Raw genomic sequence first — 55,000 nt, forward strand, 5'->3', positions numbered from 1 at the left:
GATTTGCCAAGAGAACCAAGGAATGGTGTTTGAAGGTGTTCGTGTCTTGCAATGATGAGATTCTGGAAAGGATGGAATCACTTGGGAACAACGATCCATTCCCAGAAATACGCTCCCAGTTGGAATGACTTGTCTGGATGCTATACAGGACCAAACTCTACCCCAAAGCAAATGAGCTTCGTTGGATCTTATACTCAAATCCAGCGGCAGAAGGAGAGAGTCTTCCTCCAACTACCGATTCGTTAACCTTACATATTCGTTAGGCACATTTTACATAACAATGATTTGGAGAAAGTCTGGAGAAAGTCACCCAGGCCTCCCATCTCCAGCTGAGTGTGGTTGGAACTTCGACGCAGCTACATGTAATTTGCTCCAGTTCCGTGTTTGAATCCACCAGCCCCTGAAGCAATGATTAATTTGGTAAAGTGTGGATGCAAACGTGGATGGAAGGAAATATGTAGTTGTCAGGATAACAATATTCCATGCACAGAGGTATGTAGCTGCGTGGGTTATAGCTGCAGCAACAAAGTTAACACAGATGGACAATTAGTGAGAGATGGGAATGATGATTGAGCTTCAAGTATCAGCCCGTACAACAATAACAAGAAAAAGAGCAATCAGAGATTGCAAACCCTCGCCAGGATGTATTTTCAGTGGTTTTTAAGGCTTTTGTGTTAAAACAAATATGGCGGCCGAACCACGTGACTGATGACGTCATCATTATTTTTTTGCTAAACTAATTTATTCCTAGATTATGCTCAAGAAATTTTATCTTGATAGGATGAAGTTTTGTACTTGCCGAATTATGACGTCATGATGGAGGCACCTATGACATCATCATTAACATATTTTATTCCGCATGGAGAGTTCTTTACAATGAGCCATGTCTCTATTTTTTCTATTCAGCGCTTTCCGAGATATAGAGGTGCAAAGTTTTTCGATTTTTCCAAGATGGCGGCCGAACCACGTGACCTATAACGTCATAATTATCATTTAAAAATTCTTCAGGTGGAGTTGCACCTATGGTGGAAATTTCCTATCAATCAGACCAACGGTTGCAGAGAAAATCGTATTTATTCTGTGCGGACAAACAGACAAACAAACAAACAGACAAACAAACAGACAAACAAACAAACGGACTCAAATGCAATACCCTCTCCTCTGGCGAGGGTAATAAACAGTAAAATACACAATATATGTTTGTTTGCCGATAACCTATACGGTGCTTGTTGATTTGAAATAAATGTTCAGTGTGAATAATGCGAAGTGTTTGTTTTTTCCTCTCAAAATGTACGATTATGCATGTATTTGCTTTGGCATACAAGCTTACTATATTTTTCACGGTGGCCATTTTGAAATTCAAAATGGCTGTCATATAGTCTTTCCTGCCTGTAATATCTTTTGTTTAGGTATTTGTCGTGATAAATATGGTATCAACATAATAACTGAATTCACAACAGCAACTACGACTTGTGGTTGATGCCAACGATCTATCCTCTGTTTAATCCCCTGGGCTGTTGCCCCCGCCTCACATCTTGCTCAGCTTGACGCTGTGGAAGCCAAGGCCTTCAAGATCATTGAAATCTCTCGTGATGAAGCTGAGTCTATGGGCCTATCATTTCGCCATCGCCGACAGGTCGGTGGTATCTCCGTCTTCTTTTCCCTCCTTTCTGGTCTTGCGTCCCGTGCCATCTCCGTGCTTTGTCCTCCCTGTGGCATCTCCAGGACGCACGTGGTCCACCAGCAACCCCCTCCTTGTGAAACTGCCTAAATCCAGGATCGCTACTCACTTCCACTCATTTGGTCCTCTTTTCCCACCTGTGGAACCAACTTCCACGTTCTCTTCAATCTCAATCTTCCCTCCAGGTCTTCAAGAAAGACGTTCACCACCATCTCAGATCATCCCCCATCCAAAACCATGATATTTTCTCCACCCGTTAAATCACTCCATCCCACCCCCCCCCCCCCCCCCCAATAATTTCCTTCTGTATCCATCTTGTCCACCCCTTGTGTTCTTCCCTCCCCCTCATCGTTGCCCGAATCCCTTGTTTGTCCATCTCTCTCTATTCTCTCCCTCTGCCCTGCTGTTGGCATTTCTCCCTTCTCGTCCTGCTGTTCCTGTTGTTATATTGCTTCCTGATCTATTCTGTGTTCTAGCTCTTCCATGAGCCTTGACCATGTATAAATATATATATATTCCATATGGCGAGGCTGAGGACAGAGGGAAGTGGAGGAGTCCAACAGTGAAGACAAGCTTGGTGCCATTGAACCACACCTCTTATAAAGGGAAGAGGAGGAGAAGAAGAATTCCATAACGAGTGTCCATTTTGGATTTGGTGCCCTTACCTTGTTTGTAAAAAATGCCACCGTAAATTTTTTAAACCTTTACTATCAAAAGGTACAAAATCGAGTGAAAGTTTACTTTTAACAAACATTTTGCACGAAATTACATAACGACCTCTTACACTACTATCCAAATCCATCCACTTGGATTTGACTGCCATTCAGACTATGTATTCTCTCGATGTCGGTTGACCTTCGTATTCCAAGAAGGCCATTCACAAGAAACACGCAAACTACTTCAACGGTGAATTCGTTTATAACGCAGAAGTTGCATCAACACTTTGACCATCCAAAACCTTGATCTTTTCTACCCCCGCTAATTTCACCCCAAATCCACTTTTTTGAAATACCAACTTCTTTCCTGGAAGTCCCTGGTGTCCTTGTGTTTATACTTCTCCTACCACCCCCCTCCCCTTCCCACGCCTCCTCCCCCCAAGCCCTCTCCCTCCCACACATCTCCCGATGTCCCTGCTCTCAAATGTTGTGTTTGTGTGCTTCCCCTTCTCTCCCCATTTTGATTACCGCTCCCCTTTTTTTTGTTTGTTTGTTTGTCTGTTTGATTTGTTTGTGTGATAAATGTTAGCTCTTTCACGAGCCTCAATTCTGTATACAAAAAAAAAAAGTAGTGCAACGTGGTGTTAAGGAACTTCCAAGAGGACAATACCACTTACTTCCCACAGTCCAGGTAATAATTTGAGTTCAGGGTGCCGGCAATAACTCACCTACGTTTCCGTGGGATCTTTATCGTGCACCACATAATGTTGGAAAACGGGGCTCCCAGTTTAACCTCAATCTGAGGGAGGGCGCACATGATGTATTCCCATGCCTGTGAAACACCAGGATGTTAGTTTATAGCTGGGTCAGGACTCCGAACCCTCAAAGGAGAGCACACATACTGCTCGGCCATCCTATCAGCCATGAGTATTCTTAAAACATCGGTTCTGGACACCCCACCTATCCCCTAAGCCACCTTTTCAGGAACTGTAAACTGCACATAACGACAAAACGATTCGACGTGTTTTCCCCCGAAAACATGAAGGACATTCGCTCCTGATCTGATCATGCATTTGGGGAGTTTTTAAGAGAACGTGGGAGCCACCGCCATCCTATACACTACCATCAAAATCTTGGATATACCTGTACATACACGACTTACGGTGCTGAGGTCATCAGTTAGTATACCTACAGAGTCCTACATTTGAATTTGATGGCGTATCTTGAGGAAACACCCGAGGAAGTTGCCGCGACGAGTCCGCAAGGCCGCGGTGGTGGACCTTCTCCCGGTCCCAAACCGAGAAACGCTAATGTTTTATCAGGCAATGAAATCTGAAGCCTGACCCGGGAAGGCAGGGGGAGTTGCAGTTCGACCTTGAGGAGCCGAGAGCTTGGAAACAAATGACTTGATTATAGGCGTGTGGTCCCGAGGGATATTTCATCGCTAAGGAGGAGGGATCCTTTTAATCCAACGGTACACACTGAATTCCCACACTGCGCCCAAACAAAGCTGTGCCACACATTTTACGCTCATGTCGCTTTGTTCCAAAATGGGCAAGCAGTTCCCGCACATGTTTTTCGAAAAGTATATAAACCCTTCGAGTGTGCAGCCTGAAGGGTTCAAATGTTTGGTGGGGTCAAGGATCAAGTATGCATATCGGGGTCATGGAGTGAGCTTACAAGGTATGGTGTAGATCTTCCTTGAAGTCAGTGGGTGGAAATGCGCGATGTGTCTGTGTTTCTGCCGCTGCCATCGCTGCCACCGGACGGATTACCGCAGAGCGGTCGTAACCCATACCCCCTGTCGGGGGCAACTTGAAGGGGAAAGGGAGGGAGGAGGAAGGGATGGCATGTATTGTAAGAATGGAGAAACCTCGCGAGCATACCAACATATCAATATGTTATTGACCTTACAAGCCGTTAATTCATAAAACATACAAATCACTACATTCAGGAAATACATTGGATCAACTAGAACGACGCTCGGCAAACCTCCGCCAGGTTGAACAGTTTACGTTTTGTATCCCACTCAGAGGTCGGATCTCGATTCGGACCTGAACCAAAATCTGATCGGCTTGTTCTTGTCACCGAACCAACTCGTCCACCAAGTTTTGTTGTAACTCGTCCATATAACTTTTTGAAATATCCTGCTCACAGACAGGTGAAAACACAACCTCCGTCCATCCAAACGCATTATTTCCGGTCTCATGTTGCGAGTCCATGGAACTCTATGCAACAGCAGGACAAGCGGCAAATAAACGGATGTGTATTATAGCTTGTAAGGTGTTCAATATGAAATGGAGGAAACGGAAGTTAAAACTAAAAGGGACAGAATATAAACGAAACAAATTATATCCCAACAGGAAATCATCAAATGGAGGTGTTAAAGACTAATGTGTAGCGGTACGTCATGTCGACTTGAGTAACATTGTGGGGATTCGTGCGAATTCGTAAACAATATCTGAGAATGTACTTAAAATACATAGAGAAGGAAAGGCAAAATGAAGATATAACAACCAACAAGAGAAACATTACAGCGCAACCAATTTATGACAAGGTAGGCCAAAACCATGCATCGGTGTTATTCGTCTTCCATGCTTCTACCGGGTCTGATACATCTGTTAGATTTTCCGGCAGAACCAAGGAATGGTGTTTGAAGGTGTTCATGTTTCGTGATGATGAAATCCTGGAAGCAATGGCATCACGAGGGAGAAAACGATCCATCTCCGGAAATATGCTTCCAGTTGGAATGGCTTGTCTGCATGCTATACAGGTGCAACTTCCACATCGAAGTGTGTGCAGGGCACTTCATCAACGTGCGCGTCCCTCGGAAAGGCCATTCAACTGGCGGACCCATCTGACAGCACTGGCCGTCGGTGGAAGTTAAAGATTCCACGATGGCTTTAGTAAAGAGTTATTGTCGCCCCCCCCCCCCCCCCCCTGAACAAATTACAAATTTCTGCTCGAATGCGCAAGGGGTCTGCATGAGCAGCACAGCCACGCTTTTAATTCAGTGAATGGTGCAACCTCCACTGGCTTTAGAATTGCATTCCAGTCGAGATGTCTTCACCAGCAGTCCTTTCTTCCATACAGCATAAGAGGCGGTACACACTGAAGAGCAAGTTGATAAGAGCAAGGTAAAAAGGCAACTAACTGTGGATCTGAAGATGGACAAGGCAAGGGAATGAACGAGCGAGGAAAGAAAGAAAGAGAGAGATAAAATTCTGCAACGAAGACATCAGAAGGAACCCAGATAAGCAAAGAGCAAAGATGGAATAATCAGGAGCAACCTGGATAGGAATCGGGTTTTAGTCGCTACTCCACAACCCTCAAACCCATCCAGGTGCAGCCAAGAGAGCATTATAGAAAAAAAGGAAAAAGCAAGAATTAGAAGGGATAAAGAAAAATGTGAAAAAGCAAAAAAGAAGTGTGAAAGGAACAAAGCACAAAGATGTCGGGAAGAACCTAGAGAGAGAGGTTTCAGCGGTTACTCCTCAACGCTCAAACCCATTCAGGTGCAGCCAAGAGAGTTTTACAGAAAAAAAGAAAAAAGAAAGAATTATAAGGGATAAAGAAAAATGTGAAAAAGCAAAAAAGAAGTGTGAAAGGAACAAAGCACAAAGATGCCGGGAAGAACATGGAGAGAGAGGTTTCAGCGGTTACTCCTCAATGCTCAAACCCATTCAGGTGCAGCCAAGAGAGTTTTACAGAAAAAAAGAAAAAAGAAAGAATTAGAAGGGATAAAGAAAAATGTGAAAAAGCAAAAAAGAAGTGTGAAAGGAACAAAGCACAAAGATGCCGGGAAGAACATGGAGAGAGAGGTTTCAGCGGTTACTTCTCAATGCTCAAACCCATTCAGGTGCAGCCAAGAGAGTTTTACAGAAAAAAAGAAAGAATTATAAGGGATAAAGAAAAATGTGAAAAAGCAAAAAAGAAGTGTGAAAGGAACAAAGAACAAAGATGTCGGGGAAAACCTGGAGAGAGAGGTTTCAGCGGTTACTCGCAAGGCTCAAACGCAGCAACAGGTACAAGCTACCGGAGGTGTGTTCGCTTACTGAAGGGCTCGGTGACGACTCAGTAAAAGCACAACGAATCCATCGGTTATCATTTCTTACCGTTTCGGGTTTTCTCTTTTTTTTCTGATTCAGGTTGCTGTTAGGGTGGCCTTTTGGGACGGACGCGGAGTTATGCGACCTGCGATCAGATCCTGCAACGGCCAAATATCCGTTAATGAGTCGCTAACGAGGTTAACAGGGAAACCGCATCTATTGAGCTCAACGGAAGCGTGAAACACAATTCCTTTCTTCGCCCTCAATCCAAGCTCGACGGAAAAACTTAGTTTCCGTTGATCATCTCATGGCGACGAGCGGTGCCTCGATTCACGTTACAAATACCATCTAACTCGCGTTACAAACAACTTTTACAACGTTTGTCGAAGAAAAACGTTAAAAGTTTTTGCAACAGTAGTCCGTATAAAATAGAGTTTTTGCGTGTACTGAAAGTTGCTGTAAATGTTGCTGAAAAGTAGTTCCTCAATTTTGAAAACTTGCTGAAAAATAGTTCCTCAATTTTGAAAACTTGCTAAAAAGTAGTTCCTCAATTTTGAACAACTTGCTGAAAAGTAGTTCCTCAATTTTGAACAACTTGCTGAAAAGTAGTTCCTCAATTTTGAAAACTTGCTGAAAAGTAGTTCCTCAATTTTGAAAACTTGCTGAAAACTAGTTCCTCAATTTTGAAAACTTGCTAAAAAGTAGTTCCTCAATTTTGAACAACTTGCTGAAAATAGTTCCTTAATAGTGAAAACTTGCTGAAAAATAGTTCCTCAATTTTGGAAAACTTGCTGAAAAGTAGTTCCTCAATTTTGAAAACTTGCTGAAAAGTAGTTCCTCAATTTTGAACAACTTGCTGAAAATAGTTCCTTAATAGTGAAAACTTGCTGAAAAATAGTTCCTCAATTTTGGAAAACTTGCTGAAAAGTAGTTCCTCAATTTTGAAAACTTGCTGAAAAGTAGTTCCTCAATTTTGAAAACTTGCTAAAAAGTAGTTCCTCAATTTTGAACAACTTGCTGAAAATAGTTCCTTAATAGTGAAAACTTGCTGAAAAATAGTTCCTCAATTTTGGAAAACTTGCTGAAAAGTACTTCCTCAATTTTGAAAACCTGCTGAAAAGTAGTTCCTCAATTTTGAAAAGTAGAAAAGTAGGTGCTGTTATTTTAGGCTTTACCTTTTGTCCGAGCAAAAGAGTTTTTGCTGCGATGAGGGGTAAATCCTGAAAAGTCAGCACCTTGTGATCCTTCATGGCGAATAACTCTCTTGTGGTGCCAACGCAGAGCAATAGTTATATGTGAAATGGGCTGGCAGGAGAGCCTCTCAGATATCTCGGCTGGGTTTGAATCCCAACCCAGCTAAATAAATAAATATGAGCTTCCTTACAAGAACCTCAACATAGGCGGAGGCTATTAGAGCCATCAAAGCATGTACTATGGTTGTTTGTCCATGCTATATGCTTTATGCTGAGCGTCGATACAAGTCTGGTATGACTCGGGCCAGGATTTGAACCACCGACCTCCCAGACTCAGAGCAGACCTCAGAGAAGACGCTCTAACCATTAAGCCACAAAGTCTGGTTAATATAAAACAAACTGTCATGACAGCTATAGACTGTCATCCTGGTGCAAGCAGGGCGAGGCAACAATGCATGTGCCATCCCTCGGGTGGACTTCGAGTGGGCGTCCTGTCTGCCAGCATTACTTGGTGAAAGTTAAAGATCCAATGGCGTCCTTCGTAAAGAGTAGGTGAGTTGCCAACGGCACACTGAACAAATGACAAATTCCTGCTCTTACTGCTCGGAAGGCAATGGCAAACAACCCAGCGTAGCTTTTTGGAAGAAACTGTTTCAGCACCACCAACGCTCTGCAGACAGCTCATAATCATATGTGCAACAATCTGTAATGAAATTTACACCTTAGCGAGAACAACACTCGGTAGAGTGCATACCTCCACTACGTTGAACAGTTTACCTTTTGTATCCACTGACAGGGCGGATCTGGATTCGGACATGAACCAAAACCGAGTCCGCTTGTTCTTGTCACTTACCCAACCCATCCACCAAGTTTTGTCATAACTCGTCCATAACTTCGGAAATATCATGCTGTATGTAGTTTTTGACCCTATCACTCAATGCCGAAGAATCATTTTAAAGAGAAAAAAATTCTCGTATCCGGATGAGAATCTTCACCAAAATGTAATCATTTTTTCCTTATCACACAAACAACCTGTCCACCATGTTTTGCCCGAATCCGTCCACAACATTTTGAGATAGCCTGCTCACAGACAAAGAGACAAACAGGGGTTGAAAACATAACCTCCGTCCACCTTCAGTGGCAGAGATAAATAGTTAAATTCAAGATTTCAAAAGAGCAATTAATAAAGTAATACACCATATTTTTTTGTATACTAAGTCGAGGCTCGTGGAAGAGCTAACACATAGAACATACAAGATAAGGGGGGAGAGAGGGAAGCACAACAGTAGAGAATAGGGACATCAGGAGATTTGTGGAAGGGGTAGGGCTGGGGCGGGGTATACGGGATAAACAAGATGGACACTATAGGGACTTTCAGCAAAGAAAACAGGGGATTTGATGGAGGTGGATTCGGAGTGGATTACGGGGGCAGGAAAGATCAAGCTTTTGGATGAGGAAAATAAGAGATGGTGGTGAACAGCTGTTTTGAAGACCTGGAGGGAGGAGGGAGGAGTGGGATTAAACAGAATGTGAGAGTTTATTCCAGAGGCGGAAAAATAGAGGAATGAAAGACAGAGCAGGGGTGCATGGCTGGAGATACGGAGGTAGAAGGTAGAAAGACCACCAACCTGCCTGCGGTGAGAGACTGAAAGACTCTCAGAATCAGCTTAGTCGCAAGAGATTCCAATGATTCTGAATGCTTTGGTTTGTGCAGCGTGAAGCCGAGCTAGGTGTGAGGCAGGAGCACCAGCACAGAGGGGAGAGCAGTATTCCACCAAGCTGCGGACATGAACAATGCAATACACCGTGATTAATGTAAAACACCAATGTGCACGTTGCTACAGTGATAGATGACAAAATATCGTGACGTGGTTTTTTGGTGAAATTTTTTTATGTAAATGCCACATTTATAAGGAACTAGCAGAAGTACCCGGCATTGCCGGGCGGGGGAGGGGAGGGGAGGGGAACGGGGGGGAGGGGAGAAGAGTTTTGGGGGAGAGGGGAGAAGAGGGGGGGATGGGGAGGGTGAGGGATGGGAGGGGGTGGGAGGGGGAGGGGTGGGAGGAGGGAGGGGAGGGGGAGGAGGGAGGGGGGGATGGGGAGGGGGAGGGGTGGGAGGGGGGAGGGGGAGGGGGTGGGAGGGGGGAGGGGAGGGGGTGGGAGGGGGAGGGGGAGGGAGTGGGAGGGGGGAGGGGGGAGGAGAAGGGGGGAGGGGGAGGGGTAGGGGGGGACCCGGCAGAAGTACCCGGCATTGCCGGGCGGGGGAGGGGAGGCGGGAGGGGAACGGGGGGGGGAGGGGAGAAGGGTGGGGGAGGGGAGGGGGAGGGGAGAATGGGAGGGGGTAGGGTGGAGGGGGAAGGGAGGGGGAGGGGGAAGGGGGGGAGGGGGGAGGGGGAAAGGGAGGGGGAGGGGGAGGGGGAAAGGGAGGGGGAAAGGGAGGGGGAGGGGGAAAGGGACGGGGAGGGGGAGGGGGAAAAGGGAGGGGGAAAAGGGAGGGGGAGGGGGAGGGGGAGGAGGAAAGGGAGGGGGGAGGGGCAGGGAAGAAGGGGAGGGGTAGGGTGGAGGGGGAAGGGGGAGGGAAGGGGATGGCCAGTCAACAATGACGTTGCAGTTCTCATGGTCGGAGAGCAGCACAACAATCGGACATAGTCCTGCATATTCGCAACAGCACGAAGCGGATTTTGGAGACTCACCGATCCTGTGACGTCCTCCAGTACCGGCGTTGCCGGGCGGGGGAAGGGAGACCCGTACATTCCCAACCCGTACATTCGCCCTCTCGACTCAAGCTCACTCGGACAAAAGCCTCGCACAAATTACACCGTGAAGGCCCAATGGTCATGTCTATGCCACAAATCACGGGCGCACTGAATTGAAAATATATAGAACGTTCATACTCCATGAAAAGTGAAGCCGCTGTGTCGCCATCTTGGTCAGCACGACTCGACCAACTCGCTTCGCGGATCTCGTTTTGTGCGGCAATAAACTGCTCCAATCGGTTACGGAAGGGTTGTGGAAAGACGTTTCACAGCTGTTTCAAAGAAATTTAATTCATATCGCACAAAATCGATACAAAACACGATCGCATAAAAGGTGAAAAAACGTGTGACGTGTGACGGGATGGAACATCACGTGATCGCTCTGAGCGAATCAGTCTGGCAGCGGGAATGGAACATCACGTGATCGCTCTGAGCGAATCAGTGAGCTGCTCTGGAACCGGCTGAGATTAGCGGGTACTTCGCTGAAATGCGCTGAGGTAAATATGAATAAAAAATATGGATCTCGTCAAATATGGTCTCGGCCATGTTCGTCCCAGGCTCAATGGCTATGTCTATGCCAAATATCAAGCACGTGAGCCTCTCCGTTTCGGAGTCTATCGGTAACATTACACACACACACACACACAAACTGTGTTTTATAGATATAGATAGGTCAATAAAGGTACAGATGAGGTTTAACAGAAACCCCATAAATACCTGCCACTTACCTTGAAAAGCTCGCAGTACAGTTCACTGTGCACATTACTTCAACATGTTATATATATATCTATATATATATATGTATGTATGTATATATATATATATATATATATATATATATATATATATATATATATATATATATATATATATATGTGTGTATATATATATATATATATGTATATATATATATATATATATGTATATATATATATATATATATATATATATATATATATATATATATATATATATATAGATATATTTAGATATGTATATATATGATATGTACATACAGTTTGTATAAATAAATAAATAATAATAATATATATATATATATATATATATATATATATTGTTACAGACGCGGTTTTAGATGTTAGTTTACCGAGCGGTTTGGTATTACCGCGTCCGCACAGTTTACCCGATTCCACTCGAACGCTGACTAAGTCGCGCTATGCTAAATCAATGAAGGAAAGGACACAACGGCTGGGATAAATCAAACGACACAAGGGGTACAGTTCTCAAGACCTCCGGAGGAGGATATAATATTGGTGATGCAGACACGGGTAGATTACACGGGAAGAGGTAAAGCACAGAAAGATGGGCACTTAGACACAGTCTTATCTTATTCCCGACAGACCACAGACAAACGGGACAAGACTGACTTACACAGGGATTGATGGCAAGGAAGGGCAGGCATTCGATGGCTCAAGGTGCACCTTGGCTCAGGGACAGGATACAGCTCGGTCCAGTCCAGAGATGCGGGGAGGTATTCAGCGCTTCGAGGTGGCGTCTTCTCTCTCCGTGGTGTGGGCGCATCTGACGTCACCTCCCCCTCTCTGCGCATGCTCAGCGGGGAGTGACACGCCCTCGGCTCGTTAGCTCCGCCCCAGATGGAATCGGTCCGCCGCTCCTATTTGGTGCGGGGGGGTTACCGGGCTCCGCCCTTGACGAGGAGCTGACAGCGAGCCCCTGCGTGGTAACCCTGTCGGAGCACATGGTCAATGGCGGCTAACCAAGCCGGAGTGAGGACGCGCACTCCCCGCGCCGCCGCCGCGCCGCTGTTGTTGTTGTTGGTGTTGTTGTTCCATGAGGAAGAGATGCGGGGAGGTATTGGGAGGTCCTAAACTTACTAATGGTGCCATACAATCACATTCTGGTGCAACGAAGAGTCAGAATTAATGGAAACGAGTCCTTAACTGACATAGACTAAGAATAACTAGCAAGATGTCCGAAAGTTGTCTACGTGAGATGCGGTGAACCTGGGCACGACATTTAAGGGGGGAAATAGGGGAAGGTCGGTTCTACAGAGTGTTGTTTACAGAAAATGGGACTAGGGAATGGGGGATTGGGGATAGTTGGGAAGTATTGGGGAAATAGGGGAATATTTACAAGCGGATATGGATGGAGGCCAAATCCCATATCCGCAACATTGCACCCTTCTCTACCTCGGAGCGGCCCGACCCGATAAATTTTTACCTACTTTAGTGTGGCACTCAGATGTAGTTCCCTCTACTATTAACTCAACCCTGAGTGCGACAGTTTTACAGATGTTCACAAATGAGTAAATATGTCCCCCTGCGACGTTGCACCCTTCTCCTCACAGAAACACACCCACAGGATAACCGAATCGCGGAAAGAATCCTCAAACTAAACATACAGCCGGTAGGGAGCATTATTTACACAAGACTACGCTGATATTTACACTACGATCCAGGACCTGTTTTTGGAGGAACACATGCAGATGTTATGCATAGAGAGCGCACGCATGCCAGCATCGATACACCAACCCGCGAGTGCCCTGTGGCCTTACGGCCTTTAATAATGTGCAGAGCACCCCATCCAAGCACCAAAAGTACCACCCTTATTCATACAGTCAGCACCATCCGGTGCACCAATAAAGTGTTCAATAATCACCGGTGGTGTCGCAGCCGGCCGATGTTCTGCCGCTGGTCTTGCCTTGGAGCCCACTTGGTGTTCTGGCTTCCTTAAAAATAAAGAAAGGCGCCAACCGCGTCCATTTCTAAATTGTGGCCGTCAGGGGGGGCCAACTATAAGTGGTTCACCTCTATGGCATAGGTGCCACGTTGACCCAGAGGTCCATCAACGGGTGGTGCTTGCCCGCAAAAGACTGCGGTCCATGGTGGGCGGCCACAAAAATTGCGGTCCATATGGTGTATCGATCCCGGCAGCAAGCAGCGAAAGTGCAGGCCCACAACTGCAGAGCCAGCACCTCTCTCTCCTCTCTCTCTGCCCCAAAGCCAGATCCTCGTAGGTGGGAGACAAAAGAAGAAGACAAGTGAGTAAGGTGGTAAGGGCGCAAAAGTGCACGCAATACAAGGTGATGCACACTGGGGGCACATGGGAACCAGGTGAGACAGGTACGTTCCTACCGTACGCCCCCCCCCCCACCAGGTAACCTACATTGCCCCTCCCTTACCCCTTACTGTATTCACAAAACACAACACTACCCATAAACACCTACTTTACAAATCAACAAACGTCCCTACTGTCTTCCCCGTTCCTCCCATAAACCAAATTCGTCTTCTCTCCCTCCAAACCAATCAAATTTGCCATTTCCAACTCTCATCAAAATTTGCCATCTCCAACTCAACATCAAAATTTGCCATCACCAATTCATCATCAGTCCCTCCTAAGGAGGGAGAGATGGAATCACCCCAATGTCTTATCCACGTCGTGATGCGTCTCACAAATCCACACAGCAATTCTCATTTCCTGCACACAGAACAAAGAAAACACAGGTGTGGAGTCATCATCATCACCTCAGGTAAGTGGCTGCGTATGGTGCGACAGGTTCATCAATCCTAACTATTTCCTAAATGACTTTAACAACTTTACATTACCCGGGGTCTTTCCCTGCCAATCCATTGGCCAACTTACACTATGGGTTCTACAAACCAATTCCCATTGACCAAACTGTGGTGCCTCTCAATTTGGGGTCTCACTCCCCCGATTCATCTCCCGGTGCCCTCGCACGATTTCTGGGCTGTGACGTGTAGCTCTCCCAGCAGGTCTACCCACCTGCACACCTCCACCACTGCAGTTGCCTCCGAGCTTACCTGCTCCTTACCCTAACCTATCTACCTGGGGAAGGCCCTCTGGCGCTCTCCCCACTCGGTGCCCTCTCTGGCACTGGGCTACCCGGGTCCGTCCTCCGGATCCTCAGGCCCCATCCACAACTCTACCGGCTCCCAGAGCCCACCTGCGGCCTCACCTGGCCGACATCCTCACAGTGGTGGAGTGCCCAAACCAACTACACACACTAACAGGCTACACGCCCAGCCATTTCCACACACTAATGCACCCATCCACAATACCATTCTGCAACCGCACCACAAATGCCAATATCCAACCACAATTTACCTATACCCTCTACCTAACACTTACACTACCCGCCCCGGGTACTCGTGAAAGGGGTCCACTCTTCCCCCATCCACACCTTCGCACCATGCACACCACTCCGTACCACTTACTCCAACTCTCTCCACACCACTCATTCTCTGCTCCATATATTCCACACACCTGTACTTGCACACCTGTGCTCTCACACCTGGTGCCACCTGCACCCTTCTCTCCCCAAGCGCATTCGCGCTGATCCACAACACTCACTACTCATACACTGCTCCACACACCTGTCCAGTTCTCACACAGCATCATCTCATCTAACTACTCCCCTCTGAAACTTGCGCTTCCCAGTCGTCCCTTTAAACTATTGCGCTCCCTCGTCATTATCATCCACTCTAATCTACCTGCGTCCCCACTACAGGTATCCTTGTTACTAACTAACCTTAACGTTACCTAATGTCATCTTCGCTAGATCCCTATCAATATAACCTAACCCACCCGGGCTAGTTTTCACTGCCATACACCCCATAACCTATTGCGCATTTGCCCCACATGGGAAGGGTGGCAGGGATGCCACCCTTACCCACCGGGCCCATCGCTCATCAATCCCCCAGTCCTCTGGCACTAATAAGCCCCCCTTATTCAGAGGTACTGGGTCCCGCCTCGGCATCTAAAGCCGAGGCAATCCACGGGGGCGCCTGCTCGCCGGTGTAAGGCCTTATCCGGTCGGCGTGGACGATCCGAGGGAGGGCTCGTGGCCCCATTTTGATTTTTACTACCACGTCACAGACTTGCGACAGGACGACCCCCGGGCCTTGCCAGGGAGAGGTGAGTTTCGGGCACCTACCCTTCCTCCTCCGGGGATTGAAGAACCAAATCTTCATCCCCGGAGTGTACTGACTCCCCTGGCTCCGGTGGTCGTACCTGCGCTTCATCTTTTCCCCCGCCAGATGGAGTTGGCGGCGGGCGAAGGCATGGACTAGCTCCATGCCTTCCTCTAGGTGACGTGCGTACCCCTCCCTCGGCGGGTTAACCACTGTGTCTGGCACGGGACCGCAGAGCAAGTCGGCGGGAGCCCGTAACTCCCGCCCATACATAAGCAACGCTGGACTGCATGCGGTGGCCCCGTGCTGGCTGGTTCGGTAGGCCATGAGCAAATAAGGGAGATGTTCGTCCCAGTCATCCTGACGGGTGGCGGTGAACAGTGCCAGTTGTTGGATTAAAGTTCGGTTGAATCTTTCCACCATCCCGTCAGATTGAGGTCTTAAAGGCGTTGTTCTTGTTTTCCGAATTGACAGGAGACTGCACACATCTTTTAGCAATTTGCTCTCAAAATTTCGTCCCTGGTCGGTGTGCAACTCCTGTGGAATCCCATGCCGGCACACAAATCCTTCCACGAAGGCCTGCGCTACCACCCCTGCTTCTTGGTTGGGGAGGGCGTAGGCCTCCGGCCACTTGGTGAAGTAGTCCATCACAACGAGGATGTACTTATTACCTAGGTGGGTGCGGGGTAGTGGGCCTAGGATATCCATGGCCACCCGCTCTAGGGGGGGCCCCCACCTGGTGTAATTGAAGGGGGGCCCTCATCCTCCGTGCTGGTCCCTTTTTGGCAGTACAGGCGTCGCATCTCCGACACCAGTCCTGTATGTCGCGCCCCATATTCACCCAATAAAACCTCCGGCGTACCTGCGATGTCGTCTTTGTCCTGCCCAAATGGCCGCCGGGGCGGGTACCATGCACCTGTTGCAATATATCGGTCTTAAATTTATTTGGGACTACCACCAGCCAGGAAGTTGTATCAGAGGGAACCTCCACCCACTTGCGATACAAGATGTTATCCTTCAATTCCAGGGTTTTCCACTGAGCCCAATATGCCTTGGTCTGCGCCCCGAGGGGGGTGACCTCTTCCCCTTTTGGTCTTTGCCCCAATTTGACCCAATTGAACACTGGCCCCAGGACAGGATCCTCCTGCTGGGCCGTGCTCCATGCCAAAGTTCCGAATTCCTCATCTGCGGTTAGTGGCAAAATTGGCCCTCTCACCCGGGTTGCCCGGACAACGAGGGTCGGGTCCGAATCGCCAAATTGTTCCCTCTCCTTGTGTCTCGCACAAAATTTGCAGTTTTCCCCCAGACAAGGACGCCGAGAGAGTGCGTCCGCATTACCATGGGCCTTCCCGGCCCTATGGGCCACATCAAAATCGTACTGCTGCAACTTTTCCAACCACCTTGCAATTTGGCCCTCTGGTTCCTTGAACCGAAGGAGCCATTGCAAGGAGGAATGGTCAGTTCTAACCAAAAATTTCCGCCCGTACAGGTACGGGTGGAAATGGTTCATGGCAGCCAGCATAGCCAATAACTCTTTGCGAGTGACGCAATAATTTCGCTCGGGCCTACTTAAGGCCCGACTATAGTAACCAATCACTCTCTCCACGCCCTCCTGTGTCTGAGACAAAACTGCGCCCAATCCTTCCTGGCTCACATCCGTGTCCAGGGTAAATGCCCCGTTACTAGTGGGGTAAGCTAGAAGGGGTGCGGATGTTAGACACCCCTTCAATTTTTGGAAGGCCTCGTGGCACTCCCGTGTCCAATTAAATCGCGTCCCCTTCTCCGTAAGCCGGTGGAGGGGACGGGCCAACTCCGCAAATTTCGCCACAAAGCGCCGGTAGTAGGAGCAGAGTCCCAAAAATCCCCGCACCTCCTTGATGGTACGTGGTGCGGGCCACTCCTCTACCGCTTTAATTTTGTCTGGGTCCGTTTTTACCCCCTCGCGGCCGATCACGTGACCTAGATAGGCCACCTCTCTTGCAAACAAAGTGCACTTACTCGGGTTCAGCTTCAACTCTGCCTGTCTGAGGCACCCGAACACCTGGTCCAAATTAGCTACCGCCTGGGGGAAGGTCTTGGCATGTACTAGGACGTCATCCAGGTACACCAGGCATGATTTCCATGGCATGCCGCCTAGTACATGTTCCATCAATCTTTCAAAGGTGGCGGGGGCGTTACACAAACCAAACGGCATCACAGTAAACTGATACAGTCCCTTACCTGTGGAAAATGCCGTTTTCTCCTTCCCTGCCCTATCCATCTCCACCTGCCAATACCCACTCTTGAGGTCCAAAGTTGAGAACCAATTTGAGCCCGCAACGGCATCGAGGGTGTCATCAATCCTTGGCAGGGGATATGAGTCCTTGAGTGTCACGTTGTTTAGCTGGCGATAGTCCACACAGAACCGCGTGGTCCCATCCTTCTTTTTGACCAGCACAACAGGTGACATCCAAGGACTTCCCGAGGGCTCGATCACGCCTGCGTCGAGCATTTTTTCAACCTGCTCGTCAGCTTCCGCCCTCTTGCTCCAAGGGAGCCGTCGGGCGGCCTGACGAATAGGCCGGGCCTCACCGGTGTGGATCTGATGTTTCACCAGGCCCGTATGTCCAATATCCTCGGTGGACAGGGAGAAGAGGTCCAAATGGGACCCAACCAGTTTGTGTAAGGCCTCCCTCTGGGTACCTCCCAACTCTACGCTACTACGATTTACCATCTCGCAAATGGGATCGGGCCAATTCCTACTTCTTATTGAAGGCTCCCCCCAGGGCCGGCTCTGCTGGACGTTCTCGCCCCTCACTGTCGCGACTTCCTCAACTGGGGTGCAGCCAGCTACCCTCGTGCCCCTTACTATAGTGCGTGGTTCTGTACTTATATTTATTACTCGGACGGCCACTACCGGTCCGTCCGTTTTTACAAGGGTGCGGCCCACGATTAAACCCGGTATGGACTGCGCTGCCACCGGTTCGACCAGGCCGCAGGACTCCTGCCATGTTGGGCGAGCTGCCCATCGGGCCGGCACTATCGCCTCGGCCCTTGGGGGAATGGTCACGGCCTCGGACGCCTCCAGCTCCGCTCTCTCGGCCGTGCTCACTCCCCCTAACGGCAGCTCTTCTACTCCCACCTGCAGGATCCCCCGGCACAAGTCGATTTTACAACCGCTGGCAGTCAACAAATCCAACCCTATTAAACATGGGTCGCACACCTCCGCCACCCAAACATCTATCTCCCTCCTTACCGACCCTAACTTGAGGGTCACAGAACCACGCCCTATGATCGGGGCCGTTACCCCGGTAGCAAGTTGCAAACTATAATTTTGCAGGTGCTGGATCTTATCCCAGCCACCTGCGCTCGAATCAAGGACCACAGGGCTGATGATCGTGGCGCTAGCTCCTGTGTCCACTACGGCGTCTACCCCCACGCCGGCAATTTTGCATCTGATTGTCAGGCTACCGGTTCCAATTTGGCCACAATAAATGACCTGTCGCGTCAATGAGGGCTCTCCTCCATCCTCTTCTGCCGAACACCGCCCTACGTGCCCGACACCTTCTAGTTTCCCGGGGTCTGGCGGGGGGGTGTCTGGGGTCGGCTAACCCGCTCCCCCCTGGGCGGAGTTGAGGACCTCAACCGCCGGGGATCATCCCGGCGCGTGGCTCGACAGTGCCGCGCCAGGTGACCCAGACGGTTGCAAGTATAGCACCTCACCTGATAAGGTGCTTGTCTCCGGAATTCCAAATTTCCCCCCCTGAAGGTCCGAATTGGATTACCCGCCCGTGGTCCACCGCGGGCCACCTCCGGGGCCGCCTGCCATGGTCCAGGTCCCGCCAGGCGCTGGTCCACCAGCCTCCGGACCATGCCTGCCAGGTCAGGACTCACGTCGGGGGCGGGCCCCCTAAGGGGCCCGCCCTCCATCGGGGGTCCCACTTGGCGGACCGCCATTGCGTGACGCTCGCTCCCCCGGGCCAGGGGCCTCGCTGCTTCCCAATGGGCCGCAGCGTCAGCCGCCTGGCTCAGAGTCTGCGGGCACCACATGGCGAGCTGTTGCCGGAGCTCAATATCCGGGAGGGCCTGGATAAAATGGTCCAGCGCCAGGCTTTCCCGGGAATCCGCTGCCATGCTAGCATGTGCGATCCCCACTGCGCGGCGAATGTCGTGGGCAAGTTCCCCGATGGCTTCCTGGGGCTTGCGTTTTCGCAGCGCGAGCTGAGCTTTAACAAGCTCGCTCTGCTGTTCAATGCCGAACCGATTAATTAGGGCGTCGCGGAGGGCTGGCAGGGTGAGAGCACCCGCTGGTAATGCCGTCAGCACCTCCGCCGCCGCGCCGCGCAATGCGGCCACCAGGTGTACTCCACCTTCGTCCTCACCCCAACCGTTGCCCTTACACACACAGTCAAACTGCGCCAGGTACGCGCGTAGATCACTCTTGCCGTCATACGGCGCGAGTGGGACCTTGTGGGACCACCTCGTATGCGAGTCGTTGCCCGCCTGCCGGACCCCGTGCGTCGCCCCTTGCGGGGTCAGCGCGGGGCCGAACCGGCCGGGCCCCCACAGTACATTACCCCCAAGGGGCTCTCGTGCCTCCCCTGTCCCTCTAACAACTACCCCTGTTGGTGTCGATGCATGGGTCACACTTCCGCAACCCGCTACCCATTCCATACCACCACAACCTTGCTCACCCACACCTCGCACCTCTCGTTCCATACCCTCCGGACCAGCCATACACCTCACTCTTGGCCTCTCACGAACATCCGGGTCTATCTCGACCCCCAAGCTTATTAAATCACCTGGCGCATCATACGCACGACCATATTGGTCACCACTTACACCGGGTCCTCTTTCTCTTTGCTTCTCCTCCATCACCTGCGAATCCCTCATCCGGTTAATGAGCACATCATCACGATCCGAACACAGACTTTGGACCAATTCTTTTACTTCCTCCTTTATCTCTTTCTTATCCTCTCTCCGTCGCTTCTTAATTTCGCTCACCCCTTCTTCCACTTCTTCTAATTTCTGCTTCACCTCCTTCATCTCCTCGTGCGCCCCTTTAAGTTCTTCCTCTAACTCCACTTTATTTTTTTCTATTTGCTCCCGCACATCCTGCTCTTTAACCTCCATCACCTCTACCACCTTGTCCATCTTCCTCGTCAGGTCCTCATGTACCATCTGACACTCTTTTTTAATTACCCCTACGTCCTTTTTCATCTCCTTCTGTGTCGATTTTAAACCCTCTATTACCGCTGTGTTCTTCTTTACCTGGTCCCCCAACTCCTTTTGTCCCACTGTCAGTTGTTCTACTCCCAGCGTCAACTCCTCTATACCACCTTGCAATTTTACAGTCCCCTTTCTCACCTCCTTCTCCATGCGCTCCTTACAGTGCCTCACCTCCTCGCGCACTCCTCCGACCTCCTCACTCACCCCTCTTCTGATCTCTTCCCCCATCACTTGCATCTCCTGCCCAGATGCCACCCTCATCTGCTCCATTTCCTCCCTGTGAGCATCCAATTTAGTTTCTACCCCCATTCTGACCCCCTCTATCTGCTGCCCCATTTGTTTAACTTCCCTTTCCGCTTGGTCCCTCATGTCCCTCAATTTGCCTTCCATACTGTTTTCTAACCCCTCTAACCCCTTTTCCATCCCTTCCATTTGATTCTCTTGAGCGGCCATTCTGTTTTCTACCCCCATCAACCCATTTTTCACCTCTTTTATCCCGTTGTCTAACCCCTCACCGGTACCCCTCGCTTCGTCCCTCATTACCCCCATTTGGTTTCCCATTACCCCCATTTGGCCCTCCAATCGCTCACCCTGAGCATCCATCCGGTTCCCCATTACCCCCATTTGCTCACTCTGAGCCCTCATTTGCTCACTCTGCAGGTTGAGGGACGTCTGCATTTGTACCATAAATTGCTCCATGAGGGCCTGCATTTGGGCCATCCCTCCCACTTGTGCAGCGGGTGCGGCCGCCGGAGCCATGTGCGAGGCGCCATTTTGCGCGCCCGTAACCTCGTGCGCGACGACGCTATTTTGCGAACCTGCCACCCTCACTGCTTCGCTCTCCTCTTGTCCCTCAATTTGGTCCTGGATCGAACCTGCCTCACTCTCCTCTACCGGAACCCAGCCGTCTTGATCCGCCATAGCGCGACTTTCAAAATTCGGGTTTTTATTTTTGTAAAACAAAATCAAATTTCGCCGTTAATAATTTCGAGCGCGTGAAGCGCGCTACGGGTCTGATCCCACTTCCCGACACCAATTGTTATAGACGCGGTTTTAGATGTTAGTTTACCGAGCGGTTTGGTATTACCGCGTCCGCACAGTTTACCCGATTCCACTCGAACGTTGACTAAGTCGCGCTATGCTAAATCAATGAAGGAAAGGACACAACGGCTGGGATAAATCAAACGACACAAGGGGTACAGTTCTCAAGACCTCCGGAGGAGGATATAATATTGGTGATGCAGACACGGGTAGATTACACGGGAAGAGGTAAAGCACAGAAAGCTGGGCACTTAGACACAGTCTTATCTTAATTCCCGACAGACCACAGACAAACGGGACAAGACTGACTTACACAGGGATTGATGGCAAGGAAGGGCAGGCATTCGATGGCTCAAGGTGCACCTTGGCTCAGGGACAGGATACAGCTCGGTCCAGTCCAGAGATGCGGGGAGGTATTCAGCGCTTCGAGGTGGCGTCTTCTCTCTCCGTGGTGTGGGCGCATCTGACGTCACCTCCCCCTCTCTGCGCATGCTCAGCGGGGAGTGACACGCCCTCGGCTCGTTAGCTCCGCCCCAGATGGAATCGGTCCGCCGCTCCTATTGGGTGCGGGGGGGTTACCGGGCTCCGCCCTTGACGAGGAGCTGACAGCGAGCCCCTGCGTGCTAACCCCGTCGGAGCACATGGTCAATGGCGGCTAACCAAGCCGGAGTGAGGACGCGCACTCCCCACGCCGCCGCCGCGCCGCTGTTGTTGTTGTTGGTGTTGTTGTTCCATGAGGAAGAGATGCGGGGAGGTATTGGGAGGTCCTAAACTTACTAATGGTGCCATACAATCACATTCTGGTGCAACGAAGAGTCAGAATTAATGGAAACGAGTCCTTAACTGACATAGACTAAGAATAACTAGCAAGATGTCCGAAAGTTGTCTACGTGAGATGCGGTGAACCTGGGCACGACATTTAAAGGGGGAAATAGGGGAAGGTCGGTTCTACAGAGTGTTGTTTACAGAAAATGGGACTAGGGAATGGGGGATTGGGGATAGGTGGGAAGTATTGGGGAAATAGGGGAATATTTACAAGCGGATATGGATGGAGGCCAAATCCCATATCCGCAACAATATATATATATATATATATATATATATATATATATATATATATATATATATATATATATATATATATATATATATATATATATATATATAGTATGTATATGTATATATATATATATATATATATATATATATATATATATATATATATATATATATATATATATATACATACATACATATATCTATATATATAAAACACAGTTTGTGTGTGTGTGTGTGTGTAATGTTATCGATAGACTCCTAAACGGAGAGGCTCACGTGCTTGATATTTGGCATAGACATGGCCATTGAGCCTGGGAAGAACATGGCCTACCTCAAAATATTTGATGATCCATATTTTTTATTCATATTTACCTCAGCGCATTTCAGCGAGGAATATTATACACGGAATCTGAGCAGGTGGCAGAGCAGCGCGCTGATTCGCTCAGAGCGATCACCTGATGTTCCTTGCCGCCATAAACTCACAGTTACGCGTTCGCACGTAATTCACACGTTCAAAACAAACGAGATCCACGAAGCGAGTTGGTCGAGTCGTGCTAACCAAGATGGTGACACGGCGGCTTCACTTTTCACGGAGTATGAGCGTTCTATATATTTTCAATTCAGTGCGCCCGACTCGCTCACGTACTTGATTTGTGGCATAGACATGGCCATTGGGCCTTCACGGTGTAATTTGTGCGAGGCTTTTGTCCGAGTGAGCTTGAGTCGAGAGGGCGAATGTACGGGTTGGGAATGTACGGGTCTCCCTTCCCCCGCCCGGCAACGCCGGTACTGGAGGGCGTCACAGGATCGGTGAGTCTCCAAAATCCGCTTCGTGCTGTTGCGAAGATGCAGGACGATGTCGCGATTGTTGTGCTGCTCTCCGACCATGAGAACTGCAACGTCATTGTTGACTGGCCCTCCCCTTCCCTCCCCCTTCCCCCTCCACCCTACACCCTCCCCTTCTCCCCTCCCCCTCCCTTTTCCCCCTCCCCCTCCCATCCCCCCCTCTTCCCTTTTCCCCCTCCCCCTCCCGTGTCCTGGGATAAGTTAAGACTGTGTTAAGCTGCACTGTGTGTTCTTCTTCTCCTTCCTGTACAAATTGTAAATAAACCAATCTGTTCTTCCTGTCTTTCCTGATTCGACCGTATCAGTGTTTTCCTCCATTGGATAAGCGTGGCACGATTCGGAACCGCTCAGATCGGGTTTAGTCCTTGTTAACGGCTCGGATCACGGTTCGCTATCGCTCGGCGTTTCCACCTACAACCGTGATTCGGGCGGGGTTTATTTCCTTGCTTCCTGGGAGGCGTTGGTAATTAGGTATTAGTGATTAGTTCTATGACCCTACCCAACGCTGACGGGAAGTGACGTCATAGCCCCGGATCCCGTCGGCTAGTCAAAGACAAGGGGACTAACCCCCCCCCCTTGGTAAAGGGAAAGGCCGACCAGGAGATCCGCAACAATATATTGTTACAGACGCGGTTTTAGATGTTAGTTTACCGAGCGGTTTGGTATTACCGCGTCCGCACAGTTTACCCGATTCCACTCGAACGTTGACTAAGTCGCGCTATGCTAAATCAATGAAGGAAAGGACACAACGGCTGGGATAAATCAAACGACACAAGGGGTACAGTTCTCAAGACCTCCGGAGGAGGATATAATATTGGTGATGCAGACACGGGTAGATTACACGGGAAGAGGTAAAGCACAGAAAGATGGGCACTTAGACACAGTCTTATCTTAATTCCCGACAGACCACAGACAAACGGGACAAGACTGACTTACACAGGGATTGATGGCAAGGAAGGGCAGGCATTCGATGGCTCAAGGTGCACCTTGGCTCAGGGACAGGATACAGCTCGGTCCAGTCCAGAGATGCGGGGAGGTATTCAGCGCTTCGAGGTGGCGTCTTCTCTCTCCGTGGTGTGGGCGCATCTGACGTCACCTCCCCCTCTCTGCGCATGCTCAGCGGGGAGTGACACGCCCTCGGCTCGTTAGCTCCGCCCCAGATGGAATCGGTCCGCCGCTCCTATTGGGTGCAGGGGGGTTACCGGGCTCCGCCCTTGACGAGGAGCTGACAGCGAGCCCCTGCGTGGTAACCCCGTCGGAGCACATGGTCAATGGCGGCTAACCAAGCCGGAGTGAGGACGCGCACTCCCCGCGCCGCCGCCGCGCCGCTGTTGTTGTTGTTGGTGTTGTTGTTCCATGAGGAAGAGATGTGGGGAGGTATTGGGAGGTCCTAAACTTACTAATGGTGCCATACAATCACATTCTGGTGCAACGAAGAGTCAGAATTAATGGAAACGAGTCCTTAACTGACATAGACTAAGAATAACTAGCAAGATGTCCGAAAGTTGTCTACGTGAGATGCGGTGAACCTGGGCACGACATTTAAGGGGGGAAATAGGGGAAGGTCGGTTCTACAGAGTGTTGTTTACAGAAAATGGGACTAGGGAATGGGGGATTGGGGATAGTTGGGAAGTATTGGGGAAATAGGGGAATATTTACAAGCGGATATGGATGGAGGCCAAATCCCATATCCGCAACATTGCACCCTTCTCTACCTCGGGGCGTCCCGACCCGATAAATTTTTACCTACTTTAGTGTGGCACTCAGATGTAGTTCCCTCTACTATTAACTCAACCCTGAGTGCGACAGTTTTACAGATGTTCACAAATGAGTAAATATGTCCCCCTGCGACGTTGCACCCTTCTCCTCACAGAAACACACCCACAGGATAACCGAATCGCGGAAAGAATCCTCAAACTAAACATACAGCCGGTAGGGAGCATTATTTACACAAGACTACGCTGATATTTACACTACGATCCAGGACCTGTTTTTGGAGGAACACATGCAGATGTTATGCATAGAGAGCGCACGCATGCCAGCATCGATACACCAACCCGCGAGTGCCCTGTGGCCTTAAGGCCTTTAATAATGTGCAGAGCACCCCATCCAAGCACCAAAAGCACCACCCTTATTCATACAGTCAGCACCATCCGGTGCACCAACAAAGTGTTCAATAATCACCGGTGGTGTCGCAGCCGGCCGATGTTCTGCCGCTGGTCTTGCCTTGGAGCCCACTTGGTGTTCTGGCTTCCTTAAAAATAAAGAAAGGCGCCAACCGCGTCCATTTCTAAATTGTGGCCGTCAGGGGGGGCCAACTATAAGTGGTTCACCTCTATGGCATAGGTGCCACGTTGACCCAGAGGTCCATCAACGGGTGGTGCTTGCCCGCAAAAGACTGCGGTCCATGGTGGGCGGCCACAAAAATTGCGGTCCATATGGTGTATCGATCCCGGCAGCAAGCAGCGAAAGTGCAGGCCCACAACTGCAGAGCCAGCACCTCTCTCTCCTCTCTCTCTGCCCCAAAGCCAGATCCTCGTAGGTGGGAGACAAAAGAAGAAGACAAGTGAGTAAGGTGGTAAGGGCGCAAAAGTGCACGCAATACAAGGTGATGCACACTGGGGGCACATGGGAACCAGGTGAGACAGGTACGTTCCTACCGTACGCCCCCCCCCCCCCACCAGGTAACCTACATTGCCCCTCCCTTACCCCTTACTGTATTCACAAAACACAACACTACCCATAAACATCTACTTTACAAATCAACAAACGTCCCTACTGTCTTCCCCGTTCCTCCCATAAACCAAATTCGTCTTCTCTCCCTCCTAACCAATCAAATTTGCCATTTCCAACTCTCATCAAAATTTGCCATCTCCAACTCAACATCAAAATTTGCCATCACCAATTCATCATCAGTCCCTCCTAAGGAGGGAGAGATGGAATCACCCCAATGTCTTATCCACGTCGTGATGCGTCTCACAAATCCACACAGCAATTCTCATTTCCTGCACACAGAACAAAGAAAACACAGGTGTGGAGTCATCATCATCACCTCAGGTAAGTGGCTGCGTATGGTGCGACAGGTTCATCAATCCTAACTATTTCCTAAATGACTTTAACAACTTTACATTACCCGGGGTCTTTCCCTGCCAATCCATTGGCCAACTTACACTATGGGTTCTACAAACCAATTCCCATTGACCAAACTGTGGTGCCTCTCAATTTGGGGTCTCACTCCCCCGATTCATCTCCCGGTGCCCTCGCACGATTTCTGGGCTGTGACGTGTAGCTCTCCCAGCAGGTCTACCCACCTGCACACCTCCACCACTGCAGTTGCCTCCGAGCTTACCTGCTCCTTACCCTAACCTATCTACCTGGGGAAGGCTCTCTGGCGCTCTCCCCACTCGGTGCCCTCTCTGGCACTGGGCTACCCGGGTCCGTCCTCCGGATCCTCGGGCCCCATCCACAACTCTACCGGCTCCCAGAGCCCACTTGCGGCCTCACCTGGCCGACATCCTCACAGTGGTGGAGTGCCCAAACCAACTACACACACTAACAGGCTACACGCCCAGCCATTTCCACACACTAATGCACCCATCCACAATACCATTCTGCAACCGCACCACAAATGCCAATATCCAACCACAATTTACCTATACCCTCTACCTAACACTTACACTACCCGCCCCGGGTACTCGTGAAAGGGGTCCACTCTTCCCCCATCCACACCTTCGCACCATGCACACCACTCCGTACCACTTACTCCAACTCTCTCCACACCACTCATTCTCTGCTCCATATATTCCACACACCTGTACTTGCACACCTGTGCTCTCACACCTGGTGCCACCTGCACCCTTCTCTCCCCAAGCGCATTCGCGCTGATCCACAACACTCACTACTCATACACTGCTCCACACACCTGTCCAGTTCTCACACAGCATCATCTCATCTAACTACTCCCCTCTGAAACTTGCGCTTCCCAGTCGTCCCTTTAAACTATTGCGCTCCCTCGTCATTATCATCCACTCTAATCTACCTGCGTCCCCACTACAGGTATCCTTGTTACTAACTAACCTTAACGTTACCTAATGTCATCTTCGCTAGATCCCTATCAATATAACCTAACCCACCCGGGCTAGTTTTCACTGCCATACACCCCATAACCTATTGCGCATTTGCCCCACATGGGAAGGGTGGCAGGGATGCCACCCTTACCCACCGGGCCCATCGCTCATCAATCCCCCAGTCCTCTGGCACTAATAAGCCCCCCTTATTCAGAGGTACTGGGTCCCGCCTCGGCATCTAAAGCCGAGGCAATCCACGGGGGCGCCTGCTCGCCGGTGTAAGGCCTTATCCGGTCGGCGTGGACGATCCAAGGGAGGGCTCGTGGCCCCATTTTGATTTTTACTACCACGTCACAGACTTGCGACAGGACGACCCCCGGGCCTTGCCAGGGAGAGGTGAGTTTCGGGCACCTACCCTTCCTCCTCCGGGGATTGAAGAACCAAATCTTCATCCCCGGAGTGTACTGACTCCCCTGGCTCCGGTGGTCGTACCTGCGCTTCATCTTTTCCCCCGCCAGATGGAGTTGGCGGCGGGCGAAGGCATGGACTAGCTCCATGCCTTCCTCTAGGTGACTTGCGTACCCCTCCCTCGGCGGGTTAACCACTGTGTCTGGCACGGGACCGCATAGCAAGTCGGCGGGAGCCCGTAACTCCCGCCCATACATAAGCAACGCTGGACTGCATGCGGTGGCCCCGTGCTGGCTGGTTCGGTAGGCCATGAGCAAATAAGGGAGATGTTCGTCCCAGTCATCCTGACGGGTGGCGGTGAACAGTGCCAGTTGTTGGATTAAAGTTCGGTTGAATCTTTCCACCATCCCGTCAGATTGAGGTCTTAAAGGCGTTGTTCTTGTTTTCCGAATTGACAGGAGACTGCACACATCTTTTAGCAATTTGCTCTCAAAATTTCGTCCCTGGTCGGTGTGCAACTCCTGTGGAATCCCATGCCGGCACACAAATCCTTCCACGAAGGCCTGCGCTACCACCCCTGCTTCTTGGTTGGGGAGGGCGTAGGCCTCCGGCCACTTGGTGAAGTAGTCCATCACAACGAGGATGTACTTATTACCTAGGTGGGTGCGGGGTAGTGGGCCTAGGATATCCATGGCCACCCGCTCTAGGGGGGCCCCCACCTGGTGTAATTGAAAGGGGGCCCTCATCCTCCGTGCTGGTCCCTTTTTGGCAGTACAGGCGTCGCATCTCCGACACCAGTCCTGTATGTCGCGCCCCATATTCACCCAATAAAACCTCCGGCGTACCTGCGATGTCGTCTTTGTCCTGCCCAAATGGCCGCCGGGGCGGGTACCATGCACCTGTTGCAATATATCGGTCTTAAATTTATTTGGGACTACCACCAGCCAGGAAGTTGTATCAGAGGGAACCTCCACCCACTTGCGATACAAGATGTTATCCTTCAATTCCAGGGTTTTCCACTGAGCCCAATATGCCTTGGTCTGCGCCCCGAGGGGGGTGACCTCTTCCCCTTTTGGTCTTTGCCCCAATTTGACCCAATTGAACACTGGCCCCAGGACAGGATCCTCCTGCTGGGCCGTGCTCCATGCCAAAGTTCCGAATTCCTCATCTGCGGTTAGTGGCAAAATTGGCCCTCTCACCCGGGTTGCCCGGACAACGAGGGTCGGGTCCGAATCGCCCAATTGTTCCCTCTCCTCGTGTCTCGCACAAAATTTGCAGTTTTCCCCCAGACAAGGACGCCGAGAGAGTGCGTCCGCATTACCATGGGCCTTCCCGGCCCTATGGGCCACATCAAAATCGTACTGCTGCAACTTTTCCAACCACCTTGCAATTTGGCCCTCTGGTTCCTTGAACCGAAGGAGCCATTGCAAGGAGGAATGGTCAGTTCTAACCAAAAATTTCCGCCCGTACAGGTACGGGTGGAAATGGTTCATGGCAGCCAGCATAGCCAATAACTCTTTGCGAGTGACGCAATAATTTCGCTCGGGCCTACTTAAGGCCCGACTATAGTAACCAATCACTCTCTCCACGCCCTCCTGTGTCTGAGACAAAACTGCGCCCAATCCTTCCTGGCTCGCATCCGTGTCCAGGGTAAATGCCCCGTTACTAGTGGGGTAAGCTAGAAGGGGTGCGGATGTTAGACACCCCTTCAATTTTTGGAAGGCCTCGTGGCACTCCCGTGTCCAATTAAATCGCGTCCCCTTCTCCGTAAGCCGGTGGAGGGGACGGGCCAACTCCGCAAATTTCGCCACAAAGCGCCGGTAGTAGGAGCAGAGTCCCAAAAATCCCCGCACCTCCTTGATGGTACGTGGTGCGGGCCACTCCTCTACCGCTTTAATTTTGTCTGGGTCCGTTTTTACCCCCTCGCGGCCGATCACGTGACCTAGATAGGCCACCTCTCTTGCAAACAAAGTGCACTTACTCGGGTTCAGCTTCAACCCTGCCTGTCTGAGGCACCCGAACACCTGGTCCAAATTAGCTACCGCCTGGGGGAAGGTCTTGGCATGTACTAGGACGTCATCCAGGTACACCAGGCATGATTGCCATGGCATGCCGCCTAGTACATGTTCCATCAATCTTTCAAAGGTGGCGGGGGCGTTACACAAACCAAACGGCATCACAGTAAACTGATACAGTCCCTTACCTGTGGAAAATGCCATTTTCTCCTTCCCTGCCCTATCCATCTCCACCTGCCAATACCCACTCTTGAGGTCCAAAGTTGAGAACCAATTTGAGCCCGCAACGGCATCGAGGGTGTCATCAATCCTTGGCAGGGGATATGAGTCCTTGAGTGTCACGTTGTTTAGCTGGCGATAGTCCACGCAGAACCGCGTGGTCCCATCCTTCTTTTTGACCAGCACAACAGGTGACATCCAAGGACTTCCCGAGGGCTCGATCACGCCTGCGTCGAGCATTTTTTCAACCTGCTCGTCAGCTTCCGCCCTCTTGCTCCAAGGGAGCCGTCGGGCGGCCTGACGAATAGGCCGGGCCTCACCGGTGTGGATCTGATGTTTCACCAGGCCCGTACGTCCAATATCCTCGGTGGACAGGGAGAAGAGGTCCAAATGGGACCCAACCAGTTTGTGTAAGGCCTCCCTCTGGGTACCTCCCAACTCTACGCTACTACGATTTACCATCTCGCAAATGGGATCGGGCCAATTCCTACTTCTTATTGAAGGCTCCCCCCGGGGCCGGCTCGGCTGGACGTTCTCGCCCCTCACTGTCGCGACTTCCTCAACTGGGGTGCAGCCAGCTACCCTCGTGCCCCTTACTATAGTGCGTGGTTCTGTGCTTATATTTATTACTCGGACGGCCACTACCGGTCCGTCCGTTTTTACAAGGGTGCGGCCCACGATTAAACCCGGTATGGACTGCGCTGCCACCGGTTCGACCAGGCCGCAGGACTCCTGCCATGTTGGGCGAGCTGCCCATCGGGCCGGCACTATCGCCTCGGCCCTTGGGGGAATGGTCACGGCCTCGGATGCCTCCAGCTCCGCTCTCTCGGCCGTGCTCACTCCCCCTAACGGCAGCTCTTCTACTCCCACCTGCAGGATCCCCCGGCAAAAGTCGATTTTACAACCGCTGGCAGTCAACAAATCCAACCCTATTAAACATGGGTCGCACACCTCCGCCACCCAAACATCTATCTCCCTCCTTACCGACCCTAACTTGAGGGTCACAGAACCACGCCCTATGATCGGGGCCGTTACCCCGGTAGCAAGTTGCAAACTATAATTTTGCAGGCGCTGGATCTTATCCCAGCCACCTGCGCTCGAATCAAGGACCACAGGGCTGATGATCGTGGCGCTAGCTCCTGTGTCCACTACGGCGTCTACCCCCACGCCGGCAATTTTGCATCTGATTGTCAGGCTACCGGTTCCAATTTGGCCACAATAAATGACCTGTCGCGTCAATGAGGGCTCTCCTCCATCCTCTTCTGCCGAACACCGCCCTACGTGCCCGACACCTTCTAGTTTCCCGGGGTCTGGCGGGGGGGTGTCTGGGGTCGGCTAACCCGCTCCCCCCTGGGCGGAGTTGAGGACCTCAACCGCCGGGGATCATCCCGGCGCGTGGCTCGACAGTGCCGCGCCAGGTGACCCAGACGGTTGCAAGTATAGCACCTCACCTGATAAGGTGCTTGTCTCCGGAATTCCAAATTCCCCCCCTGAAGGTCCGAATTGGATTACCCGCTCGTGGTCCACCGCGGGCCACCTCCGGGGCCGCCTGCCATGGTCCAGGTCCCGCCAGGCGCTGGTCCACCAGCCTCCGGACCATGCCTGCCAGGTCAGGACTCACGTCGGGGGCGGGCCCCCTAAGGGATCCGCCCTCCATCGGGGGTCCCACCTGGCGGACCGCCATTGCGTGACGCTCGCTCCCCCGGGCCAGGGGCCTCGCTGCTTCCCAACGGGCCGCAGCGTCAGCCGCCTGGCTCAGAGTCTGCGGGCGCCACATGGCGAGCTGTTGCCGGAGCTCAATATCCGGGAGGGCCTGGATAAAATGGTCCAGCGCCAGGCTTTCCCGGGAATCCGCTGCCATGCTAGCATGTGCGATCCCCACTGCGCGGCGAATGTCGTGGGCAAGTTCCCCGATGGCTTCCTGGGGCTTGCGTTTTCACAGCGCGAGCTGAGCTTTAACAAGCTCGCTCTGCTGTTCAATGCCGAACCGATTAATTAGGGCGTCGCGGAGGGCTGGCAGGGTGAGAGCACCCGCTGGTAATGCCGTCAGCACCTCCGCCGCCGCGCCGCGCAATGCGGCCACCAGGTGTACTCCACCTTCGTCCTCACCCCAACCGTTGCCCTTACACACACACAGTCAAACTGCGCCAGGTACGCGCATAGATCACTCTTGCCGTCATACGGCGCGAGTGGGACCTTGTGGGACCACCTCGTATGCGAGTCGTTGCCCGCCTGCCGGACCCCGTGCGTCGCCCCTTGCGGGGTCAGCGCGGGGCCGAACCGGCCGGGCCCCCACAGTACATTACCCCCAAGGGGCTCTCGTGCCTCCCCTGTCCCTCTAACAACTACCCCTGTTGGTGTCGATGCATGGGTCACACTTCCGCAACCCGCTACCCATTCCATACCACCACAACCTTGCTCACCCACACCTCGCACCTCTCGTTCCATACCCTCCGGACCAGCCATACACCTCACTCTTGGCCTCTCACGAACATCCGGGTCTATCTCGACCCCCAAGCTTATTAAATCACCTGGCGCATCATACGCACGACCATATTGGTCACCACTTACACCGGGTCCTCTTTCTCTTTGCTTCTCCTCCATCACCTGCGAATCCCTCATCCGGTTAATGAGCACATCATCATGATCCGAACACAGACTTTGGACCAATTCTTTTACTTCCTCCTTTATCTCTTTCTTATCCTCTCTCCGTCGCTTCTTAATTTCGCTCACCCCTTCTTCCACTTCTTCTAATTTCTGCTTCACCTCCTTCATCTCCTCGTGCGCCCCTTTAAGTTCTTCCTCTAACTCCACTTTATTTTTTTCTATTTGCTCCCGCACCTCCCGCTCTTTAACCTCCATCACCTCTACCACCTTGTCCATCTTCCTCGTCAGGTCCTCATGTACCGTCTGACACTCTTTTTTAATTACCCCTACGTCCTTTTTCATCTCCTTCTGTGTCGATTTTAAACCCTCTATTACCGCTGTGTTCTTCTTTACCTGGTCCCCCAACTCCTTTTGTCCCACTGTCAGTTGTTCTACTCCCAGCGTCAACTCCTCTATACCACCTTGCAATTTTACAGTCCCCTTTCTCACCTCCTTCTCCATGCGCTCCTTACAGTGCCTCACCTCCTCGTGCACTCCTCCGACCTCCTCACTCACCCCTCTTCTGATCTCTTCCCCCATCACTTGCATCTCCTGCCCAGATGCCACCCTCATCTGCTCCATTTCCTCCCTGTGAGCATCCAATTTAGTTTCTACCCCCATTCTGACCCCCTCTATCTGCTGCCCCATTTGTTTAACTTCCCTTTCCGCTTGGTCCCTCATGTCCCTCAATTTGCCTTCCATACTGTTTTCTAACCCCTCTAACCCCTTTTGCATCCCTTCCATTTGATTCTCTTGAGCGGCCATTCTGTTTTCTACCCCCATCAACCCATTTTTCACCTCTTTTATCCCGTTGTCTAACCCCTCACCGGTACTCCTCGCTTCGTCCCTCATTACCCCCATTTGGTTTCCCATTACCCCCATTTGGCCCTCCAATCGCTCACCCTGAGCATCCATCCGGTTCCCCATTACCCCCATTTGCTCACTCTGAGCCCTCATTTGCTCACTCTGCAGGTTGAGGGACGTCTGCATTTGTACCATAAATTGCTCCATGAGGGCCTGCATTTGGGCCATCCCTCCCACTTGTGCAGCGGGTGCGGCCGCCGGAGCCATGTGCGAGGCGCCATTTTGCGCGCCCGTAACCTCGTGCGCGACGACGCTATTTTGCGAACCTGCCACCCTCACTGCTTCGCTCTCCTCTTGTCCCTCAATTTGATCCCGGATCGAACCTGCCTCACTCTCCTCTACCGGAACCCAGCCGTCTTGATCCGCCATAGCGCGACTTTCAAAATTCGGGTTTTTATTTTTGTAAAACAAAATCAAATTTCGCCGTTAATAATTTCGAGCGCGTGAAGCGCGCTACGGGTCTGATCCCACTTCCCGACACCAATTGTTACAGACGCGGTTTTAGATGTTAGTTTACCGAGCGGTTTGGTATTACCGCGTCCGCACAGTTTACCCGATTCCACTCGAACGTTGACTAAGTCGCGCTATGCTAAATCAATGAAGGAAAGGACACAACGGCTGGGATAAATCAAACGACACAAGGGGTACAGTTCTCAAGACCTCCGGAGGAGGATATAATATTGGTGATGCAGACACGGGTAGATTACACAGGAAGAGGTAAAGCACAGAAAGATGGGCACTTAGACACAGTCTTATCTTAATTCCCGACAGACCACAGACAAACGGGACAAGACTGACTTACACAGGGATTGATGGCAAGGAAGGGCAGGCATTCGATGGCTCAAGGTGCACCTTGGCTCAGGGACAGGATACAGCTCGGTCCAGTCCAGAGATGCGGGAAGGTATTCAGCGCTTCGAGGTGGCGTCTTCTCTCTCCGTGGTGTGGGCGCATCTGACGTCACCTCCATGAGCATGCTCAGCGGGGAGTGACACGCCCTCGGCTCGTTAGCTCCGCCCCAGATGGAATCGGTCCGCCGCTCCTATTGGGTGCGGGGGGGTTACCGGGCTCCGCCCTTGACGAGGAGCTGACAGCGAGCCCCTGCGTGGTAACCCCGTCGGAGCACATGGTCAATGGCGGCTAACCAAGCCGGAGTGAGGACGCGCACTCCCCGCGCCGCCGCCGCGCCGCTGTTGTTGTTGTTGGTGTTGTTGTTCCATGAGGAAGAGATGCGGGGAGGTATTGGGAGGTCCTAAACTTACTAATGGTGCCATACAATCACATTCTGGTGCAACGAAGAGTCAGAATTAATGGAAACGAGTCCTTAACTGACATAGACTAAGAATAACTAGCAAGATGTCCGAAAGTTGTCTACGTGAGATGCGGTGAACCTGGGCACGACATTTAAGGGGGGAAATAGGGGAAGGTCGGTTCTACAGAGTGTTGTTTACAGAAAATGGGACTAGGGAATGGGGGATTGGGGATAGTTGGGAAGTATTGGGGAAATAGGGGAATATTTACAAGCGGATATGGATGGAGGCCAAATCCCATATCCGCAACAATATATATATATATATATATATATACATATATATATATATATATACTGTATATATATATATATATATATATATATATATATATATATATATATACATATATATATATATATATATATATACATATATATATATATATATATATATATATATATATATATATATATATATATATTGTTGCGGAACCCAACGTCGGCCTCTGTTCCCCTTATCGAGGGGGGATTAGTACCCTCGTTTATGACTGATCGACGTGGTCCCTGACGCTGTACAGCGACCTCCGGAAAGGCCGGTGGCACAGCCCCGTTCGTACCGCGGACAGATGTTAATTGCCGAGTGGTTTTAGCAACCGCGGCACGAACTATTAACAATGACTAGACCTGATTCCTGAACGTTGGCCAAATCGTGCCACAGGTATTCAATTTGGAAAAGACAAAGACGAAGGATGTGAAGAAGAAGAAGACAAAAGGGTGGAAATACGAATATTATTTATTACTACTATTTACACAATTAAAGAAACCAAGGAAGAAGGAAGGATAATAAAATAAAGACAGAAAGGAGCCAGGAGAGACAGTGAAGCTCTAGCTTAACTAAACAGGCTTAACTTATACCCCAAGGACAAGACAAAGACAGACAACGAGCACACTTACACGGGGAATGATGGCAGGAATGAATGCAGGAGGTGGATGGCTGGAGAGAGAGGGAGGTCCATGAGAACTGTGTACTGGTCGGGCCAGGAGCGGCAGCTCCGTTCCTCCGCGGCCACGGTCGGCACCGCCGTCAACGCCCAAGCTGCGGTCGTGCGAGCTGCCGCGGGACGAGCTCCGCCGGTCGAGTTAAAGCTGCCTGGTGGAGCCAACGCTGCTTGGTGGAGTCAAAGCTGCTGGTGGAGCCAACGCTGCTTGGTGGAGTCAAAGCTGCTGGTGGAGTCAAAGCTGCTGGTGGAGCCAACGCTGCTTGGTGGAGTCAAAGCTGCTGGTGGAGTCAAAGCTGCTGGTGGAGCCAACGCTGCTTGGTGCTGCTTCTGCCGCGTCTCTCTCTCTCTCTGTCTGAGCTAACTCCCAAAGGCTTCCGCGCGCATTAATATATCGCCTCGGGCGATCAACCCCCTGGCCTCCAGGACACGCCCATCGGTGAGGTCGCCTCGGCCCTGATTGGTCGCGAGGGCTCACCGATCCCGCCCTTAGAGGAGGCGTTGGCAAGGCCACGCCTTGTTCCCGGCACTGGGCCGACTCCTCCCACCTTCGACTCCGAGATGACCTCGTGGCTAATGGAGTCTTGCAGCGAAAAACAACCACACCCCCACAGCAGCGGAAGAATGTAGCAAACCGCCCAGTGCAGTTGGCAATTGACGAAAGGGGGGATGTGCAGGGAATCTACTCTATTTGAATTTGGTGCAATGGAGTGTTAAATTAATGGAAGACACAGCCTTAATCTAATACACATAATAAGGAGATAACTACTGAACAAGGAGGAAATCTATGATTGGCTACGTGTGGTATATGGAATAACTAACGGGAACGACCTTTGACCTTTATACACAACAAATGGAGGAAGGAGGGTGATATTTTACAATTCATTACACTACAATTAAAAAAAACACAGCAATTCTCAAATCCATAACAATATATATATATATATATATATATATATATATATATATATATATTGTTCCGGATACGGAGTACAGCTCTTCCCTCTTAGCAAGGGGTGGTTAGTCCCTTGTCTTGTTAAGCTGACCGTCTCCGCTCCTGGCGCTTGTAACGCTATCCCGCGGGATGGAACGGATCAGGGTTATGGGTCCAGGGTTTATCCCGAATACCTTTATCCGTCCCTCCGCAGACTAGGGAGACAAGTACCGCTCAAACCCCGGTTTGGATGGTCTAGTTAGTTGCCGAGCGGTTTTTAGCAACCCGAAATTCGAGTCATTAGCCTTTACTAAACCCGATCCTGAACGTGGGCCGAATCGCGCCACGTACACTCAATATGGAAACCTCTAAAGTGACCGAAAGAGCATGAAGAAGTAAAGACAAAGTAGGGAATAACAACATTTATTACTATTTATACACACTAAGCAGAAAGGAAAAGAAAGATGATTTATAAGGCAATGGAAGGAGCAGGAGACATAGTGCAATGATTAGCTTATATATGGCAGTCTTAATTAATACCCCAAGACAACATGAAAGACGGACGAACAATCACACTTACACGGGGAAATGATGGCAGGAATCACTGGAGGGAGGAGAAGGTCCAAGCCGATGGCAGGGCAGGAAGGTCCGGCAATTCCACACCGTCGAGGTCCACGTTCCGTGCTCGAAGCGAACAGCAGCTGGCAGCTCCGCGTCTCCACAACCGGCAATAGGGCCTAGAGGGTCTCGGCATATTGCTGCAGTATCAGCACCCCCTCACGTCTCGTTCTCTCTTGGCTGCTTTAGCTGGATCGCGCATCTGCCGCACCTCTCTCTCAATCTTCTCCGGACTTCTCAATCTTTTCTCAGGACTCTGTGACTTCTCCAGGACCTCAATCTTCTCCAAAAAGCCCTATAGAAACCCACGCGTGTCCTTTTATAACGTGCTTTTGGGTTTCTTACCCGCGTGCGTTGTAAAAACCCCTCGGTCAGCTCGCCTCGGCCTTGATTGGTCGCGAGGGCTACCGATCCCGCCCCTCTTGATGACGCGTTGGCAAAGCCACGCCTTGTTCCTCGCGCTTGGCTGACTCCTCCCCCCGATGATGAGGTGGAGACACGCCTTTCTTCTCCGTTGGTTACCTCGTGCGTAATGGAGTCAAATGCAGCAAACAGTGGACAGGGGATGAAATTGCAGCAAAGTGGCTAAAGAGTCAATTGCAGCAAAGTGGATAAAGAGTCAATTGCAGCAAACCTGGCACTTGGAAGCTGCCATGGGGCGTCGGAGGGGCCTACTCTTATTTAATTCGGTGCAATGAAGAGTCAAACTATTGGGAAACACATCCTTAACCTACATAGAATAAGGGACTAACTATTTTAAAGGATATATGGTGCCCTGTGTGTAGGTTTATGGAATTAACTAAGAGGACGAGCTTCGACCTTTCTTTACATTACGGAGGGTGCCATGTACACACAACAAAACCATAATTCTCACATTCTTTACATTTTCTCAAATTCGTTACACTGCACCCTCCTTCCTTCAGGCCCGTGCTCGGGCCTATCAAACTTTACTTTTAGTGTGACACGTAGGTGTAATTCCCTCTACAATTAACCTGACCCTGAGTGTGACAATTTTAAAACACAAATAAATATGTCCCCCTGCTGCATTGCACCCTGCCTAACAGACTTGCGCCCACAGGATAACCGAATTGCGGAATTGTTTTCAAGCTATACATTTACGGTGGGGAGCATTATTTACAGTGACGTGATTCCTTATTTACAACGCAACCCAGGACCTGTGTTTTTCTTTCTTTTTAGGGAAACAAAGAGAAGGAAATTCCTGTTGGGAGGGAGGAGACAGCACGCATTGCATCGATGCACCAGTACCAATAACACCAAAGCACCCAAAAGCACCAACCACCAAACGCACCAACCAGTGCACAGTCATTACTGTTTGTAATAAACACAAAAAAAAACAACTGGTGGTGGTCTTCTCCTTCTCTGCTGGGCCGATGTTCTTCCCGATGTCTTCTTGCTTCATACGGCCTACTTGGAAATATAAAAAACACAAAGTGTCCATTTTTTTAATTTAGGGCCACAGGGGCCAACTAAGGATGGTCCACCTGTTTGGCATAGGTGCCACCTTACCGAGGTCCGCAAGCAAGATTCCCTGGCCACTATGGCCGGTCCCCAGCAGAGGTGCCCTGCCCCAGAACATGGGGTCCATCAAGTGGTACTTGGCCGCAGAACAGCGGTCCATAAAGTGGTACTTGGCCGCAGAACAGCGGTCCATAAAGTGGTACATCAATGCAATGCATGCTGGTTGCGAGGGTCCTGGCACACAAAGCGACCTCCGCACGCTCCCCTTGACGCCCAGTCCTCATGTGGGAGACAAGGGGGGGGGGGGAAGACAGGTGAGCGAGGGGTAAGGTCACAAGGGTACACATCAATAAAGGCAATGCAAGGCGAGGTGCGTATGGAGACGGAGCGGAGAAAAGCTCGTCCCTACCATACGTCACCCCCCCTGTCACCTACTCTACCCTTGCCCTTACCCCATATTTACAACAATCTACACATTTACAAATTCGTCACTACTGTCACGTCTCCCCCCCATATTTCCCCTATACCAAATTCGTCACCACAATCCCTCTAACCAAATTTGCCATCACCAATTCATCATCAATCCTCATAAGGAGGGAGAGATGGAACAACAAAGCACAATGTCACACCCACGTCATGATGCGTCTCACATTCCAGACATTTGCACAACAAAAATAATAAAAACCAACAAACCCCGGCATGGTGTGGAGCTTTGTCACCTCAGGTGAGTGCATGTAGATGGTGCGAGGAGATTCTTAATCCTAACTACTTCCTAAATGACTTTAACACACTTTACACTACCCGGGGTCTTTCCCTGCCAATCCATTGGCGAACTTACACTATGGGTTCTAAAAACCAATTCCCATTGACCAAACTGTGGTGCTTATCAATTTGGGGTCTCACTCCCCGGATTCATCTCCCGGTGCCCTTGCACAATTTCCGGGCTGAGTCGTGTAGCTCTTCCAGCAGGTCTACCCACGCCCGGGTCCGTCCTCCGGATCCTCGGGCCCCATCCACAACAACTCTACCGGCTCCCAGAGCCCACCTGCGGCCCCACCTGGCCGACATCCTAACAGTGGCGGAGTGTCAACCAACTACACACACTAACAGGCTACATGCCCAGCCATTTCCACAACACTAATGCACCCATCCAAGTACCATTCTTCCACACGCACCACAGATGCCAATATCCAACCACAATTTACCTGTACCCTCTACCTAACACTTACACTACCCTCCCCGGGTATTCGTGATGGGGTCCATCCTCCTTTCCCCCATCCACACCTTCGCACCATCCACTCCACTCCACAGTTTCCACCATACTCACTCCACGACCATCCATTCCATACTCCATAAATTCCATACCATTTATTCCATACAACCATTCTCCATACACCTGTAGTTGCACACCTGTGCAATCACACCTGGTGCCACCTGCACCCTCCTTCCTTCCTGGACCATTTGGTCAGCACAACTCACATCACTATCACTCACTCAAACACTGCTCCATACACCTGTCCAGTTGCACACCTGTGCAATCACACCTTTTAACCACACACACGGCATCATCTGAACTACCTGTTGCCCTGCTAACTTAGTGCTCCCCGTCTTCCCTTTAAACTAAGCACATACCACGTCATTATCATCCAAACTAATCTACCTGCGTCCCCACTACAGGTATCATTGTCACTACCTAACCTTAACGTTACCTAAGGTCATCTTCTCTAGATCCCTATCATTATATCCTAACTCTCCCGGGCTAGTTTTCACTGCCATAAACCCCATAACTAGTGCTCCTTTGCCCCCGCCTGTGAGAGATGGCAGAGTTGCCATCCCACCACATCGGGTATCTCTCACTACCAATTTTGCACACCAAATTCCAGCTAATTAAAAATTTGCCAATCACTCTACCAATCATCTGCCAATCACCACTCTGCCAATCCCTTGCCAATCATCAAATTTCGCTTTTCAATTTCGGGTCCAAAACACTATCCTCATCACACGTCTACTCACTAGAGCCTCTCGGTGCGCCAATTCATCTCCAAAGCTCGGCTTCGCAAAGCCGAGCAATGAATGCGGGTTGCTTGGTGCTGGCGGCTGGATCCGTCCGGCCTTCGGTGCAGGGAAGGAGGTTTACCCGGGCCGAGATCCCACGCACCATCTCGGCACACAGCCGTCCAATGGCCCGATCTCGCCCTGCCGGAACGCCTCAACAAAAAGGGGTCGCCATGACGACCCTTCCTACCGGGCCGCCCGCTCCGCATAGCGGAGCACGGACGCGGCCGGTCAGAGCGCGGCCCGGCGTGGATCCCGCATGGCGGTTCTTTCGAAACCGCCGCGGTCACGATCCCCGCGGATCCCCGCGGCACGCAAAGCTGCCCGGCACGCACCGAGGGCCCGATTCGGCTATACGTCGCTCTAGCCGCTAACCCGGTTAGCGTCGATGCTCCACATGCATGCTTGCACCCCGCAGCCCGTTCCTTGCTCACACATCCAGCCGTTCCCATGCTCCTAGTCATTGCACCTTCTCTTACACACCCAGGTACACTCAAAGCCGCTTCCAGACATTGTCACACACCTGACCACCGCACACCTTTGCACACACTCATCGTTCGCACACCTCACCAACACACCTCTTCGCGCTCCCTCCTCAGTCACCTCCTCTGTGACAACCACAGGTGTGCACTCGCTTGCACATCCAATCACGTGCCTCACTACCAACTCCAGTGTGCATTCCCATACGCGCTCTACCATTCCAGGTGTGCATCCTTCCATTCCAGGTGTACATCCTCTCTCACCTGTCACAACCAACTCACGCTCCGTGTCACTCTTACTACTTTCACCACCACTCTCGGTCGCGCATTCACCCTCACTTTTGACAGCGCACTCTGTACTCATGCACCCGTCCGTTACACACCTTTCTCGCACACACTCTCCCGTTACACCCTCCGTAACACTCACCACAGGTGTGCATTCTCCCTTACTCTTGACAGCGCACTCTTTCCTCATGCACCCGCCCGTTACACACCTTTCTCGCGCATCCTCTTGCGCACACTCTCCCATTACACCCTCCGTAACACTCACCACAGGCGTGCATGCTTCCGTTACATCCCTTGTAACACTCCCCACAACGCGCTTCCATGTTCCCCCCCCCCCCCCCCCCCCCGCACACGCGCTACGACCAACTCACTCTCGACAGCACACTCACTCCTCGGCACGCACTTTTTCCTCACACACCCCAGAGTCGGACATTCTCGCACACCTCCTCTCTCGTACTCCGTACCTGTCGCACACTTCACCAACGGCCTCTCACGAACACCCGGGTCCAAACCAACCCCCAAGCCGACTGAAGCTTCCCTCACACCATATACATTGCCGATTATATCGCCACTCATCTCGGCACCTCGTCTCCGCACCTCCTTCGCCATCTGCAAACTCTTTATCTGGTTAGCAAGCACAACATCACGATTTGAGCACCGACCTTGCACATATTCCATTACTTCCTCCTTTATCTCCCTCTTAGTTTCCCTCCGTCTCTTCTTAATTTCACTCACCCCCTCCTCCACTTCCTCTAACTTTTGCTTCACCTCTTTTATTTCCCGGTGCGCTCCCTCTATCTCTTCCTCTAAGGCCACCTTGACCGTTTCTATATGCGTCCTCACCTCCCGGTCCTTTGTCTCCATTGCCTCCGTCACCTCGTCCAGCCTCATTGTCAGTCCTTCATGTACCATCTGACATTCCCTCTTCGTCGCTATCAAGTCATTTTTTAGTTCTTTTTGTGTCGCCTTTAACCCTCCTAGTACCGCAGTGTTCTTTTGTACCTGCTCCACTAATTCCGTCTGTCCCACCGTCAGCTGTTCCACCTCCTGCGTCAGGCCCTCTATGCCCCCTTGTAACCTAGCCGTATTATTCCTCACCTCTTTCTCCATACACTTCTCACCTCGCTTTACCTCCTCGCGTACCCCCGAGACCTCCTCGCTTACACCTCGTCTTATTTCCTCCCCCATCTCCTCCATTTCTTTAGTAGATGCCGCCCTCATCTGTCCCAATTCATCCCTCTGAGCATCCAGTTTACCTTCCAACCCGATTTTCACCTCCTCTATCTGGTTCCCCATCCGTTTGATTTCCCTGGCGCATTGCTCCCCTACTTCCCGCAATTTGTCGTCCATTGTATTTTCCAACCCCATTAACCCATTCTTCATTCCTTCCATCTGGTTCTCCTGGGCAGCCATTCTATTTTCCAACCCCGTTAACCCATTCTTCACTTCTTTTATCCCGTTGTCTAACCCTTCAAATTTATTGTCCAACCCCTTTAAATTATTGTCTAACCCCTCAAATTTCTTGTCTAAACCCTCCAATTTATTTCCCATATTGTTTAACCCGTCTCTTAATTGCTCACTAGTACCCCTCGCTTCGTCCCTCATTGCTCCCAATTGCTCACTAGTACCCCTCGTTTCGTCCCTCATTGCTCCCAATTGCTCACTATCAGCCCTCATTCTGTTTTCCATTCGTTCCATACTGTCGTTTTTTTCTGCATTTCCACCATGAATTGGGCCATGAAGGCTTGCATTTGGACCACGCCCATTGGTTCCGCGGCCGTGGCCCCCTCAACCACGTGTGAGCCGCCATTTTGTGTCCCTTCAACCACGTGCGCGAGGGCGCCATTTTGTGCACCTGACACCTCCTCAACCACCTCCTCATTGTTCTCCTCCTCCATTTCTTCCCTCTGGTCCTGGGTTACCCTTAACCCCTCTTCTAGTTCGCCCACCTGCATCCGATCGCCTTGATTGTCCATGGCACGACTCAATTTGGGATGTTAAACAAAATTTCGGCCGCTCGTAATTTCGACCAAATTTTTTTGATGTTATAAAAAATTTGGTTCGGGTCTCGAATCTCACTCCCAGACACCAATTGTTACGGCCAATAGTACAATTGGTGTCCAAAATTTGGGCTAAATAAATTTAGTCCCAGGTTTGAATCCCAACTCCTGACTACCAATTGTTACGGATACGGAGTACGGCTCTTCCCTCTTAGCAAGGGGTGGTTAGTCCCTTGTCTTGTTAAGCTGACCGTCTCCGGTCCTGGCGCTTGTAACGCTATCCCGCGGGATGGAACGGATCAGGGTTATGGGTCCAGGGTTTATCCCGAATACCTTTATCCGTCCCTCCGCAGACTAGGGAGACAAGTACCGCTCGAACCCCGGTTTGGATGGTCTAGTTAGTTGCCGAACGGTTTTTAGCAACCCGAAGTTCGAGTCATTAGCCTTCACTAAACCCGATCCTGAACGTTGGCCGAATCGCGCCACGTACACTCAATATGGAAACCTCTAAAGCGACCGAAAGAGCATGAAGAAGTAAAGACAAAGTAGGGAATAACAACATTTATTACTATTTATACACACTAAGCAGAAAGGAAAAGAAAGATGATTTATAAGGCAATGGAAGGAGCAGGAGACATAGTGCAATGATTAGCTTATATATGGCAGTCTTAATTAATACCCCAAGACAACATGAAAGACGGACGAACAATCACACTTACACGGGGAAATGATGGCAGGAATCACTGGAGGGAGGAGAAGGTCCAAGCCGATGGCAGGGCAGGAAGGTCCGGGCAATTCCACACCGTCGAGGTCCACGTTCCGTGCTCGAAGCGAACAGCAGCTGGCAGCTCCGCGTCTCCACATCCGGCAATAGGGCCTAGAGGGTCTCGGCGTATTGCTGCAGTATCAGCACCCCCTCACGTCTCGTTCTCTCTTGGCTGCTTTAGCTGGATCGCGCATCTGCCACACCTCTCTCTCAATCTTCTCCGGACCTCTCAATCTTTTCTCAGGACTCTGTGACTTCTCCAGGACCTCAATCTTCTCCAAAAAGCCCTATAGAAACCCACGCGTGTCCTTTTATAACGTGCTTTTGGGTTTCTTACCCACGTGTGTTGTAAAAACCCCTCGGTCAGCTCGCCTCGGCCTTGATTGGTCGCGAGGGCTACCGATCCCGTACTCTTGATGACGCGTTGACAAAGCCACGCCTTTTCCCTCGCGCTTGGCTGACTCCTCCCCCCGATGATGAGGTGGAGACACGCCTTTCTTCTCCGTTGGTTACCTCGTGCGTAATGGAGTCAAATGCAGCAAACAGTGGACAGGGGATGAAATTGCAGCAAAGTGGCTAAAGAGTCAATTGGAGCAAAGTGGCTAAAGAGTCAATTGCAGCAAACCTGGCACTTGGAAGCTGCCATGGGGCGTCGGAGGGGCCTACTCTTATTTAATTCGGTGCAATGAAGAGTCAAACTCTTGGGAAACACATCCTTATAGTAAGGGAAACATATGAAAATCTGTTAACTAAATTGTTACCAAAAAATTTCTTCACCAATATGTTTGTAAAGGTGTGTAATAACATGTGTTAAAATGTTGAAGGTCAACTCCCGTGGGAAACCCAGAAAAAAAGCTGTTGAATTCGGGTACCGAAAAATTCTTGTCGAGAATTTTTTTTTTTTTAATCGGCCCTTAAGTAACTTATGAGGGGTCAAATAAGGGTTTTTCATGATTCTGAGTTGATTGTTAACATTTATATTTCACCACAGACACTCCTTTGTGGAAAAATAATTTCTAAATATATCTCATTTTCTACTTTGCAGGACATGGAGTCTAGCAATATGGATGAAGACGTTACTCCACCTGTGCTCAATTGCTTCATCTGTGCACGCTCGGATACACCAGCTGAAAGGCTCATACAGGCAACTCCAAAGGGATACTCAACTTTATTGAAACAAGCAGAAACTGTCGAAAATGTTACTGTTGTGGAACGTATGAAGGAGGCTCAAAAGGAAGGAAAACTGAGGTACCACCAGAAGTGTAAAAATGATCTGTACAACAACTTTGTTGCAACCACCAAGAAGTCAGCTCAAGCATCAAAGGCAGAGAAAGAGTCATCAAAGTTGAAGAGAAGACGCACTACTTGTGAGTTCAGTTCATCAACTGGCTGCAGTTCTAGAAGATCACAGTCAGTTGACCTCCTGTATAAGGATGTATGCATTCTTTGCAACCAACCAGCCCAGCTCTACAAAAATAATCCAGCACAAGCTAGAAAGAAATACAGAGTGCCAGATAATTTGACTGCAGATACACTGAAGGCAAGCTTGCTGAAGAGAGCACGGAGTCGCGGGGATGACTGGGGCACTGAAGTCACTGGACGCCTGGAAGGGATCAACGACTTGGTAGCAGAAGAAACACTGTACCATTTGCGATGCAAACTTATGTTTGCGAGAGGTGACAGTTTGTCCAAGACTGATGAGGAAGGAAAAAGGAAGAGAGGACAGAGGAGTATTGATGAGGAGCGAGAGGCAGTTTTTATTGAATTCTGCGAATGGTTAGACTCAGAATTAGAGCATGGGGTAATGAACATGGACCTTGATCCTTTCTCCATCCAAAACCTTGATCCTTTCTTCCCCCGCTAATTTCACCCCAAATCCACTTTTTTGAAATACCAACTTCTGTCCTGGAAGTCCATGGTGTCCTTGTGTTTTATACTTCTCCCACCCCCCCTTCCCACGCCTCCTCCTCCCAAGCCCTCACCCTCCCACACATCTCCCTGCTCTCAAATGTTGTGTTTGTGTGCTTCCCCTTCTCTCCCCATCTTGTCTTCCGCTACCTCTTTTTATATATTTTGTTTGTCTGTTTGATTTGTTTGTGAAATAAATGTTAGCTCTTTCACGAGCCTCGATTCAGTATACAAAAAAAACAAAAAAAAACGCACGTGCATTCAGGGAGTCCAGGCAGGGAGCGTCGGGGCAGAGATACATAGGGGAGGGGTAGGTGCAGACTGGAAGTTTGGGATGATTACACCTCACCACCACATAATTCAAAACACCTCACCACCACGAAATTAAAAACACCTCACAGCCATAAAACACGTAATAAAAACACCTCACAGCCATAAAACACGCAATAAAAACACCTCACCACCACGAAATTAAAAACACCTCACAGCCATAAAACACGTAATAAAAACACCACCACCACGAAATTAAAAACACCTCACAGCCATCAAACACGTAATAAAAACACCTCACAGCCATAAAACACGCAATAAAAACACCTCACCACCACTAAATTAAAAACACCTCACAGCCATCAAACACGTAATAAAAACACCTCACCACCACGAAATTAAAAACACCTCACAGCCATAAAACACGCAATAAAAACACCACCACCACGAAATTAAATACACCTCACAGCCATCAAACACGTAATAAAAACACCTCACCACCACGAAATTAAAAACACCTCACAGCCATAAAACACGCAATAAAAACACCACCACCACGAAATTAAAAACACCTCACAGCCATCAAACACGTAATAAAAACACCTCACAGCCATCAAACACGTAATAAAAACACCTCACAGCCATAAAACACGCAATAAAAACACCTCACCACCACGAAATTAAAAACACCTCACAGCCATCAAACACGTAATAAAAACACCTCACAACCATAAAACACGCAATAAAAACACCACCACCACGAAATTAAAAACACCTCACAGCCATCAAACACGTAATAAAAACACCTCACCACCACAAAATTAAAAACACCTCACAGCCATCAAACACGTAATAAAAACACCTCACAACCATAAAACACGCAATAAAAACACCTCACCACCACGAAATTAAAAACACCTCACAGCCATCAAACACGTAATAAAAACACCGCACAGCCATAAAACACGTAATAGAAACCTCACCACCACAAAATTAAAAACGCCTCACAGCCATAAAACACGTAATAAAAACACCTCACAGCCACAAAATTAAAAACACCTCACCACCACGTCATTTAAAAACACCTCACCACCACATAATTTAAAACACCTCACCACCACGTAATTATAAATACTTCACCACCACGTCCAAAACACCTCACCATCATGTGATTTAAGAACACCTCACCACCACGTCATTTAAAAACACCTCACCACCACGTCATTTAAAAACACCTCACCACCACATAATTCAAAATACCTCACCACCACGTGATTCTAAACCACCACAACGTTATTAAAAACACTTCACAACCACGGAAACAAAAGTTTGAGGGAGTCGTTAAGTGACAACACAGACACTGCCCAGATATGCAGATATATAGATAGATGACTGTACCTGAGTTGCTGTTTTGTCATGGTTTACACCAATCATAATTCAAACAATTATTTTGCACAAATGTATTTGTAATATACGTGATATCACATTTTATAAACAATTGAAGTTGAAAAAAAAAAATTCCCCAAAAAATTCCCCCCCCAAAAAAATATATTGGAAAATTTTTCAAAACAAATACCCTTAGGACATACCGACGGGAGAGATATGTGCATTCCAGAAGTTTGGTACGATTTCACAAAAGTTTGAGAAAGTAGTTCAATGACAACACAGGACAACACAGGACAACACAACACAACACAACGCTGCACAGATATATATATCTGTGCAGTGCCTCATGTCAGAGGCATGCCGGGTATATATATATATATATATATATATATATATATATATATATATATATATATATATATATATTGTTACAGACGCGGTTTTGGATGTTAGTTTACCGAGCGGTTTGGTATGACCGCGTCTGCACAGTTTACCCGATTATACTCGAACGTTGGCCGAGTCGCGCTACGCTAAATCAATTGAGGAAAGGACACAACGGCTGGGTTAAATGACACGACACCAGGGGTACAGTTCTCAAGACCTCCGGAGGAGGTTATAATATTTGTATGCGGAACGTTGAGATTACAAGGACAAGAGGTACAGCATAGGAAGGTGGGCACTTAATCACGGTCTTATAGTAGCCCCGACAGACCACAGATAAACAGGACAAGACTGACTCACACAGGGATTGATGGCAAGGAAGGGCAGGTAGTCGATGGACAGCACAAGGTGCACCTTGGCTCAGGGACAGGATAGCGCGGTCCAAAAGATGCAGGGAGGTATCGTCGCGCTGGAGGTGGCGTCTGGTTCTCTTCAAGCTGGGGGCGCATCTGACGTCACGTCCGGTAAGTGGCTGCCTATATCCAGCGGGGAGTGACACGCCCTCGGCTCGTTAGCTCCGCCCCAGATGGAATCGGCCCACCGCTTCTTATTGGGTGCGGGGGGGTTACCGGGCTCCGCCCTTGACGAGGAGCTGACAGGGAGCCCCTATTTGGTAACCCCGTCGAGCACATGGGCAATGGCGGCTAACCAAGCCGGAGTGAGGACGCACACTCCCCGCGCGCTGTTGTTGTAGTTGTTGTTGTTGTTGTAGTTTCATGAGGAAGATGGGAGGAGGTATGGGGAGGTCCTAAACTCACTACTGGTGCCATACAATCACATTCTGGTGCAACGAAGAGTCAGAATTAATGGAAACGAGTCCTTAACTGACATAGACTAAGAATAACTAGCAAGATGTCCTATAGTTGTCTACGTGAGATGCGGTGAACCTGGGCACGACATTTAATGGGGGAAAAAGGGGAAGGTCGGTTCTACAGAGTGTTGTTTACAGACAATGGGACTAGGGAATGGGGGATTGGGGATAGTTGGGGAGTATTGGGGAAATAGGGGAATATTTACAAGTGGATATGGATGGAGGCCAAATCCCATATCCGCAACATTGCACCCTTCTCTACCCTCGGGGCGTCCCGACCCGATAAATTTTTACCTACTTTAGTGTGGCACTCAGATGTAGTTCCCTCTACTATTAACTCTACCCTGAGTGCGACAGTTTTACAGATGTTCACAAATGAGTAAATATGTCCCCCTGCGACGTTGCACCCTTCTCCTCTCAGAAACACACCCACAGGATAACCGAATCGCGGAAAGAATCCTCAAACTAAACATACAGCCGGTAGGGAGCATTATTTACACAAGACTACGCTGATATTTACACTACGATCCAGGACCTGTTTTTGGAGGAACACATGCAGATGTTATGCATAGAGAGAGCACGCATGCCAGCATCGATACACCAACCCACGAGTGCTCTGTGGCCTTACGGCCTTTAATAATGTGCAGAGCACCCCATCCAAGCACCAAAAGCACCACCCCATAACACAGTCAGCACAATCCGGTGCACCAATAAAATGTTCATAAATCACCGGTGGTGTCGCAGCCGGCCGATGTTCTGCCGCTGGTCTTGCCTTGGAGCCCACTTGGTGTTCTGGCTTCCTTCAAAAATAAAGAAAGGCACCAACCGCGTCCATTTCTAAATTGTGGCCGTCAGGGGGCCAACTATTAGTGGTTCACCTGTATGGCATAGGTGCCACGTTGACCCATAGGTCCATCAACGGGTGGTGCTTGCCCGCAAAAGACTGCGGTCCATGGTGGGCGGCCACAAACATTGCGGTCCATATGGTGTATCGATCCCGGCAGCAAGCAGCGAAAGTGCAGGCCCACAACTGCGGAGCCAGCACCTCTCTCTCCTCTCTCTCTGCCCCAAAGCCAGATCCTCGGAGGTGGGAGACAAAAGAAGAAGACAAGTGAGTAAGGTGGTAAGGGCGCAAAAGTGCACGCAACATTAGGTAATGCACACTAGGGGCACATGGGAACCAGGTGAGACAGGTACGTTCCTACCGTACGCCCCCCCCCCCCAACCAGGTAACCTACATTGCCCCTCCCTTACCCCTTACTGTATCCACAAAACACAACACTACCCATAAACATCTACTTTACAAATCAACAAACGTCCCTACTGTCTTCCCCGTTCCTCCCATAAACCAAATTCGTCTTCTCTCCCTCCTAACCAATCAAATTTGCCATTTTCAACTCTCATCAAAATTTGCCATCTCCAACTCAACATCATAATTTGCCATCACCAATTCATCATCAGTCCCTCCTAAGGAGGGAGAGATGGAATCACCCCAATGTCTCATCCACGTCGTGATGCGTCTCACAAATCCAAACAGCAATTCTCATTTCCTGCAACAGAACAAAGAAAACACAGGTGTGGAGTCATCATCATCACCACAGGTAAGTGGCTGCGTATGGTGCGACAGGTTCATCAATCCTAACTATTTCCTAAATGACTTTAACAACTTTACATTACCCGGGGTCTTTCTCCTGCCAAACCATTGGCCCTCTTACACTATGGGTTCTAAAAACCAATTCCCATTGACCAAACTGTGGTGCTTTTCAATTTGGGGTCTCACTCCCCCGATTCATCTCCCGGTGCCCTCGCACAATTTCTGGGCCGCGACGTGTAACTCTCCCAGCAGGTCTACCCACCTGCACACCTCCACCACTGCAGTTGCCTCCGAGCTTACCTGCTCCTTACCCTAACCTAACTACCTGGGGAAGGCCCTCTGGCGCTCTCCCCACTCGGTGCCCTCTCTGGCACTGGGCTACCCGGGTCCATCCTCCGGATCCTCGGGCCCCATCCACAACTCTACCGGCTCCCAGAGCCCACCTGCGGCCTCACCTGGCCGACATCCTCACAGTGGTGGAGTGCCCAAACCAACTACACACACTAACAGGCTACACGCCCAGCCATTTCCACAACACTAATGCACCCATCCACAATACCATTCTGCAACCGCACCACAAATGCCAATATCCAACCACAATTTACCTATACCCTCTACCTAACACTTACACTACCCGCCCCGGGTACTCGTGAAAGGGGTCCACTCTTCCCCCATCCACACCTTCGCACCATGCACACCACTCCGTACCACTTACTCCAACTCTCTCCACACACCTGTACTTGCACACCTGTGCTCTCACTCTTGGTGCCGCCTGCACCCTTCTCTCCCCAAGCGCATTCACGCTGATCCACAACACTCACTACTCACACACTGCTCCACACACCTGTCCAGCTCTCACACAGCATCATCTCATCTAACTACTCCCCTCTGAAACTTGCGCTTCCTAGTCGCCCCTTTAAACTATTGCGCTCCCTCGTCATTATCATCCACACTAATCTACCTGCGTCCCCACTACAGGTACCAGTCACTAACTAAACTTAACGTTACCTAATGTCATCTCTCTAGATCCCTACACACAATATAACCTAACCCACCCGGGCTAGTTTTCACTACCATACACCCCATAAGCTATAGCGCATTTGCCCCACCATGGGAAGGGTGGCAGGGATGCCACCCTTACCCACCGGGCCCATCGCTCACTACCAATTTTGCACATCAAATTTCAACAAATCAAAAATTTGCCAATCACTACTCATCATCTGCCAATCATTACTGCCAATCCTTTGCCAATCATCAAATTTTGTTTTTTTCTAATTTTGGGTCCAAAACACTACCTCATCACACAGTCTACTCACTAATGCCTCTCGGTGCGCCAATTCCTGTCCAAAGCCCGGCTTCGTAAAGCCAAGCCATGAATGCGGGTTGTTCTGTGCCAGCGGCTGGATGCGTCCGGCATTCGGTGCAGGGAAGGAGGTTTACCCGGGCCGAGATCCCACGCACCATCTCGGCGTGGAGCCATCCAATGTCCCGATCTCGACCTGCCGGCACGTCTCAACAAAACGTGGTCGCCATGACGACCCTTCCTATCCAGCTGCCCGCTCCACCTAGTGGAGCCTGGACGCGGCCGTTCCACGCGAGGCCCGGCACACACCGAGGGCCCGATTCGGCTATAAGTCGTTCTAACCGCTGCTCCGTTTAACGTCGATGCTTCACCTGCATGCTTACACCCCGCAGCCCGTTCCTTGCTCACACATCCAGCCGTTCCCATGCTCCTCGTACCTTTCCTTACACACCCAGGTACACTCATTCCACTCACAGCCTTGGTCACACACCTGACCACCGAACACTTTGGCACACATTCGTTGGTCGCACACCTCACCAACACACCTCTTCGCGCCCCCTCCTCGGTCACCTCCTCTGTGACAATCACAGGTGTGCTCTCATTCGCACACCCAACCACGTGCCTCACTACCAATTCCAGCGTGCATTCCCACTCACGCTCTACCATTCCAGGTGTGCATCCTTTCTCACCTGTCACAACCAACTCATGCTCCTTGTCACTCTCACTACTCTCACCTCCATTCTTGACAGCGCACTCACCCTTACTCTTGACAGCGCACTCTTTCCTCATGCACCCGTCCGTTACACACCTCTCTCGCGCACACTCTTGCGCACACTCTCCCGTCACACCCTCTGTAACACTCACCACCGGCGTGCATTCTTCCTTGCCTTTGACAGCGCACTCTTTCCCCCATGCACCTGTCCGTCACACACCTTTCTCGCGCACACTCTTGCGCACACTCTCCCGTCACACCCTCTGTAACACTTACCACACCGCGCTTCCATGTGCTCCCTCGCACACGCGCTACGACCGACTCACTCTCGCCAGCACCCTCACTCCTTGGCACGCACTTTTTCCTCACACACCCCAGAGTCGGACTTTCTCGCACACCTCCTTTTTCGCACACCAGACCTGTCGCACACTTCACCAACGGCCTCTCACGAACACCCGGGTCCATCTCGACCCCCAAGCTTCTTAAATCCCCTGGCGCATCATACGCACGACCATATTGGTCACCACTTACACCGGGTCCTCTTCCTCTTCGCTTCTCCTCCATCACCTGCGAATCCCTCCTCCGGTTAATGAGCACATCATCACGATCCGAACACAGACTTTGGACCAATTCTTTTATCTCCTCTTTTATCTCTTTCTTATCCCCTCTCCGTCGCTTCTTAATTTCGCTCACCCCTTCTTCCATTTCTTCTAATTTCTGCTTCACCTCTTTTATTCCCCGGTACGTCTCCTCAAGCTCGTCCTCCAAGGCTACCTTGACCGTTTCCATGTGCATCCTCACCTGCCGGTCCTTCGTCTCCATTACCTCTATCACCTCGTCCAACCTCGTTGTCAGTCCCTCACGTACCATCTGACATTGCCTCTTTGTCGCTATCAAGTCGTTTTTTATGTCGTTTTGTGTCGCTTTTAACCCTCCTAATACCGCAGTGTTCCTTTGAACCTGCTCCGTTAGTCCTTTTTGTCCCTCCGTCAGCTGTTCCACCTCCTGCGTCAGGTCCTCTATGCCCCCTTGTAACTTTACAGTCCACTTTCTCACCTCCTTCTCCATGTGCTCCTTACAGTGCCTCACCTCCTCGCGCACTCCTCCGACCTCCTCACTCACACCTCTTCTGATCTCTTCTCCCATCACTTGCATCTCCTGCCCAGATGCCACCCTCAACTGCTCCATTTCCTCCCTGTGAGCATCCAGTTTGGTTTCTACCCCCATTCTGACCCCCTCTATCTGCTGCCCCATTTGTTTAACTTCCCTTTCCGCTTGGTCCCTCATGTCCCTCAATTTGCCTTCCATCCTGTTTTCTAACCCCTCTAACCTCTTTTGCATCCCTTCCATTTGATTCTCTTGAGCGGCCATTCTGTTTTCTACCCCCATTAACCCATTTCTCACCTCTTTTATCCCGTTGTCTAACCCCTCACCGGTACCCCTCGCTTCGTCCCTCATTACCCCCAATTGCTCACTCTGAGCCCTCGCTTCGTCCCTCATTACCCCCATTTGGCCCTCCAATCGCTCACCCAATCGCTCACTATCAGCCCTCATATCGTCCTTCTGCAGGTTGAGGGACGCCTGCATTTGCGCCATAAATTGCTCCATGAGGGCCTGCATTTGGGCCATCCCTCCCACTTGTGCAGCGGGTGCGGCCGCCGTAGCTATGTGCGAGGCGCCATTTTGCGCGCCCGCAACCTCGTGCGCGACGACGCTATTTTGCGAATCTGCTACCCTCACTGCTTCGCTCTCCTCTTGTCCCTCATTTTGGTCCTGGATCGACCCTGCCTCACTCTCTTCTACCGGAACCCAGCCGTCTTGGTCTGCCATAGCGCGACTTTCAAAATTCGGCTTTTTATTTTTTTTGTAAAACACAATTAACTTTCGCTGTTATAATTTCGAGCGCGTGAAACGAGCTCCGGATCGAATCCCACTTCCCGACACCAAATGTTACAGACGCGGTTTTGGATGTTAGTTTACCGAGCGGTTTGGTATGACCGCGTCTGCACAGTTTACCCGATTATACTCGAACGTTGGCCGAGTCGCGCTATGCTAAATCAATTGAGGAAAGGACACAATGGCTGGGTTAA

At 50.4% G+C, this 55,000-nt stretch overlaps 1 protein-coding gene across 1 annotated transcript; it reads left to right on the forward strand.

Annotated features, from left to right (window-relative positions):
- Nucleotides 1-1,543: 1,543 nt before the first annotated feature.
- LOC144889024 (uncharacterized) lies at nt 1,544-46,603 on the forward strand (the record flags this gene model as incomplete). Its single annotated transcript, XM_078768834.1, has 2 exons — nt 1,544-1,636; nt 45,531-46,603. Coding segments are annotated over 2 exons (912 nt in total), but the record flags the coding sequence as incomplete, so codon positions are not given.
- Between the last annotated feature and the right edge of the window lie 8,397 nt (nt 46,604-55,000).

Source organism: Myxine glutinosa, unplaced genomic scaffold (assembly GCF_964187855.1).
Source record: "Myxine glutinosa unplaced genomic scaffold, kmMyxGlut1.1 SCAFFOLD_584, whole genome shotgun sequence".
Taxonomy (NCBI): Eukaryota; Metazoa; Chordata; class Myxini; order Myxiniformes; family Myxinidae; genus Myxine; species Myxine glutinosa.